This window comes from Carya illinoinensis, chromosome 12 (assembly GCF_018687715.1).
Source record: "Carya illinoinensis cultivar Pawnee chromosome 12, C.illinoinensisPawnee_v1, whole genome shotgun sequence".
Lineage (NCBI taxonomy): Eukaryota > Viridiplantae > Streptophyta > Magnoliopsida > Fagales > Juglandaceae > Carya > Carya illinoinensis.
Window position 1 is genome coordinate 15,681,278 of NC_056763.1, and position 72,089 is coordinate 15,753,366.

The 72,089-nt window shown below is 37.5% G+C and overlaps 2 protein-coding genes and 1 long non-coding RNA gene across 3 annotated transcripts in view; 2 read left to right on the plus strand and 1 right to left on the minus strand.

Moving 5' to 3' along the window:
- Positions 1–6,532: 6,532 nt before the first annotated feature.
- LOC122289059 lies at positions 6,533–9,035 on the plus strand. Its single transcript, XR_006236105.1, has 2 exons — positions 6,533–6,889; positions 8,767–9,035. It is a non-coding gene; the product is annotated as an uncharacterized LOC122289059 (long non-coding RNA).
- A 16,267-nt stretch (positions 9,036–25,302) lies between these two features.
- On the plus strand, positions 25,303–38,318 carry LOC122289700 (DDT domain-containing protein DDR4-like). The gene is made up of 12 exons (XM_043096915.1): positions 25,303–26,097; positions 26,206–26,316; positions 28,817–28,903; positions 29,009–29,046; positions 29,127–29,208; positions 29,672–29,778; positions 30,005–30,161; positions 35,195–35,287; positions 35,399–35,522; positions 36,519–36,561; positions 36,758–36,946; positions 37,074–38,318. Exons 1-12 carry the CDS (start codon positions 25,711–25,713, stop codon positions 37,819–37,821), a joined length of 2,166 nt encoding a protein of 721 aa, XP_042952849.1. The 5' UTR covers positions 25,303–25,710; the 3' UTR covers positions 37,822–38,318.
- A 27,923-nt stretch (positions 38,319–66,241) lies between these two features.
- LOC122289786 (elongation factor Tu, mitochondrial-like) overlaps positions 66,242–72,089 on the minus strand; it is a 6,902-nt gene continuing 1,054 nt past the window's right edge. Inside the window, exons 2-4 of the mRNA XM_043097070.1 lie at positions 71,569–71,628; positions 71,360–71,507; positions 66,242–66,934 (exon numbers count right to left, since the gene is read on the minus strand). Coding sequence (XP_042953004.1) covers positions 66,914–66,934; positions 71,360–71,507; positions 71,569–71,628 — 229 coding nt within the window. The 3' untranslated portion in view covers positions 66,242–66,913. The remainder of the gene's footprint in view (positions 66,935–71,359; positions 71,508–71,568; positions 71,629–72,089) is intronic.

Here is a 72,089-nt window from a genome sequence, read left to right on the forward strand (position 1 = left end):
GACAACATCATTCACTTTTTCAAAGAATTCAAATAAAAGGTTCTTCTTTCTCAATTGTCAAAGACAACATCATTCACTTTTTCAAAAAAATCAAACCTAATATTTTACTTTTGGCATATGACAAAATGAGCACACTTTCATTTTCAAAAAATTCAAACCTAATCTTTTACTTTTTGTATAAGTCTAAAAAAGCATCAATCACTTTTGAAAATATTCAAATAAAACATGCACATGTGAAAGATGACAATCAATCATCTTTAATATTTTCAAAGTTCAACCCTTTAATCAAGGCATGCACATGCAAAAGATGACAATCAATCATCTTTCAAAATTTTCAAATTTAATTTTCAAAAATATTCATGCACATGTGGAAAATGTATTTTAATGCTTTATGATAAAATATTAATTTTGAGCATTAATCCTAATTTCGAATTTTGAAGAGATTTACAACATTACTCTATAATTTTAATGTGAACTTGTTCCCTTCTTGCTCATGCTTGTTTCCTTGATGTGCTTGACTCCATTATGTAGACAACTTGAGTTTGAGACTTCTTTATTCTTTGAATTCATTTGTTATCATCAAAATCCATGTGTAGATTTATAATCACATGAAACTTGAAATCTTGAGTTCAACATCTCCGCTCGAGCGATCTTTGTTTTTCAGCAACCCACTCGAGCTCCCTGTCGAGCGGCAGTCGAGCGTTTGAATCTGCCTGAATTCGCTCGAACGGCCAAAAGCCTCCGCTCGAGCGAACTTGTAAAATCTGCAATATGAAATTTTGCAAGTCATCACCAGATCATTTATAGGTTACCACTGACTTAGGCATCAGAAGCTTCCCAAGTCATTCTAGGCCCTCGCCCTTCGCCAACTCTGTGTGTGTGTGTGATTGTAGGCCCATGACACCGAATACCCAGACCACTGAGAGCCCGGCCCTTAAACGTATGAAACACGTTGTCAACAGTGGCGTCGTCTGTGAGATATGAAAAATTTTAACGTGCCCTTTGTATGCCTGCAAGGATCCATTTTCAATTGATGTGGGACCAATAAGAAGCAACTTCGGCAAACATGGAGACCAGAATAGCGGCAATGGAGCAACTTGTGGAAAAACTCACCAACAAGGTGAATGATCTCGAAGAAGAAAACCAAGCCCTCAAGGGCGACAATCAAGATTCGGCATACCACGGGGATCCTAGCGCCAATAAGCTCTAAGAATCCAGACAGTAAGAAGAAGACGATAACGAACAAGAATAAAGGAAGAACATGCAAGATGAGCTCCACAACCTCAAGGGGAAATATGACGAGATGATGAGGAGAATGAGTAGCTCTTTATCAGTAGATTAGCTGCTTGTTAGCACGGACTCTTACCATATAGTGCGAAGGTGATGGCGGTCCCACTACCACCCAAGTTTAGGGTTCCACCCAGTTCAACATCTCTCTCTCTCTCTCTCTCTCTCTCTCTCTCTCTCTCTCTCTCTCTCTCTCTCTCTCTCTCTCTCTCTCTCTCTCTCTCTCTCCCACACCGGAAGTACCCCCAGCCCCGACCCATCGCCGTCCGGCCACCGTGGGCGACACCACCCCCACCGGTCGAAGCCCCTCCTTCCGGCGCACCACCCCACCGAACTTCAGCCCCATTCGGCTAGCCGTTTGGCTGGAAAACGCCCAAGAAGCCCCATGGTTTTTGCCTTGATCCACCGCCGTTGCTCCATCTCCGGCCACCACTTCTTCACCGGTTCCTTGCCGTCCTAACCCACCCATTTTCGGCCCCTAATAGCCACCGGAACAGCTCCCACGAGCTAGCTTTCCATTTTGGAAAATCCGGCCTCCCTCCACCGTTTTCGCCGCCACCCACGGCTAACCACCACTTCCAATAGCTTCATAATCATCCTTAGACCATTCCCTATCAATCCCAAGCCTTGGTTTGTCCCCGTTCAAAAGTGGGTATTTTACAACCCACGACCACAGTAAATTTTCACTGTTATGTTGCTTTTTCTCCGCCATTTGCAATGCCGCAAGCTTTCTAAAAATACCATATAGCGCTGTAAGTATTTTCCAAACCCTACTTTCAGATTTAAATATATTTTGCTCATTCAATAATTATTTATCTGTTGGTTGGCTGATTCCGGACTGAGTCCGAAGAGTTCGGGGGTCGGATGGATGGAGGACGGATTGCTTGTTTTATTGATTTATGTTGGTTGATTATTTTTGTGCATTGATATAGCATTTACATGGTGCATGCACGTGAATTTTTATTTAATTGAGAAAAACCTGTTTAATTGGCATAAGTGGACTTACGGGTGCGTGTGTATTATGACCCCAAGCCGGGATGGGGTATTATCTCGGTGGAGCTCCTCTGGTCACTCGGGAGCGGAATAAACTGAGTGACGTCCCCTGGGTTGTCGCTGGGCGACGACGGGAGCGGGGGCTAGGGGATGCTTGGCTACGAACGCACCAGGCGCGGAACCGGGCATCGCTCTACGCACCGACTCCGTGGCCCTTCGCTGGCGAGGGCTAGAGGATGCTTGGCTACGAACGCGCGGGGCACGGAACTGAGCATCGCTCGTTAGGTGTCACATGCGTGGTCGTAACCTGCGGTGTGGCACTGGAACCAGGGTGTGCGGATGACCCCTAGGGGAGGTCATGGTGCATATAGATCAAATTGGATAATGATTTGAGATGGATATGAGCCAAATGTGACTTTTGGCGTGATATTTGGAAAGGGTTTGTTTTTGGACCAAATGAGATTTTTGGCGTGCGTGGAAAAATATGTTTTTATGGGTTTGCGCATTGGCATCACTTCATGCATATTGTTTGAGTTCTATATGCTTTTATCTGGTGGTGTTTAGATTTTACTTACCTGCGGTACCATTTTTGGTTCCGTAGATTTTGGTGCAGGATTCGAGGAGAAGGAGGAGGCTGAGCCCGAGGATGCGGCTCCGCCGGAGTTTTGAGTCGAAGTCATGCTTTATAGTTTGGATCAAAACTATATTTGTATCTTGTAATATTTTATTTATGTATGTTTTAAACAGCTTGTATTATACTAAGAAAAATTCTGGTACTTAGTTGTGACTTTCGTTATCCGCTGCGTGTTTCTTCGTGCACATATGTTGCTTTTGCACACACTTGGCAATCGTCGATAGGGTGGTGACCCGTGATGTCACCATCTGGACGTCTCGATTTTCCCGTGTCTGTGCGTGGGGATTTGGGGGCGTCACATATAATATATATATATATATATTAGTAACTTAGTTATATGTATTAGTAATATATAATAATAGATACAAATAATTAATAGCTATATGTAATAATAGTATTACTATATCTCTTCAAACCCGACACATTTATTAATACTCTATGTCATACTATATTAAATAATAGCAAAATACTCTTAAAATGAATACTCTATGTAGTTATATTAAATACTATATTACTAATATTCTATGTAGTTATCGTGATTTAATACTAACATTTTACATATTAAGTTAACTATACTAATACTATCATAAATTTATACACATATAATATATTATAATTTATACCATAACTCTTATAATATGTTAATATATTGATATATACTAGTACTATATATTATAGTTAATAGTTATACATTAAAGAGTATAATAATACATTGATACTAAATATATATAGTTATAGACTTATAATGATTTAGTTATTATAAATTTATGATTAGTATAAGTTGTATAACTATATAATAGTATTAGTACTAGTGTATTATTAGCTATAGAAAATGTGACGCCCCCAAATCCCCACGCCCAAACACGGGGAAATCGAGACGTCCGGATGGTGACAACCCGGACCACCATCCTAACGACGTGTGCCAAGTGTGTGCAAGAGCGACAAAGTGCACAAGACAAACGCAGCGGAAAGCAAGTCAATAATTAAGTACCAGAAATTTTTTTTTTCTTAATGTAATACAAACTGTTTAAAACATACTTAAATAAAATATTACAAAAACACCAATACAGATAAAGTACAGCATCAGCAACCCGGCGGAGCCGCATCCTCGGGCTCAGCCTCCTCCTCCTCTTCCTCGAACTCTGCACCAAAAGCTACGGAACCAAGAAAGGTTCCGCAGGTAAGTATGACCCAAACACTACCAGATGAAAATACATATAACCCAAACAACAAGAAAGCAAGATCAAACAAACACACACCCCGCAACACATATATTTTACCACGCACGCCAAAACCCATAAGGCCCACCAACCTCCATAAAGCCAAACCTCGCCATTATCCCCAATAATGGCCCAAACCACCATTTTCCCAGAAAATGGATCATAACCGAAAAACCATACCACAACCCGCTCCGTATGCACCATGATCTCCCCTAGGGATCATCCGCACACCCTGGCTCAGTGCCACACCGTAGAGAACGGCTACGCGTGCGACACCTAAACGAGCGATGCCCAGACTCATGCCATGCACGTACCGGGCCGGGCCATCCTCTAGCCCTCGCCAGCGAAGGGCCACGGGATCGGTGAATAGAGCGATGCCTAGACTCGTGCTCCGCACGTACCGGGCTAGACCCATCCTCTAATTTCCGCTCCCGGAGTCAGTGAGTAGAGCGATGCCTAGACTCGTGCTCAGCACGTACCGGGCTAGACCCATCCTCTAATACTACTCCGTCATCGCGCAGGGCCTCAGAATCGGTGAATAGAGCGATGCCTAGACTCGTGCTCCGCACGTACCGGGCTAGACCCATCCTCTAGTACCGAACATCGTCAGCGCCCAGACGACTACTCAGGGGATGTCACTCAGTATTAACCGCTCCCGAGTGACCAGAGGAGCTCCACCGTGATAATAACCCATCACGGCTTGGGCTCGTGAGACACACGCACCCAAATGCCAAAACGCCGATAAACATGATGCACATGCACGCGATATGCAACGCACACAAATAAAATGCAACGCACACCACACGGCCCAATCGAAACAACCAATAACAACCAACCAAACAAACACTCCGTCCTCAATCCATCCGACCCCCGAAACTCCTCGGACTCAGTCCGGAATCAACAACCAACAACAAACAATTAAATAAATAATTAAATAAATAAATCAATTGAATGAGCAATATATATTAAAATCTGAAAATAGGGTTTGGAAAATACTTACAGCGCTATACGGTATTTTTAGAAAGCTCACGGCGTTGCAAACGGCGGAAAAACAGCAACGTCACAGTGAAAATTCACTGTGGCCGTGGGTCCGAAAAACCCACTTTTGAACGGGGACAAACTAGGACACGAGATTGATAGGGTATGGTCTAGAGGTGGTTGTGAAGCTATAGGAAGTGACGGACGGCCGTGGGTGGCGGCGAAATGGCCGGAAATGGCCGAAAATGGCAAATCGGAAAACAAGCTCGTGGGAGCTGCTCCGGTGGTCGATGGAGGCCGGAAATGGGTGGGTTAGGACGGCAAGAGGTCGGTGATGAAGTGGTGAAGAAATGGTGGCCGGAGGTGGAGCGACGGCGGCGGATCGGAGTGAAATCCGTGCGCCCTTTGGAAGCTTTTTCCGGCCAAATGGCCGGCCGGTTGGGGGTGGTTTTCGGTGGGGAGGTGCACCGGAGGGAGGGGAAGAAAATGGGACCGGTGGGAGGTCGGGAGGTGGCCGGACGGCGCTGGGCCGGAGGAGAGAGAGAGACGACGCGGGAGAGGGAGGGAAGAGAGAGAGAGCACGGGGGGGGAGGGGGAGCCGGTCGGGGAGAGAGAAAGGGAGGGAAAAAAAAGAAAAGAAAAGAAAAAAAAAGAAAGAAGAAGAAAAAAGAAAGAAGAAAAAAGAAAAAAAAAAGGAAAAAGAAAAAGAAAAAAGAGAGGAAAAAGGAAAAAGATGTAGGGAAAAGATGAGGTCCAAACCTCATTCCGGAAAGCAAAACTAACCCGCCAAAAAGATTAAAAAACTGCAAAACAACTAAATAAAACACAACATCAAATAAAATAAATTAAATTAAAAACCAACTTTAAAAACGCAAATAAATTAAAATAAATAGCTAATATATTAATTAAAATAAAAACAATTATTTCAGCGAAAATACACTCAAAAACGGGTCATCACAGAAAATAAGTTAATAACTATTACTAATTTACTATATACTAATAGACTAATAGTATTAGCGTATTACTAATATATATATATAAGAGTATACCATATGTATATATATTAAATCTATCACAATATAATTATATAAGTATTAAACAAAATGTCATTGGATTTAAAAAAAAAAAAAAAAGTCAAGGGAGACCGAATGGACCGACTGAATGGGACCGGACCGTCCCAGTCCTTATGGAGTTCGGTCTGGTCTAGGGTGGGAAAACCCTAGACCGAATAGGTCCTGTCCGGTCCGCTCCACAAAATCTCCCTGGACCGGACCGAACTCCCCCCTATAGGTAACACGCTGGCAAAGTATACTAATTTGGCTAAATTTGTCCATCCAGTTCTGTTGACCAAATATCTTCCTCAAATATATTATTTAATTTTTTTGGCACCAAAAGCTCCCTCCCTTTTTATTCTCCCCTTCTTTTTATCCTACAAGATAACGCTGCCATTTCTGAACGATTGAGAGAGTAATAAATCATTGGAGTTTTTGGTTGCTTGAAAGGAACAAAGAAATCACTAGAAGATATCTCTCTAGTTGGATCTGTTCTCTCTCTTCACATCCTTACCCTTTTTTTTTCTCTCTACAGATTGACACATTTTTTACACAACTACCAAATTTTTTTTACAGATTGATACTTTTTTTTACACAGCTACAGCTTGAAATCACTGGAACGGTTTTTTTCACATAACGGCCAAATTTTTTTATTTCATTTTTTTTCTCTACTTGAGCCATGAAAGGGCCTAGTGAGAAGAAAAACTTGGTTACGGGAACCAAAGGTTAGCCCGACTACTTACTTTAGTAATTTGCATTTGTTTTATTTTCTATCTACTTGTGCAATCTGTGTTGGGTGCAATCTCTATAATTTTGAGTTTGAATGAAATGATAAAAGTTGTTAATCTTTGCATTTGCTTGTTTGCCTGCCAATTGTTTGTGAATATTACCCAAACATATGTCGCATGTTACGGCTAATTTCCAAAAGGTAGATATCTAGCTACACGTAGAATATATCCTTTGAAAGACTGTTGTGAAGCATGCAGGGTTGCAACACCGAAAGAACTAATTAATACTTGTGGATTGAATATAGATTTTAATTGATTGCAAGGTAATTCATTGTTAAATTGTTCCTCTTTCAATAATGACATGATATTTTCCATGCTTCTTCAATTTAGTCTTAGATTCAATAATTTGATTTCAAAGCCAATAAAGCATGATATCGAGCTAAGCAGTAGCTAGCTAGTCACTTGAATTCAAGGAAAAAAGATAGAGGGAAATTCTTTTTTGACATAATTGGCCTGGGACCGTTGGAAAATCAAAGGAAAAAAAAAAGGCATTCTATAATAATATTCATATCACGATCTAAACATTTTTTGCACTTGAGATTTGTTTTAAAATTTTTATTATTACAAGGGTTCATATTGTTAGTGCAAAGAAATAAATTTGTAATCTCTAAATAGGAATGAATTCAATAATTCACCAAGATACCTACGTAACAAATCTTCTCAATGATAATGACTTTTTCATTCAAAGTACAAATGAGATAAATGAACACCAAGTGGCTCCACCCCAATTTGAGGTTATTGAGGTTGAACCTATTGGAAGAAAATCACAACAGGGTTCAAACTTTAGTGTGGAGGAAGATCTGATGCTTGTGGAGAGATGGCTTGAAGTTTCCTTAGATATGGTGCAAGAAAAAGATGAGGATTTGCATGCAACATCTACAAATTTAGATGGACCAATAGGTCATAAAGTTGATAAAAAGAAGAGAAAGAGAAAAGAAAGAATGGATTTAGATTATCTCATGATACTAAATGAGATGAAGGAAAATATAAAGAATAAGATAAAACTTTTGGAAGAAGCACGTGATTATGACAAATAGATGCTTTGTCTTAGATGAGGAATTGCGTATTCAGAAAGAGGAATTATGTATTCATAAAGAGAATTTGTTAGCTGAGCAGGAGAAAGTACGAAATGAAGAAAAGAAAGAAGAAGAAAGAATTATGATGATCAATATAAGTGTCATGTCTCCAATGCTACAAGAATACTATATTCAACGACAAATGGAAATCCTTACAAGTTGTGCTAGGAGAAACTAGTATTTTGGAATGTATTTTGGATTAATTATAATTTATTTTAGGTGCTAATAGTTTGTTGGCTTGTTTTTCTTGTGGAGTAACTTTTATTTGATGTTTTGAACCATACATATATTATGGTTTTGAACAATCATTAAAAAGATCATTGCATGATTGGGTAAATAAAAAAGAAGATATACTACATTCTTTTGCATAAAAGAAATGGTTAAACATTTTTCTAAAAAACGATAAGGAAATGATAGTGCAAAGAAAAAAAATACATTAATACAATCATATATGATAAAATGTTATGTTGTGCTATATAGTTGCCATAGGTGGTCGACGAGGTCTACGTGGAGTTGACAATGGACATTTCTATCTTTAATATGACTATGGTGTTGAATGAACTCATGAAATTCAGTTGTAGGGCCGGGTGATACTTGCTCCTATATGCTTTCTACCAATTGATCATATTTGAACTCTTTAGATTCATTGTCAGCCCATTTATCGTCAATGATCATATTATGTAAAATTATGCATGCCATCATAATTGTTGAGTATTTCAATGTGAAAAAATTGCGTAGGTTCACGAACTATAGCAAGTCGTGCTTGAAACACACCAAAGCATACTCCACATCCTTGCTGACTGTTAGGCTACAACAAAGTATTTTTTTTCTTGTTTCCTTGGAGAGCTGAGATAGTTTTAATAAATGTTGTCCATTGCGGATATATGCTATCAATAAGATAGTACCCCATTGCATAGTTATAACTATTAATTGTGTAATTGACAGCCAGAGTATGTCCTCGAGCAAGGTTAGAAAATATAAATGATCTATCAATCATATTTATATTATTATGAGACCGAGGTAATAAAAAAAGGTGTCAACTCCATAAATCGAAAGAAGCCACTGCTTCTAAAACAATTATTGGTTTGCGTATATGACCAAAATATATACCATGTTGAACAGTTGGGCAGTTTTTCCACTTCTAGTGCATGCAATTAATGCTTCTTAACATATCTAGAAACTCATGTTTCTCACCAACTACGAGCAATCCAACAATGTTATTACTGTTGGGTTTCCTTAAGTACTCTTAAAAAAAAATGAAACTACTACTTTAACAAATAAATAAATAAATAAATAAATAAGCTTTTTAATGCAGTAGTCTTTCCAATCTTCAAGTATCCATCCATAAAATTAGTCGTGACACCATATGCAAGTATTTTAAGAGCAGTTGTAATATTTTTAAGGAAAGGAAAATCAAGCCTTTCAGAACCATATCTTTTCTGGACAAAATATGGTTCATGGGCTTGTAGACTAGATATGAAGAAAAAGAGAACGATTTATTCAAAAGTATTTGTGAGAATAAATTGGCGGATCAAAAAACTTTTCACAAAAAGGATTTTAGTGGGCTTGCAATCGATCACGCTTGATAAATCGGTGTATTTTTTAGAACTACCACGTGAATTTGTGTGACCAACCAGGCTTTTCTATCAATTGGTCACGAGCCTCATCTATGTGTTTTAAATATCGAAGTCATGTTTGTAAATCTCGAAATTATGTTTTCTTAAATTTATCTGGTGATGTTTAAACGAAGTCTAGTATTTTAAAAGTCTTCGAAATATTTAAATGTCTAAAATTATTTTAAAGAGGGGTAATTTTTATATTATTGAACCAAACCTAATTTTAAAATAAGTCTTTTATAAATTGAAGCTCCAAAAATAATTTAGTTTTAGAAAATTATTTTATTTAAATAATTTTAGTTTTGTAAGAATATTATTTAATATTCATTGTTTCTTTTTATGTTGAAAGCTCTAATTATTTAGATGGTTTTATTTCTCTTAAATTATTTAGTGAGCTTTATAATTTTATTTTATGATGAAGATTATTATTTTGGAAATAAGAAAAAAATAAAGCTTGATTTTAAATAAAGTTTGATTTTATTTTTCTACTATTTTACTTAGTTTATTTTATCTCTTTGGATGTTTAAATGTCCACCGTTAGATTAAAACTAGGAACCCTAGATGAAAGGCTAGGTTTAAAATCCTAGAAACCCTAATTTTTTCCCTTATTTTTCCCTTCCCCTCTCTCTCACTTCTTCCCCTCTAGTTGACACCCTCTCTCTACCCCATGGGTTCTCTTCTTCCCATTGTAGCTCAGCCTTACTTAGCCAGCGATGCTGCCGCTACCCCTCGGCAGCCCTCCCCTCTTGACATCGCTGACCAATTGAACTCTCTCATACCGGTGACCCCCACCGCAAATCCACTTCCCAAAGCTTACACCGTGCCTCTCTCTCCTCTATTATCCCTCTCTCGCATGCCACGTCAGCTCAACCGTAGCTCAGCCGCTACATCACCTCCATCTGACGATCCCCAGCACTCCATTGAAGCTCTCCCTCACCCCTCACCAAAGCCATTTCTCTCTCACTCACAGATCTCACCAGATCCAAGTACCTATTGTGTGTCACTACCCACAGCTACCATGAGTGTCACCACGAGTGGTTTCCTCGCTATCGAGCCACCATGGGTCCTTTCCCTCTCAGCCCCTTGCTCTTCTGTCAACATTCTCTTTCTCTCCCTCTTGGATCTAGGAAAATTTGTGTACCTCCACACCATGTGCCACCCTAAGCCACCACCACGAGCCCCATCTCAAGCCACCAGCCCACCCCCATGCTTCACTGCAACCCACGAACACCAACCCTCACTCTTCAATGTTGTACAACCCTTGCCATAGCTAGTCCTCGAACTGAAATTTCCCATATTTTCCCTCCATCGTGCATGGCTTTGCCATTGAAGGCCACCACTGCCCAGCTCAGCTGCTCCACTTAGGGTATACATTCTGCCATTTTATTAAGAAAATATGATGTTTATATGTTATTGGGATGTTTGTACTAGGTTTGAATATTTGGCATATTTGTGTGTGTATTGACTATGTAGATTGTGGTGGACTTAGAAGAAGTGAGGTGGTTGGGATTGTGAAGTTATGTGTTTGTGATGTTGTTGGTTGTGGTAAGCTAAGAAGAAACGGGATGTAGTTGTGATGTGATTTGGTGTTGTGAAGTTGTGCTAGGCTTGTGAACTTGTGATGCAACTGTGTGTAATGTGAAGTTGTGAATTGTGTGAAGTGCTGGGATTAGATTTGTGGTCATGTCGTAGTGTTGGACTTAATGGATTGAGGTAGATTATGGTTGAGATTGTGAAGCTATGTGTTGGTGGTTTTGTTGAGCTAATGTGTAGTCAATATGAACAAAATTAGGTATATTTATGGTATTGGTTGTTATGTGGGGAGTTTGATTGAACCTTGGATTGGGTGTTTAGGTGTAATTGCTTGATATGGTGATTAATGTCGTGGACTAAGGAAGTGGTAGTTGTGCTTGTGATGACCCGCTTTTGCGTGTATTTTCACTGAATGGTTGTTTTTATTTTAATTAATATATTAGTTTATTTATTTTAATTTATTGCGTTTAAAATTGATTTTTTATTTATTGGATGTTGTGTTTTATTTATTTATTTGTTTTACAGTTTTTTAATCTCTTTCTCGGCGGTTTTGTTTTGTTGTCCGGAGTGAGGATTGGACCTCATCTCTTCCTACATCTCTTTTTTTTCCTTTTTCCTTTTTTCCCTTTTTCTCTTTTCTTTTTCTTCTTTCTTTTTCTTTTTCTTTTTTCTTTCTTTTTCTTTTTCTTTTCTTCTTCCTTTTATTTTTTCTTCTTCCCGCGTTCCGTCCGTCTCTCTCTCTCTCCTCTCCCACGCCGTAACCCAGCTCAGCCCCTCGACCCACCGCCGTCCGGCCGCCGTGCGGCACACCGCCCCCACCAGTCGAAGCCCCTCCCTCCAGTGCACCTCCCCACCGAACCTCAGCCCCATCCGGCCAGCCGTTTGGCCGGAAAATGCCTTGAAGCCCCCACGGTTTTTGCCCCGATCCGCCGCCGTCGCTCCACCTCCGGCCACCACTTTTTCACCACTTTATCACCGGTTCCTTGCCGTCCTAACCCACCCATTTTCGGCCCCTAATAGCCACTAGAACAGCTCCCACGAGCTAGCTTTCCATTTTGGAAAATCCGACCTCCCTCCACCGTTCTCGCCGCCACCCACGGCCAACCACCACTTCCAATAGCTTCATAATTATTCTTAGACCATTCCCTATCAATCCCAAGCCCTGGTTTGTCTCCGTTCAAAAGTGGGTATTTTACAACCCACGGCCACAGTGAATTTTCACTGTTATGTTGCTTTTTCTCCGCCGTTTGCAACGCCGCAAGCTTTCTAAAAATACCGTATAGCGCAGTAAGTATTTTCCAAACCCTATTTTCAGATTTAAATATATATTGCTCTTTCAATAATTTATCTGCTGGTTGGTTGATTCCGGATTGAGTCCGACGAGTTCGGGGGTCGGATGGATGGAGGACGGAGTTGCTTGTTTTATTGATTTATGTTGATTGGTTATTTTTGTGCATTGATATGGCATTTACATGGTGCATGCACGTGCTTTTTTATTTAATTGAGAAAAGCCTGTTTTATTGGCGTAAGTGGACTTACGGGTACGTGTGTATCACGACCCCAAGCCGAGATGGGGTATTATCTTGGTAGAGCTCCTCTGGTCACTCGGGAGCAGAATAAACTAAGTGATGTCCCCTGGGTTGTCGCTGGGCGACGACGGGAGCGGGGGCTAGGGGATGCTTGGCTACGAACGCGCCAGACGCGGAACCGGGCATCGCTCTACGCACCGACTCTGTGGCCCTTCGCTGGCGAGGGCTAGAGCATGCTTGGCTATGAACGCGTGGGGTCCGGAACTGAGCATCGCTCGTTAGGTGTCACATGCGTGGTGGTACTCCGCAGTGTGACACTGGAGCCAGGGTGTGCGGATGACCCCTAGGGGAGGTCATGGTGCATACGGATAAACTAGATAATGGTTTGAGATGGATATGGGCCAAATGTGACTTTTGGCGTGATATTTGGAAAGGATGTGTTTTTGGGCCAAATGGAATTTTTTGGCGTGTGTGGAAAAATATGTTTTTATGGGTTTGCGCATTGACATCACTTCATGCATATTGTTTGAGTTCTATATGCTTTTATCTGGTGGTGTTTGGATTTTACTTACCTGCGGTACCATTTTTGGTTCCGTAGATTTTGGTGCAGGATTCGAGGAGGAGGAGGAGGCTGAGTCCGAGGATGCGGCTCCGCCAGAGTTTTGAGTCAAAGTTATGCTTTATAGTTTGGTTTAAAACTATATTTATGTTTTTGTAATATTTTAATTATGTATGTTTTAAACAGCTTGTATTATATTAAGAAAATTCTTGTACTTAGTTATATGACTTTCGTTATCCGCTGCGTGTTTCTTCGTGCATATATGTTGCTTTTGCACACACTTAGCACTCGTCGATAGGGTGGTGACCCGGGTTGTCACCATTCGGACGTCTCGATTTTCCCATATCCGTGTGTGGGGATTTGGGGGCGTCACAGTGCTTATGGTAATTGGAGTGGGATGATGTGAGCTAGTAATAATTATTGAAATGATAAATGGTTGTAGTTTGGTAGAGTCATAAATTAAACTTATAGAGATTTGTAAATGTGTGGCATGAATGTATAAATGGTATAGGCGGATTTCATGTATTGGGTGTATTGGGTTGGATGACAAGGGAGAGGATGGTGTTTATTTGAGAGAGTACATAACTTAAGTGTATAATGCATGGATGTCGTTCATTGATCTTAATTGAATTGCATTGAGATGCTTGGAATGAACATAGGTTAGAGTAGATTGTTTGGAATAAAGATGGAGTTGTAGTGAGTTAAGAGGCTTGATGATGATGTTGGGTTCTAAATGGACAGATTTGTGCATCTTTAATGTATTTCTTATGGGTGGCATTTGTAAGAACAAGTAGGTACTTAGGTTAATTATATGTTGATCTTAGGTGATAAAGGGGGTATGACATATGTATGTTTAGATTGGATTATGTACAAGGAAATGATGTTATTTAAAAAATTGGTATTATGACTGCAGTTGGATTGTAAGGTGAGTTGGAACTAAGTTGTAGGCTTGTGAATAATGTTCAAAGATTTAAAGCATGGAAGCTCACTTTATTAGTTAGAAGATGAAGTTGGGTTCTAGATTCGCAATTTAAGCTTAAGATTTGTGTCAAGGGTTATGCTTTAAGGATTGGAAAATGACATGTGTAAGTGAGGTCAAGGAATGTTTGGGATGCCTAGATGTGTAAGTTTTTACAAATAAGGATGTCATAAAGAAGTATGCAAGTAAATGATTAAAGGAGGTTAATTGGATGATGACTAGTCTAAGTCGAGAACATATGAGGAGTTAAGGTCATGTTGAGAACAATGAACTAAGAGTTAAGATTAGCTTATTATATAAGTTTTATGTTTAGTGTTCTTTAAATAGAAAGGAAATGACATGAGGTTGTGTATGTATGAAGGTTGCCGTCTGACACGTATATGAATGGATTGGATGAAATGTGCTTAGCATAGAGTCCAGGTAAGTATTATGTTCATGCTCTTTTAGAGTTTTCTAAAAGTGCGAAAATGAAAATGAATTATTTATGAAATGTTTTATGCAAAATGTTCTTTTATGAAATGAAAAAAAAAATTATTTTCTTAGAATGTAAATGATTTACAAATATATGCTTAGGTATAAAGATTTAAAGTATATGTATGTACTGACCCTCTTTGGCAGCCCATTTTTACGCACCCCAAGAATAGTTGTATGCATGTACTTGGATGCTATACGTAGTATTTATTGTTTGTATGTTCCATGAAAAGAATGATAAGATTTTATGTTTGAAGTCGTGGAAAAGATGTTTTATGAAATGATTTGATGCATCTAGGGAATGAAGGAAAAGCATGAAAGGGAAGGGAATGACTGAAATTGTGATGACCCGCTTTTGAGTGTATTTTTGCTGAAATAATTGTTTTTATTTTAATTAATATATTAGTTTAATTATTTTAATTTATTTGCGTTTTAAAATTAGTTTTTAATTTATTTGATGTTGTGTTTTATTTCTTTTAGTTGTTTTGTGGTTTTTAATCTCTTTTTGGCGGTTTAGTTTTACTTCTCGGAATGAGGATTAGATCTCCTCTTTTCCCTACATCTCTTTTCCTTTTTCCTTTCTTTTCTTTTTCATTTTTCTCTTTTTCCTTCTTTTCTTTTTCTTTTCTTTTTCTTTTTCTTTTCTTCTTTTTCTTTTTTCCTCCTACTTCCCGCGTCGTCCCCCCCCGAGCTCTCTCTCTCTCTTCTCTCTCCCTCACGGCCGAAACCTTCTCTCTGCCGGCCCACCGCTGTCCGGCCACCATTTGGCTCGCCACCGGTCCCATTCTCTTCGTCTCCCTCCGGCGCACCACCCCTCCGAAGCTCAGCCCCAACCAGCCGGCCGTTTGGCCGGAATAGCCCTCCAAAGCCTCCACGGATTTTGCTCTGATCCGCCGCCGTCGCTCCACCGCCGGCCACCATTTCTTCACCACTTCATCACTGGTCCCTTGCCTTCCTAACCCACCCATTTCCGGCCTCCAACGACCACCGGAACAGCTCCTCCGAGCTTAGTCTCCGATTTTCATTTTCCGGCCATTTCCGGCGATTCCGCCGCCACCCACGGCCGTTCATCACTTCCAATAGCTTCACAACCATCCCTAGACCATTCCCTATCAATTTCGTGTCCTAGTTTGTCCCCGTTCAAAAGTGGGTTTTTCAAACCCACGGCCACAGTGAATTTTCACTGTTACGTTGCTTTTTCGCCGCCGTTTGCAACGCCGCTTGTTTTCTAAAATTACCATATAGCGCTGTAAGTATTTTCTAAACCCTATTTTCAGATTTAAATATATATCGCTCATTCAATCTATTTATTGTTGTTGGTTGTTGATTCCGGACTGAGTCCGAGGAGTTTCGGGGGTCGGATGGATGGAGGACGGAGTTGTCTGTTTAATTGTTTTATGTTGTTTGATTATTTTATTATGCATTGTTATGGCATTGCATGGTGCATGTACGTGTGTTTGTGGAATTGTGTGAAAAGCCTGTGTATTGGCGTAAGAGTATTACGGGTGCGTGTGTATCACGAGCCCAAGCCGGGATGGGTTATTATCTCGGTGGAGCTCCTCTGGTCACTCGGGAGTGGAATAAACTGAGTGATGTCCCCTGAGTTGTCACTAGACGACGGGAGCGGGACTGGGGGATGCTTGGCTACGAACGCGCCGGGGCGTGGAACCGGGCATCGCCCTACTCACCGACTCCGTGGCCCTTCGCTGGCAAGGGCTAGAGGATGCTTGGCTACGAACGCGCGGGGCGCGGAACTGGGCATCGCTTGTTAGGTGTCACATGCGTAGTGGTACTCTACGGTGTGGCACTGGAGCCAGGGTGTGCGGATGACCCCTAGGGGAGGTCATGGTGCATGCGGTTAAAATTGGATAATGGTTTGAGATGCCAAATGGGATTTTTGGCGTGTGTGGAAAACTATGTTTTATGGGCTTTGTGCATTGGGCATGTTTCATGCATATTGTTTGAGTTCTATGTGTTTTTATCTGGTAGCGTTTAGGTTTTACTTACCTGCGGAACCATTTTTAGTTCCGTAGCTTTTGGTGCAGGAGACGAGGATGAGGAGGAGGAGGCTGAGCCTGTGGATGCGGCTCCGCCGGGTTGCTGATGTTATGCTTTCCTTTATGTTTTTAAAACTGTAATTGAGTTTGCAATATTTTATTTAAGTATGTTTTAAACAGCTTGTATTACGTTAAAAAAATTCTGGTACTTAGTTACGACTTTCGTTATCCACTGCGTGTTTCTTGTGTACATTTGTTGCCTTTGCACACACTTGGCACCCGTTGATGGGATGGTGACCCGGGTTGTCACCATCCGGACGTCTCGATTTCCCCGTGTTCGAGCATGGGGATTTGGGGGCGTCACAGAAATGAATGAATGTTTTAATGCATGAATGTACGTAATGGCCATGATTGATGAATAATGGTACCAAATGATTGGATAGATTGTAATGCTGGGTAAATAGTACTGTTAGTACACCTAGTGCTACCCCTTAACTAAGGGATTCTCAACTCGCGGTCACGAGCAGAATCAGGTCTAAAAGACCGCTAACCCCAACACAAGGGGTTTAATTGTGTGTACCGGCTAAAAAAAAGTGATAAGAATAAATGTATGTATGAAAGGTTGTAGTTTTATGAAGGAAAATACACGGTGAGAAATGTTTTAAGAAATGAAAACCCTTTTTAAAAGAAAAATCCTACATTGTAATGCTTTAAAGAAAAGAAAACATTTTATGTAAAGTATTTATGTAAGTGAGAATGCATGAATGAAAACTTATGTTTTTATATTTTCACAGCATGAAGTATTACTTACTGAGTATTTGACTCATTTTGTTTTTATGTGTTCCCCGCCCAAGAATGAAATGAGAACAAAATTTCAAGTAAACATGGCTTAAGGAAGAAGTGACAGAAGCCTAAGCCTCTTTTGTATTTTATGAAAAAAAAAATTGTAAAAGAAATTTTATTTTTTAATTTAATGATTTCTGCTGCAAAATACTCTCTTAGCTTTAGAAATGAAAATTTTAAATCTTAGCTATAGAGTCTTTTATATCTTGTGAAGGGAATGAAAAGTTTTAAAAGGTCAATAATTCCTGCTTTATTTTCTAAAATCATTTTTCTAAAAGTCTCACCACAAGAACACAAGTGTTACAGTTTGATCATTCTTCTTTAATAACAAGTTGTTTCACTATCTCAAATTTTTCGTCAAAATTTGAATCTAGAAGTCTCATTTTTTCTAAAAAAGTGAACGATCCATTGAGAGAATGAAAAAATAATTTTACAAAGAAACTTGAGTTGAAGTGAATAAAATTGTTAATGAAATGTTTTATTTTGTAGTGAAAGAATATCACCATCGGAGAAATATAACCATTGGAAGAGTACGATCGTTAGAAAAATATGATCGCTAAAAAATTATATCCGTTAGAATAATATGAATATTAGGAAATTATATTCACAAGAAAATGTCGTGTTTTAATGTGGGTTTTGTTAATAAGAAATAAATATTCCAATTATTATTCAAATTAAAAAATATGAATGAAAATTAAAAATAAATATTTTAATTGAATGAAGATAGATTTCGAGAGTTATTTGATATCAATAAAAAGTGGCTAGTTAAAGTGAAAAATGTGGATTTTCTAACCAAATTTTGGATAAAGTTTAACTACTTCACTACTAATGCTCTAAGTAGTATTACTGATAAGATATACATATATTAAAATATAAATATATGATAGCTTGAAACTACTAGTAATAAGTTATAGATTACTATAAATTACAATATACATTATCAATTTATCATTTGTATGAAACAATAAAAGTCATATATAGAACAAAGAAAAGCCAAACCATGATATGAACTCGCGGGATTGAAATCTCTTAAACCTACAATCAATTTGAAAACTCACTCAAGAAAGTCAAAATCAAGTAAATGGATGGAGAATCTAGACCCATTAAGAACTCATTTAAAAAACTTAAATTATATGAAAATCTAGATCCGTTAAAAAACCTATCTCAAAAACTCAAATTATATGAACATAATAATATATCATAATTTATTTTGCACTCTTTCATTGCTTGTATTACATATGGATGAGAATTAGATCTCTTTCTTTCAAGCCCATCTTAAATATTGGGCTCTTGCTAGACTCTTCTAAAGTAGATTGCACAAATCTTTGCATTGTTTTCTTGACCTTCTTAACTATTGATTTTATGATTGCTCCATCTGAAATTTGAAAATGATATTTAAGACTTGGTTTACTTTGATGTCCGTCAAACCAGCCATAATTCTATTAACAAATCATACTACTCATTATATGTTTAGAAAATCTTATATCCTATATCGTCATATCTTACTCTTATTCGATTACAATAAAGTGATATTCCTTCTCAACTTTTGAATTTTTATATATCTATACACACACATACAAGTTATACACACATAAGTAATTCACAGCTAACTAGATTTATAAAATAAATAGATATATTATATAGCTTGTAATAAATATAAATTAATAATGTGATACTAAACATATATATTAATTAATTAATTAATAATAGACAACCAAATGGATAAATAACAAATTATATATTATACATTTGTACGCGAGCTTAAAATTAAATCGAGTTAAATTCTTACAAGTTAGACTCGTTTAATAGTTAAACTAATATTAATATTCACAAATAACATTTGTTTAAAAGGAAATACTAGTTGTCCCGAGGGTGAGTCTTGATACATTTTTTTAACTTAGTGATTAAGCAATTATTTTTTAATGATGTTATGATTTTTTTTTAATCTTTAAGGATATAAAAAATTATATGAAAGAAAGCATTTGGCATTTCAGGAGAATTCATCGTTCTACACCCACCGTGGGTGTAGCACGACTCTTATTTAAATGAATCAAGTTCAAACAAGTGTAAACTAGAGGAGTTTGAATTGATCATTCAAAACCCTAACTAGAACCATACATAATGTTTTTTCTTTGATGCATATTCTGTTTGCTAAAAGAAAACTAATGCAACCTATGGGAGGAAGGGGCTGATGAGAACCATAAATTGGGGGCTTATATTGATGAAAGAGTTTTGCTACTCATCATTCAATGTATCACACATCATATTTAATTTAATTTAATTTTTTTTTTATTTTATTGTTAAGTTAATTGAGTTCTTTTACTCATCATCTTTACACCACATACTTGTCAAAGAACACATCTATTGGTGGATTGACACTTGTTCAATTTCTCCCTCCTAGGAAGTCAATGCGAGAGAATAAATGTATCACTAATGCTAAAGAGAAATGATAGTTATAGTCGTAAGTGCTCAAGTGCCGTGTAATTACTTTGAAAAAAGTAAATGATCCATATAAAAATGAATTAATTTTTTAATAATAGATCTCATTCTTTTTCAAAATATTTACACAACGTTTGCACACCCCACGACTATATATAGCATTACTCAATATTAAAAGTACGGCCGGTTGCAAGTAATTTTTAATAGCACATTACACAAATGATGTCCATAATGATTGTTCATGGGGACCATTCTTGTGAGTGTGTCCGTGAAAAATTAGTTGGCATTACCCGTAATTGGATATGATTTTCAAGTTCAAATTGAGGCATCTAATCCTTTTTAATATAGAATCAACTCAAGATGGATACAATAAATAAGTTTAAAATATAGAAAACTAGTCTTATGAGTTACTTCAACATTAAATACTTAATTATTTTTTTATGAATAAAAGAGGTTTTGAAAGTATGGAAGGGGAAAAGAGGGATGAAGGTGTTGAGAAGAAGGCTAGATTGAAGGAGGTTTTGATTGTTGAGATAGAGACTGAAGGGGTACAGAATGAAAGGGTGGTGGCTGCTGAGCAGCCCCACCTGGTATTATGAATTTTATAAGTTGGAACTGCCGAGCGCTTGGCAACCCTCGGATAATTCGGGACCTTTGTCTGATGGCAAAGGAAAAGAAGGCCAATGTTGTTTTGTTGATTGAAACTATGATTAAAGGAGGGAGATTAGATAGTATGAAAAGAAGATTGGGAATGGAATGGAATGTTGTCTTGCAGTTGATCTTGTGGGTAAGAAGGGAGGTTTAGCTTTGTTTTGGAAATGTGGTGATGAAGTGGAAATCAAAAACTACTCCAGCTGGCATATTACTACTAAGATTAAGGAAGAAGGAAAGGGGAAGAGTTGGCTCTTTACAGGATTCTATGGTCATCCTGAAACTGGAAAAAGGAAGTTGTCATCAGATTTATTGCGTAGTTTGAAGCCAAGAGAGAAGACACCTTAGTGTGTGATGGGGGATTTCAATGAAATTCTCTTCCAAAATGAAAATGTGGGGGGCAGATAGAGGTCTGAATCTCAACTGAACCAGTTTAGAGAAATGTTGGAGGACAACTTACTTTACGATTTGGGATGCTATAATGGATTCTATACATGGAGTAACATGCATTCTGACCTATCTTTCACAAAAGAGAGGTTAGGTAGATATGTGGCCAATATGGAATGGAAGGAGATGTTCAGAGGGGTAAGAGTGGAGGGGTTGCCAGTGAGGAGTTCAGATCATCTGCCTTTAATGGTGTCAATAGGAGGGGTTATTGAGAGACAAATAAATTGGCAAGTTCCATTTAGATTCGAGGCAAGTTGGGTTAAAGAGGATGATTGTGAGTTAAAGATAAGGCAAGTGTGGAATGATGGGATACTGATAGGTGATTCTATGACACTAGTGCAGTCTCGATTGAGATCATGTAGTGGGATACTCAGTAGATGTTTTAAGAGAAAAGATAGAGGGAGAGTTAAATAGATTGATGTGATTACAAAAAAAATAAATGAAGTACAAGAAGACTTGAGACCCCATAATGTAGAAGAGTTAAAAAGGCTGCAGAATCAAGTGGGAGAATTGTTGGAGCAAGAGGATATAATGTGGAAACAAAGGGCAAAGAGGAACTGGTATAGTCTTGGTGACAGAAACACAAATTTTTTTCATGAATGTGCAAATCAGAGAAAGAAGAGGAGTAAAATCCTTTCAATTGTTGATGGTATGGGATGTTGAGATCTGATTAGGATGGAGTTGTAGAGGTTTTCAAGAAACATTTTGATGAGGTATATAGGACTGCCAATCCAAGTGTTGAAAAGATTAATAAATGCCTGGTTGAAATGGAGAATAAAGTGTCAGATGAAATGAATGAAGCCTTAGAAAAAGATTTTAAAAGGGAGGAGGTAGAGGAGGCTTTAAAGATGATGGGGCCTTTAAAATCACCAGAACCTGATGGATTTGGAGCTTGCTTCTTCCAATCCTTTTGGCATATTGTGGGAAGTGATGTGTGGAGTAGTGCTTTAATTTCTAAATGGTGGAAAGATAAATGCAGGCTTGAATCACACTTATATAGCCTTGATTCCCAAAGTTAGTGATCCCAAATCAGTAAATGAGTTTAGGCTAACAAGTTTATGCAATGTTGTGTATAAACTTATAGCAAAAACTCTTGCTAATAAACTGAAGAAAGTAATGGATGCTATCATTTCAAGAAGCCAGAGTGCATTCATTTCAGGGAGGTTAATCTCAGACAATACTATACAGCTTATGAAGTACTTCACTCTATGCAAACGAAGCAAAGGAGTAAAAGGGTAGCATGACTTTAAAACTGGATATTTCTAAGGCATATGACATGGTAGAATGGTCCTATCTTGAGGCAGTCATGAGAAAGCTGGGTTTTGGGAGCAGGTGGATTGGATTAATTATGCAGTGTATATCCTCAGTATCATATGCTGCATTAATAAATGGAAAACCAGGTGAGACTTTTATGCCTACAAGAGGATTAAGACAATGAGATCCATTATCTCCTTATCTTTTCCTTTTGTGTTCAGAAGGTTTAAGTGTAATGTTGAACAATGCAAAAAGAAGATTAGAATTAACAGGTGTGTCTATGGCACGATGAGATACAAGGGTCACTCACTTACTTTTTGCAGATGACTGCATCATTTTTGGAAAGGCCAACTGGAAGGAATGGAAGAAGATAAGAAGCATTCTAGAATTGTATGAAGAGGCATCTGGGCAGAACTTGAATAAGCATAAAACCACAATTTTCTTCAGTCAAAGAGCTCAAGAAACTGTTAAGGAAGGAATCATGAAGGATATTGGAGCTAGGTAGCTGAGTAATTGCAAAAGATACTTAGGTTTACCAATTATGGTTGGTAGATCTAAGTACAACTCTTTTAGAGTGATAAAGGATAGAGTATGGAAGAAGATTAGCAACTGGAAAAATCAGTTCTTATCACTTCAGATAAGGAGGTGTTGTTGAAGGCTGTTATACAAGCTATACCAACCTATTATATGTCAGTTTTTAAGCTCCCAAAGTAGTTATGTAAGGAGATTGCAGCTCAGATGGCAAAATTCTGGTGGGGTTTTGAAGAAAGATGAGAATAAAATCCATTGGAAGAGTTGGGTAAAAATGGGGACAACAAAGATGGGTGGTGGATTGGGCTTTAGAGAGATTGAAAGTTTTAATACAGTTTTACTAACTAAGCAATGCTGGAGAATCTTGACAAAACCTCAATCTATGGCTGCTTTGGTTCTAAAAGATAAGTATTTCAGGCACTCTAAGCTACTGGATTCAAAATTAGGACATAGACCATCTGTTATGTGGAGGAGTATATGAGGATCGTTGGAGTTATTAAAAGAAGATTTGGTGTGGAGAGTTGGAAATGGAAGGCATATTAACATATGGGGGGATAAATGGTTACCAAAACTGTCCACTCTGCAGGTACAAACTCCTAGAACACTACTTGAAGCAGATGCAAAGGTTGCAGAATTAATTGATGAGGGTACAAAGACATGGAAGGAAGAGATGGTAAAGGGTATTCTGAATGAAGAAGAGGTTGCATTAGTCTGTAGTTTACCCATTAGCACATCGAGGTTACTAGATAAACAAATTTGGGCTCATACGAAGAATGGACAATTCAATGTTAAAAGTGCATATCATCTAGAAGTATGTAGAAAAAACAAGGAAAATGGGGAGGTATCAAAAAAGAATATAGAAAATTGGAGATCATTGTGGAAGCTGAATGTGCCTGGTGTAGTTAAAATGTTTCTATGGAAAGCTTTGAACAATTGTTTGCCTACAAAGATGAACTTGTTTTGTAGAAAGATTGTTAAGGACTATTACTGCCCAGTTTGTAAACTTCATAAGGAAACAATTTCACATGCTTTATGGAGTTATGGTGGAGCTATGGATGTTTGGGCAGATAACTTAAGTCCTATACATAAATGGATTTCGAATGAAAGGGAGATGCAAGAGTTGTGGGTAGATTGGTGTGAAAAGCTAAGTAGAGAAGATCTGGAGTTGATGACAGTGGTTCTAAGAAGAATTTGGTTAAGGTGAAACAGTTTTGTTTTTTAAAACAAATTTGAAAAGCCTGAATTGATTTTCAAACAAGCTGCTAACAGTTTGCTTCAGTTCCAACAAGCTCAATAGCAAGGTAGTAAGAATCAAGAAGGAAGTATAAGGGGGAGAAGATCTTGCAGATGGAAGGCTCCTACAGAAGACCAAGTTAAAGTGAACTGGAATGCTATATTAAATCTAAAAGAAGGTAGGATGGAGATTGGTGTAGTGATAAGGGATAAGAAAGGGGATGTGTTGGTGTCATTATGCTCACGGAAGAGGAATGTGCGTGATCCTGTAGTGGCTGAGATACAAGCTTTGTGGCGGGCTATGAAACTATGTGCAGAATTGAATATGACAAAAGTGATCTTTGAAGGGGGATACTTTAAATGTGGTAAGGGCAGTAAATAATCCTAATTTAAACTGGGAATGGCATGGTCAGATAGTTGAAGATATTAAAGAGGTGCCGAGAAATAGGATTAGTTGGAAGGTTATACATTCATATAGCGAAAGTAACTGTGTAGCTCATTTTCTTGCAAAAGTTTCTTTTACTGTAAATGAGGAAAGAATATGGATTGAAGAAGGTCTTGAAGGTATCTAGTTTTATGTACTGAAAGACAAAAATGTAATTACTGATGATGAATGAATACAAGATATTGATGTTTGTTTAAAAAAAATATATTTTTTATAAGACACAATACTTAATAAATGCATAGGATTACCGATTATTGATTAAGCATGTTTGGCAAAAAATGAAATTCATCTATAGTTATCTACAATAGAGTAATTTTTTTTTTTCCAACTTCTTTCTCAAACACACAATATTTTCTATCCTCTTGATGAGCATAATATCAACTAACATAGATATTAAAATTTGAGTTTTACTATTCATCATTTTCATGTATCACATACTATATTTTTTTTAATTTTTTTTTTTAGTTTTACTCTTTCTAAACTAATTAATTTATTCTATTCATGATGATACGTACACCACTTATTTAGTAAAATAAAAAAATAAAAAAATTAAAACTTTATATATAGTGTATGATATGAAAATGATGATTATAACTTATTTTTTTTTAAATTTCACAATTTCATCAATAATTAATATCACTCACAATTTGTCAACCATCAATAAATAATCATCATTTTTTAAGAAAATCATTTGATCTCAAGATTCTCCCCATAAATAAGCATAAAACCATATGAAAGGAAATACAACACAAATTTCTTTGCATCTCTGGAAAATAGAAAGAAAAGGTAGTCCCAATTTTTACAGTGTTTGAACCAAATATTGCACACCTTTCTTGGTTCTTCCTGTACTCTCTGTCTCTGTCTCTCTGTCTCTCTCTCCATTTTCGCCTCTTCCTCGGTTTCCTATTTACAGGGATATGAGCAAACGCAGACGGACACATAGGTAAGACATACTTAAACCTATTTGAATGATGGTTTGGACCTTCGGCACTCCCATCTCCTCCTTGTCTATCTCTCTCTTCTTTGCTTCTGCCATTCCTTGTCGAAAACAACAAGAAACCCTTCTCTTTTTGCCCCTAATGAATGCAAACCCGTGATCCTCTACTTGTAATCTCACTGTAACTCCTCCGAACCTGCCTGATCTCCCCCACAACCATGTCCCGAGAGCCCTCCCCTTCTCTGATTCCCAACGACCGATCCTCCTCACCGGAAAATCACACCCCCAACCACAATTCCCGTAATGACGCGCCAATAGCCCAGAACGACAACGCCGCCACCACTCCTACGCCTCCTGTTAATAGGAGTAACCGGCCGTCACGGGCGTGCACTATTCGAGCCGCTGCTAGGCTCCACGCTGCGGCGGCCTCCGCGCCGGCGGCTAAGCCAAAGAAGAAGGAGCAGCGGCACGATGAGCCGCCGCAGCAGAAGGAGCAATGCAGCAAGATCGTCACGCAGCTAGTGGGGCCGCCCCCGCCGTCTCAATTGCCACGTTGGACTATCCGGTCGATGTGGGAGTTGGCTTCCGTACTTAATTTCTTGCATGTGAGCTTATGAAGCTTCGATCTTTGTTGAAAAGCCATTTTATTTTTTGTGTTTTGGTGCTTTAGGGTTTATATGATTTTTTTGCCTTTTTCTTCTTTTGTGTTTTAGGTATTTAGGCCTCTACTGAATATCTCGTTGGAGTTCTCTGCCGAGGAGTTCGAGACTGCATTGATTACACCGAATGATACGTTGAGTGACATTCATATGCCGTTATTGAAGGTTGGTACTTGGTTTTGGAGCATGAAGTTCGTTGGATTGTGTGTGTGTGTGCTTTTTTTCTGTTTTTTCTTTTTTTTTTTTTCATGTTTGCACTTCTTCAAAACTGTTTCTCATTTCTTCTTTTTTTTTTTTTTTGGGGGGGGCGGGGGGGGGGGGGGGGGGGGGGGGGGGGGGGGGGGGGGGGGGGGCTTTTTCTTTGTATAAATGTGCATATCACTTGGCTTCTGTTTCCAAGGTTCTTGCACATTGTGGTTATGCTTAGTTCCTCAAACTTAGTTATGTATTTGAGTTTGAACATGCTGTATTTAAACTTAACGGCATTGGGTGGGAATGGGGTTAACTGTTTTTAATGCGACTCAAGTTTACTCCTAATTGCATCGTAGAAAGATTCTGTAATATGCACCGTGGAGGTTCTTTTCGTCTGCAACTTTTGTCACAAAATTGGATAGTTCCTGCTTGTAAAACCGTAGGCCTAAAATTTTTTTTGATAAGTAAATGGTAGGGCCTAAAATTAGGCGAGTCTTTTCTCTTTTATTTTATTTTTAATCTCAAATCGCGCTTGCTCCAGTTTCTTGGAGTTTGAACATGCTGTGTTTAAACTTAACGGCATTGGGTGGGAATGGGGTTAACTGTTTTTAATGCGACTCAAGTTTACTCCTAATTGCATCATAGAAAGATTCTGTAATATGCACCGTGGAGGTTCTTTTCATCTGCAACTTTTGTCACAAAATTGGATAGTTCCTGCTTGTAAAACGGTAGGCCTAAAATTTTTTTTGATAAGTAAACGGTAAGGCCTAAAATTAGACGAGTCTTTTCTCTTTTATTTTATTTTTAATCTCAAATCGCGCTTGCTCCAGTTTCTTGGTTGTCTGCTGCTTCTTATTGATTATGATCAGACCAAACCAATGTCATTCTTTTCTTGGAGATAAACTGTGCGCTATTAATCCAAAGGATCTCCTGAATCAGTGATTCTGGCCAAACATTTCTTAAGTGCAAATTAGTTTTGGATTTCATGCTTGAGTTTTCTGAGAAGAAGTTAAGCATGTTGGAAGAAAGATTCTTAATAGGATGTGTAGAGGATATCGATATATTTCAACTTTATGATCTATTCTTCTTATTGTATGGTCACAAAAAAACGACTGGTTTTAATTGTATGGTTCATTAAGAGTAGAGAGTTTGAGGTTTTGGCTCAATACGTCATACGTTTGGGATAAGAACAGTAGTGATTGATGGCGATCCAGGTATTCATGGGTTTGTTTTTCATATGGGTAAGGTATTCATGGGTAATTAAGAAGGTAGTTGTAGTGGAAGTAGGTTGTAAAACTTGACATTACCTAATACAATTGGGTTCTTGTTTGGGTTATGACTCAAAACCAACTTTAGATGAACCTGATTACTCTATATACTATCAAGATTGTGTTGACTTATAAATTTCTTGTGTGCTTGGGAAGAGATATTTGAGAGCTAAGGGACTTGCTACTTTCTGAAGGGAAGTTTCTCATTTGATTCCTCTACCTTTGATGGGATGGTCTCAGAACTTTAACTAACTATAAGTTTGGCTGCAAAGAGACATGCTAAAAAATAAGGCAGCTATAAGAAAATTAAAGCTGCTATTTCTATTTTGGACTGTCTTTGCGAATTCTTTATTGGGTGCTGCTGGATTTGTGAATTGGTGACTGAAAAGGAGGAACTGAACAAAAGAGAAGAGTTTAATATGCAATTTGCCTTTTGTTTGGAAGCTCATTAAATTTTGTAGTGGTTTTCTTTATGCGATCATCTAAAACCCACTATACCTTTTAAGGCTTCTGGATAACAATTACAAATTGATATTGATAGTTCATCTTAAGTTGACTATCTTGGTTTATACAATTTTATGTGCTAGTTTGAGAAAGGAAGTGTACAACAACAGTAACAGACCTGGTTTTTCTTCTGTTGCAATGCTGCCTGCGCCATCTTGAGTAATGTGTTTGAGCTTTGAATCACTTGGAAGATCATCACTTTTGTTCTTGGATTTATTTTGGATGAGATCTTCTTTTTCCATCATTTTGGTAATTTGGGAGAAAAGAAACCATTACATGCTTATGACCAATCAAGAAAAAGAAAAAGAAACCATCTTGCAATCATAATTATGCTTGTAATGCAGAGATGAAGCTATTGAGCACAATACCTTACAGGTAGTTGGTGGTGACAGTCAAAGTAATTGGGAGAAAAATTCAAAATAATGGCCAAGTTTTTATCTTCTTGTATTTTATTGATTTTGCATTGCCTTGTCTCATGATTGTTATACTTCTCAAATGTTAAAGTTTCTTCCGTTTGCTCCCCAAATTGGGATTGCTTGTTTTTCAAAATTGTCACCAATGCAGATAAATTCCCCTGGTAGCTATGATTTAACACGGCCCTGTTAAAGACCATCCTGCTGGAAAATTTCGATTTTGTTAGTTATAATCACTTGCTACTGCAATTGTCTTTGCTCATCTCTTTTCAATTATATCTCTTTTAGGCGATTCCTCCTGTTACGCGAATGGCACTTACACGAGACACCTGGGTCACCGTTTTATGTAGAAAATTGAGAGACTGGTGGCATTGGGTAACTAGATCATTGTACTTATTTTATTGTTGACTGGCATTATTATGGCCTGATTGTATTTTTTTTGGTTGTGAAAACTAACTTGGGCTTGGTATCTAATTGTAGGTTGCAGATGGGGAATTACCCATTGTTGCTTCTCATGGGTGAGTAACCATGCATCTCTGGGTTTCTTTAGATTGAGTTTTCTATGTTTCTAATGTTTCAAATCATGCTCATTTGTCAGAGTGGAGGTCGAAGTATATAAAACGCTTGATCCTGGGCTTCGTGTGGTCATCTTGAAAGCACTCTGTGACATTCGTGTTGAGGTAGCATAGTAATGGATGTATTTGAATGCTCTTGATAGTATGTGCCTCTTCTATTGATGTTTATTTCACTCAACCCCAAATCTGTATTTGTAAGTGTGAAGGGTTATGTCAAATCTATGTCCTTTCACGCATTATTAGGAGTTCCTGATTCATCTGTTGTTGGACTGATTTATATGGAAAACTGTTTAGCTAGTACATTAATCTTTTCATAAGTTTTTTTGTAATAATGCAAAATGGTCCAAGTCATCAAAACTGATTTATATGGAAAACTCTGTTTAGCTAGTACATTAATCTTTTCATAAATTTTTTTCTAATAATGCAAAATGGTCCAAGTCATCAAAACCATTTTTCTGTATGTAAAAATTATCATAATTGCTGTTTCCTTAAAAATTGAAATGTCAGTACTTTGAATGTTTCTTTTGTACCACTAGTGTTAGCATTGAGTCTGAGTGACTTTTTGCAGCAAGAAGATATCCGGAACTATATTGACAACTCGCTTAAACATGGTGTTCAACTTTCAGCATTTCGTAAAGAACGTACGGGGGGTGATTCACACGGAATTTTTTACTGGTAATATGGTTAATCTTCTCATAATTCCTAACCATTAAGTTTTATATGCAAGAAAAAAATATCATGCATATCTTTGATTATTCTTTTTGTATTCTTACATTGCATATGAAGATAAACCCAGTATTTCATTTGAGTAGAAATTTTGTTACTCTTGGCAGAAGGTTTTTGTGTATTCTGCATTGTTTTTGTAGTAGGGTATAATCAGTTTGTTAATTGGTTGGTGCAGGTATGAAGATGATCCTATAATTGGCCATCGTTTATATCGGGAGATAAGGAAAGCTGAGGTGAAGAAAGCAAAGACAAAGGGTTCCCAGGTTCTTTCTAATGCATCGTACCTGTGGGAAACAGTGGCAACCAATTTAGATGAATTTCAAGATGTTTCTGTAAGTTAGTAAATGGTCTATCCATATGCATGCATTTCAAAATTTGTTCTGAAATATTAAATAGATAAAATTTCATTTTCAACTTTTTCTTAATGATCCAATATTTGACATGTTGGTTTTCTGGTAATTGGAATTCTTTTTTTTTTCTTCTTGTGGGGTGTGGGAGCATTGTCGTAATTGTCTACTTCATTGCAAAAAATGAAACCCAATCAACCATATTCAACTGAAATCTACTTTTGCTGATCTCTCTCTCTCTCTTTTAATAATTTTTTATATAGAATTAACAAGAATTTTATTATCATGAATAGGCATAGTCCAAGTACACAAGAAGTATACTACTTTTACTGATCAAAAACTGAAATATACTATTAAAATTTGAATGATTCTGTTTCAATACCTTTTTTCCCTTTGTGAATTGAGTAAATTGCATGAAGAAGATCTATATGTTCATCTATTGCAAACACAGGACTTTCTATTGTCTTGTTCTTTAATGGTAGTTTCGTATTTTTTTTTTAAGAAAAGTGTTAGGTCTACACGCAACTCTTTAGGTGTGTAAGAATTTTGGTCTGGACCAATTAAGGAATCGGTTGGTCTCGGTCCATGAAAGTAGAAAATTTTGGTTTTCGGTCTAGTCTCGGGGTGGGGTGTTTTCACCTTGGACCAGACCAGATCGACTGAATTTACTATATAAATTTTTCAAGCATTTTTATATTGCATTTTATAATTTTTTAAAGAAATATAAGTTGAAAACAAATAATTATGTGATTTTCTTCTAAGTAATTATAAGTAATTATGTTATTTTCTCCTAACTAATTATAAGTAATTATGTTATTTTCTTCTAACCTAATTATTTATGCTAAAATTATATAAAATATTAAAGGTTAAGAATTTTAAGATACGATATTAACTATTAATTATTGACAGTACACATATTATTAACATTATTAATTTATTTTAACCATTAGGGGTTGGCTCAAATGTCAAAGGCCTTGGTCTTGGTATGCTCCATCCAGGTCTAAGGTTTGAATCCTATTGGGTGCTAATAATTTCTAGGGGCCATTAGACTGGGGGAACTTCCCCTTGAGTTACTCGAGGTGCACTTGCTGGAAATTCCTTGCCAAGAGCTTGTGCACCCCTAGGATTAGTCAGGACTTTATTCTCGGACACCTGGTCCAAAATCCTCCTCCAAGACCCACTGGACCAGACCGATTAAACCCCTAAAAGTCTTACATAAGGAAGTTTAACACCCCTACAAATCTTACACAAGTTTATCCACTGACGTGGTTTAATGTAATATATTAGATCTACTTTATAATGTAAAGAACTTTACAATCTTATGATCACATTAAACCACGTTAGTGTATAAACTTCCTTGTGTAAGATTTGTGTAGACCAAACATTTTTCATTCTTTGATGGTAGTCTCATATTTTTTTTTTTGGCGGTTGTAATTATGTTGTCTCAAATATTTATCAAATTTACTTATAAAAAAAATATTTATCAAATTTACCAACCTAATTTGATTCCTGGTTGTTTATAACAGCCAAAGGCAGCATTTTATTTAAACTCTCTCTCTCTCTCTCTCTCTCTCTCTCTCTCTCTCTCTCTCTCTCTCATTTACCTCGTGATTCATGCCAGTGCAATCACTCTTCATTTTTCGTGCTGGTTATTATTTTACCGTAGATTTTGTGAACTGAGTTTGCTTTTCATGGAAATATGAGCTTTGCGATGGGTTTACTGAGCCAGGTTATTATTGAAATGAACTATTTGAGTTTGCCGTTGGGGATGAAATTTCTGAGGTTTGTACCACGGAGAGGAGGATGGACTTAGTTGTTTGATGTTGGGCATGATCAGTGTTGTGTGGTTGATTGATTCATTAGAAGCTTTCTGCAGGCGGCAGTGCCGCAGTGGACAGGGGCTCAGGGAAGTGCCCATATATGGGCAATAGATCATTGCTTGTCCATCCCAAGGGCAAACTGGAAATCTAGTCACTGTTACCAGCAGGTAATGGTACAAAAATGACAAGCATGAGGAATTTCAGATTAATAGCTGTTGCAAATGTTATAGAAACTCCCACAGCTTGATACATTGAAGGTCTATGCAGTGACAAGCAAGCTGGGCATAATAATTTCTGTATGAAAACAACTAGAATATTTGAAAGGAGAGGAGGTTCAAGTTCTAGAAAAGCTAGATTGTTACTGTTGAATGTTGAATAGAGGTCTTCTATCTGGATTTTTGGTAAGTTATAGAAGTTTAGTTGAGTTGTCACTCCTTGTCTTTTCCAATGATATGTTTATCTTCTGCGAGTCTATCCTGGCTCATTTCCATCATTTACGCTGAATTTACCTGTTTTTTTGGAGTCGTTTTCCTCATTCTTTAACCTTTTGTATTCTACTAGGTTGAGAGGAGGTGGAAATGATAGGTGTGGTATATCTCTCCCAAAAAAAGAAAGTGCCTTGTAGGTAGCCCTTTAACTTCCTCTCTCTCATTTTTGGCAGAACAAAATTTCATTGAGGATGGCATTCTGTGTAGACTGTTGCACTGGGGAACATCCTTACTATGGATAACTTAAGGAGAATCTTAGTTTTGTATTGGTATTGATGGGCATGTGCTATAAAAGTGGAGAATCAATTTATCATTTGTTGCTGCCTTATGAAGTTGTTAGTAAAGTATAGGCCTTGATATTCCATTTTTTTTTTTTTTTTTGTTGTTGTTGTGTTGATTGGGTGATGCCCCATAAGGGCGGTAGAGCTGTTGACATGCTGGAGAAGTAAGAATGGTGCTCATTGCAGTGTGAAAGCTTGACGGCTGGCCTCGTTATGCCTCATGTAGTGTGTGTGGAATGAATGTGAGGCTTGGAATTTTGAAGCTTGCAAGAAGATGGTTGATAAACTGAGATCCAAATTGGTCAAAACTCTCTCTGAATGTCAGCTTAGAATGATCATGGCTATTCTATTGATTTTATGTCTCTTTCCCTCTTCTTCTTGGTTGGGTGTTTTTTCTTGTATGAACCGTGTACTTGGGTTGTGTCTCTCTCTGTTTCTTAATAAGATTGTGTTACATATGAAAAAAAGTCTACATTGGAACTTCCAATGGAAAGAAGCTGAAAAATATATTTGATGACATAAATTCTTATTTACCAATGGGAAGGTTTTTATTTCAAAAACTCATTTACTGGTTGATTCACCTTTTAACTATATACATTTTGGATTTCTGCTTTAGTGGCAAGAATATCAGTAATGACTGTGAAGTGTTGGTTTTTCGGCGATTCAACCTATCAGATAATGTCAGTTAAGGGATACAGAGCTTTTTGAGAGAGAAAATCAGCTGCTGGAGGAGGGTGATATAGGAAATATTATTAGCAATATAAGGTGGGGTACTCGAAGGTTTATACAATTCAGGGTCCTGGCAAGATGTGTCATTATGCTCTTTTGACTAGAAGAGTTGGATATGAAGTGGGAAATAAGTTGTGGTCGCTTTTCCTGAAAGACTTTGGTGTGGATAAGTTCATTATGCAGTGTCAGAGTTATCAGTTAATTACGATTTACTGTCATCTGTTTTGAAATTGCAGCATATTGGAGGAATGAATTCCTCATAAATCTCCTGGCAGTGTATTTTGTCGCATGTTGCTAAGATGATTTTTTTTTTCCCCCTCTTTTTGTCTTTCGGTTTCTTTTCTTTCTTGGCAATGCGATACAATTGCAAAGTTTGGTTTGCTAAGATTTCTTAAGTTAGATGATCATGATTTAGGTTGCTCTTTTGATATAGGTCACTTGTATGTCAAGGATTTTTTTCCCAGCCTATATAACATTGGGATTTCACTTCTACATCCGAAGATCTTACTAATTGTGTTACAATAATCATGTTTAACACTTGAGTCATTTCATCAGTCTCCTCGTTCCTGTAGCTCATATTTTACTTATAATCAGTTTTATGAATAAGCATTTCCAATTCTCTATACTCCATTTAGTCATTTCAAGTGGAATTTCGAACTTCAAAAAAACCCCATGAAAATTTAACACAATAATAAAAACTGAAAGTTTTTAGTTGACAGAGGCTTGTAGTGGGCATTCGGGGTTTTACTGCAATTTTCTTTTTGGGGAGGTTAATGAAGGATATCGTTTCATATATAGAACAATTGTAACTGTCCTTCAAAGGGATAGAGGTATATGAGCTACATGTCAAAATACATCCCAAAAATTCAAGTAATCATGACTGAGAGGCTGAAAATTCAAACTCGGTAAATGTGTGAAATCATGAACCCGAAAGACCTGGTTGATGATTTGACTATCCAGGACATCCTCTTTCCTTGTGAACAATCCATGTACATTGTGTGCCAAAAACTTTTGTTCATGGGTGTCATAGTAATCAATTTTGGTGGTACAATTTCTTCCTGATCATTTAGTTGTAATTTTCATTTACCTCCTCCTCTTTATGTATGCGCTCATTTCTATTGCAGATTGTATGCAAGGCTTAACCATTTTTTTCCTAGTGTGTATAAATATTGTGCCCATTCCATATCTCGAATTTGGGATCTTTGTTTTGGCACAAATGATTAATCAGTTGGAGAATCAGAGTTGTAGCAGAGCTAGAACCAACTGCTATTAGGTTTCTAGAGGAGATTTATGTGGTCAGTGCTGATACATTGGCATTGAGGCTTGATTATGTTGACTAATGTGTTGAGTTGGTTATTTTCAGTTAGAAACTATATTACCATTTGGAGAACTATAAATTCATTTTAAGTGTGTTTAGGATCTATTTGTTGGAATTGCTGATGAATGTTATGCTTTTTATTAGATTAAGTGCCTATTTAAAAATGTACTTAAAAAGTTGAGTAAGATTTAAGCCTGTCAAATAAAGCCTTTGAAATGGAGAATATTTTGTTACGCACTACTGATGATTGTGATTATTCTTGTGTGGTAGCTCTGTTATAAGACTCGGGCAAATTTTGAATTTGTTTTTGCCAAATTTATGGAAATTGAATTCCAAGATTTTCTCGGCTGCAGCTCATAGGAAACTTGTCCATACATTGTAGGAAAAGCTTTTCTCAAGTAAGAATAGAACAGAGGCATCACTAGGAAAAAGGCTGAAGATAGATATGCTTCCTGAGATTGAGAAGGATCATAAGGTACTCGAAGCTATATGTTGGTACTTTACTGTAATGAACGAGTTGATTTAATCTTTGCTGTTTCCATGGAAAGAATCTATCTGAAAAGTGGCAATTAATTTTCATTTGCAGAGGAAAGAGAGGTTGCTGAAAAAGCAACACAGACAAGCACTTCTTCTAGATAATTTCTTGAGTGTGGATGGGCTTGCTCCAGGGCGCTCCCTTCGTGACAGAAAACCAGTCACCTACACATTTGGTGAGAACAACTTGTTCTCACCTTTTTTTTGTTTAATTTTAATGTGTTTGTTCTCTAACCACCAGTATTTCTTTTGCGGGCAAATCATGATACCTTCCATAATTTTTAGCAGACGCAATGCTTTTTTCAATCCAGGCATTCTTTGCTTAATTGGTCTCTTAATGAACATACCATATGCTGGATGTATTATTATCCAGGCATTCTTTGCTTAATTGGTCTCTTAATGAACATACCATATGCTGGATGTATCTAATAATATAGAATTATTGAACTTCCTCTAGCCAAAATACAGTATCTAATCTTGGTGTCGTAAGTACTTCCTATATGGAACTCAATTTTTTTTATTGACATTGGGTGTCCATGAACAAAGTTCCGACTAATCCCTGGTTTGCACAGGCCCTCGGCAAAGAGTTTTCTGTAAGTGCAACTTGAGTAATTCAAAGGGAAATTCTTCCAGTCTGAAGGCCCCCCCTTAAAATTGTTTTCACACGAGGATTCAAAGCTTAGACCTAGAGGGAGCTTACCACCAAGCCCAAGGCCCCTACCACTCGAGCTGCCTAGGAGTTAATCTGCAACTCAATTTAACAAAACCTTTGACTTAGGGGTCTTTTTTTTTCCCCAACCAACTTTATCTTGAGCCAAATTCTCTGCTTAATCATTGATATCTCTATCTTCCACAACATTGTGCACCCATCTTAATGAAGTTTACTTTTGTAAAATATTCTTTCTTCTTTTTTTCTCTTTTATTTGGTTGGGACTACCTTCCTTGCACATGCCTTGGGAGTGTCATATGGCTTATTCAGGATGCTATATTCTGTTCATATGCTATCGATATATCTTAATGAAATATTTCTTCACATAAGTTAATCTGAAGTTAAAATCTGGGAGCGCTGCTGCTTTGTTACCATGTCATGGTGGACAAATGTTTTTATACTACCTGATGCTATGTTAATATTATGGACATATCAAATCTGATTGTTTTTCATGGTTTTGCAGATGATTATGACCGATCCATAAATGAGGCTATCAAGATAACTAAGTATGGAATTAATTATTGAGACCAATGGTGTTCTTGCTTTAATCTCTCCTTCCCTGTCTCCATCCTTCCCCCTCAACCCCCCCCCCCCCCCCCCCTTTTCTCTCTCTCCCCCACCACTCTCTCACTCTCACATTAGTTTATATCTGCATGCCAATACAAGGAGCTCTCAACTGATATACTCATTCTTTTGTTTCAGACGGAAACAGCCATCCCCAGACCCTCTACACAGAAGTGAAATGGTTGTGAAACCTGAGGCTTCTACAAACGGTAAATGGAGCAGCCCTTCACATGCTTCTCCACATGTCAATTTCAGTGCGCCATCCCCCACATCACCTGATTTTGATGATGCCCAGGACGAGCATAAAACAGACCCATTGGATCGAAGGTTTGTCATTGTTATTATTTAATTTTTCTGAATATATTCTCTTGCGTTTTATTATTAAATTCTACTCCCCCTCAGGATGTTTTATATGTTAACTTCCCTGCATTGAGGAATCTGTATTTAAATGTAGCAATCGGCGGAGACAAAGACCTCAAAGGTATTCAGTGAAAGAGTTTGTTGAAGCAGTTTCAGATAATGAGGCAGATTATGATAGTGATGAAGATATAGTTGGGGAAGCTGTTTATGATGATGAATATCTGAGGAAGCGTAAAGAGAGGAGGAAGGATTCAAGTAGTTCTGAAGGAGATGAGGAGTATCATTGGGACGAAGATAATGCTGAAGAAGAGGAAGAAGAAGAAGACGAAGACGAAGATGATTCCCCAAGTAGTGAGGACAGTGATGAGCCCCGAAAATTTAGAAAACTTCCAGGTCGTACTAGGAGGGAAACGAAACTAAGGTCTGTTGATGAGCTCCAGTCGGGTCTAAGACGCAGTAAGAGGGCCACTAGAAATCGTATTAACTACCGACAGTATGGCCTGTCAGAATCAGAAACAGAGTCTATGAAACCTGAGAAGTCAAATGTATCAGATGCACACTCAGATGCGAGTGAAAATGGGGATTATTCAATGGAAAGTCAGGGATCTGATGGCAATGATAATGACCAGGAAATGAAAGTTGCTCAGCCTGTTGAAGCTTATTCTGAGGCAGTAGAGAAAGAGGAAAAGCAGCCACCTGAGAAATCAAATAGCCCCGGCCATGATGAAAATGAGGGTGTGCTGAAAAGACGTTTTCTTGACCTAAATGAGCTTGCTCCTGGTTCCGGTTTTGATGATGGTCCAAACACGGTAATAAATGATGAAGATACAGATGACTTCTAAAACTTTCCCCTGCTGGAAAGCTTGGGGTTTTTTTTTTTTGCCCGGGGGAGCTGTGTACGATAGTCAAGTTCATAAATTTTGTGATGAGCCCATGGAGGAAGTTACTGTCAGAATTCTTCTATGGTGTAATTTAAGCAGCTACCTTGGTGGGTGATATGCTGCGGGAAGCAATGTGATGCCGAGAGTTACATAGATTAGGTAATTATTTTTTTAGTACTTCTAGATTCAAAGAAACCTACGACAGATGAATCAGGAAATTGTTCGGGTAGTTCATCCAATCAAATGTACAATAATCTCTTTAACTAAAATCTTGTAACTTAAAAATTTGGCCTATTAGATATATGTTGGAGCCTTGTAGTTGATGCTGGTGACAACGCTCTGCCTGTGGAGCACTTGGGTTGGTTGGGTCCTGTTGATAAAGCAATCAGGTTAGAAACTGTTGTGTTTTATTGTAGTGGAACCATCCTCCCTCAAAAGATAACTAACTTGTATCTCTATTTCTGTGTCGTTTCTTTCTTTTTCGTTTTTTGTTCCTCAAAATTGTTTTGTTCTCATGTTTGATGAATTATCTGTAGACCACGTAAAACTGCTGGTGCTACTTTTTGGCTGGAATGTATCAGGGGTGTGCATGGAGTTTTTGCATGAAAATAGATTCATGACTTTTACAAGAGAGTGAGAGTAACCCCACTGCCTTGGCACTTTCCCTGAAATTCTTCGCCTTGTCTTCTTTGTTGCTTCTTCCTTGAAAGCCTACATAAAGTTTGGTAGACATTTCTCTGCATCATCCACTGGGAATTTTCCCACTTTAACCTACGAGTCACATTAGACAACTACCTTTGAACTGTTCCATTATCTTTGGTTGCTGCTTGCCACTTCATCGTTTCAAGCATGTCAAATTCCAAACTAAATTTCTCTATACCATAAACAGTGCTCTTTTCAGCGGTAGAATCTCCTGAATAGGTGAGCCTTGGCCAAACAAATCCTTAAATGCAAGTTTGTTTTGGAGGATAAGGTTTTGGAAGAGATACTTCGGAGATCAATTGATTTCAAGTGTCACAAAGTCCCCAGTTCAGTTTCATTGAGATTATAGGGGAGGAGGTAAGGTTGTTTCTTCATTCAGTTTCAACCTCTGTATCCTCCGAATCAAAAAACGGATGCAGTTTCAAGATCCTGGTAATTCTTTGCAAACACCTTGACCGCCTCAAAATTGCAGTAAGAGCTCAATATGCTTCTCCACATAATTAGGATTTAGGCGTAAATATAATCAGCCTCTCTCCGCCACAAGCAGACTGCAGTCCATCAATGAAATTCAACAATCCTGAAAGAGTGACTTTGCTGCTGCTGTCCTCTTCCTTGCCAATTTCACTTGCATATATCTATAGATTTCTCTCCCGCTTCTTCCTCTAATTGGTAAGATCAAGTGAGCGATTAATGTCCTCCATCGTGATGATAGACTAACTGGTTGCCCTTGCCAAAAACTTCTTTAGTTCTTCTTCTTCTTTTTTTTTTTGATTGATGGCGGTACCTCAATTTGATTGATCGTCTTCACTCATGGCAGATGAATACCGTGGTAACAAATATGACACGTGAGATTTACAAATATTCAAGAAAAACCATCCCAAGCATCTAAATCCAGTAAAATAAAAACAACCTATACATTAAATTAAATAAATAAATAATAAAACCAATCTCAACATGCATATTCTTAAACCAAAACCAAGCAAAATACAACTTTTAAGTTTAAACAATATGCACGCACTAAACATCCCTCAACTGCAGATAAGGTAAGGAGCATTTGTCAAGGCGCAACAAACCTTTAAGCCTTCTAGGAAGAAGACTATGAGCACGGAGATCCATACACAAATTACGGGCTCCTTTGGCAAAATAATCAGCTACCATATTACTTCTTCAGTTCCATGTTGTCCTTTACTTCTACGAGCTCATGATCATAGCCATTGTAGCTCAACAAATTTGCCATTATTGCATTCATTTTTTAATTTTATTTTATAAGAAAGACACTTTTATTTATTGAATGAAATGGATGAATCCCATCTACATAGGAAGTATACAAAAAAAAAAAAAAAACACCTAATTACATTCTAGAAGCAGAAAATGAAAACAAAAATTCAAAAGCAGGCTCTCCAGTAAGCACAATACTAGAAAACCATTGAAGTAAAGAGAATACAAAAAATCTCCGGATTTCCTCTATAGTATGCTCCTTATTGTTAACGCACCATTCATTCCCTTTCCACTAAATACACCACATAAGACAAAGGAATCATCTTCCACGCAGCAGCTACTTGAGGACAACTATGAAGCCCATTCCTATACATAAGTAAATCCACTACTTTCATAGGCATTACCCAAGCCAGCCCAGCTATACAAAAAACACCATCCCATAAAGCCTTAGCCAACTCACAATGTAGAAGTAAATGATCCACTAATTCATCAGTCCATAACAACGAAGCCATGCTTCCTCAAGTTATTGATCGTCAAAATGTTCCCAAGGGATGTTGTCCAAATAAAAAAAGCAACTTTGGACAGCATGTATGACCTCCAAATAAGCTTCCACAGAAAATAAATGCAATGCTAAATAGTCATTACCTTATAATATGACCAAATTGAAAAGATTTTACTCTGTGTGCTTCCATAACATTCTGTCCCTCTCATTAACTCAAAGACCTAGAGAATACAAGAAAGTATAAAAATCCACAGCCTCATCAAGTTCCCAATCATGGACAACTCGAATAAAACAAACAACCCACTGTAAAGCTCCATTAGAACGGATCAACAAGTCTGAAATGGATGCATGTTGATTAGCTACCATTCAAAAAATAGCCATAAACATACTAAAAAGAGCACGCTTTTCACACTAAACATCAAACAAAAAGCGTGTCCTTGAGCCCTCTCCAACAACAAAATTAACATGTTTGAAAAAATCCCCCCCAACCCCCTCCCAAAAAAAAAAAAAAAAAAATACTCCCATATTTCCAATCAATAATCACCATCCATATCGATTCCCCTTCCATTTGATACCTCCACAGCCACTTTGCCTTATTAAAATTACTCAAATTTTGAACCCCCAAACCTCCATTTACAATAGGACAACAAACTCTATTCTAGCTCACAAGATGAAATTTATTCTCCTCTCGCACTCCACCCCACAAGAATGAATGAAATAACTTCTCAAGCTGGTTTGCCACTAGTATAGGCAATAGGAATAAAGAAAGAAAATAAGTCAAAAGGTTGAAAATGACACTTTTGATTAGAGTAATTCTACCCCTTTTTGATAAGTATAGCCACTTCCATCTAGCCAATTCTTTCTTAATCTTCTCAACCATCCCATCCCAAATATTCTTAGTCTTGAAAGATGCTCCCAACAGAAAACTAAGATATTTCAAAGGAAGAGAAGTGACATTACAGCCCAAAAGATCTGCCAAATAGTTGATATTCTGCACATCCGCCACCGGAACCATCTCCGACTTTCCCAAATTCACCTTAAGGCCTGAAACATATTCAAAACATAATAATACAGCCCTTAAGGCTTGAATCTGTCCACGATCAGCATAACAAAAGATTAAAGTGTCATATGCAAAAAGGAAATGAGAAATTGCGACAATTTCATTATTAGCATTTCCCACCATAAAACTGAAGAGAAAACCCCCCTTACAACAGCCTCCACCATACAGCTTAAAGCCTCCATGATGATAACAAAGAGAAAAGGAGATAACAGATCCCCCTGTCTCAAGCCTCTCGAGCTCTGACAAAAACCACAAGGATTTTCATTGACTAACACTGAATACTGTGTAGTAGAAACACAATATCTAATCCACTCACACCACCTATCCTTGAAACCACATCTCCTAAGCATCTAGAAAGGAAATCTCAATTCACATGATCGTCGCCTTTTCTATATCGAGCTTGCAAAGAACTCTCAAAAAGCTCCTCTCAACTGTCTATTTAAGCATTCATTAACAATCAGCACAGAATCAAGTATTTGCTGACCCTGAACAAAAGCATTTTTAGGCTTAGAAATAATCCATCATCGTACTCATACGATTTGCTTGCACCCTAAAAATTATCTTATAAATTCCATTTATAAGACTTATGGGGCGAAAATGCTTCAACTCTAAGGCCCTGGATATCTTGGGAATGAGGGCAATAAAAGTGTCATTAAGAGACTTCTCGAACTTGTGAAAAGAAGAAAATTCCTTAAACCCGCATAACATCTTCTTTCACAATGTCCCAACACACTTGAGAAAAAAGCCATAAAAAAATCATTTGGGCCAGGAGCTTTGTCTTTATTCATTCCACATACCACCTGATAAACCTAATTATCCTCAAATGGTCTCTCCAACCACTTTGTTGTACAAGAATCCAAAGAATAAAAAATCAATCCATCAAGATTAGGTCTCCAACCTTCTGTCTCGGTAAGGAGAGCTTTATAAAACTACATAATGCGATCCTAAATCTCATTAGGGGCTGAAAAGACAGAATATTTAGAATGAAGTAACTTAGTAGCATTACTACGTTTATGTGAGTTAGCCATTCTGTGAAAAAATTTAGTGCCCTTGTCCCCTTCTTTTTAACCAAAGGACCCTCGATTTTTGCTTCATAATACCCTGTAATAACCCGCTCCTTATTTCTTCTACAATTACGAGCCTCATTTTATATGTCGAGTCTCGATGACGTGTTTTAAAAGATACCAAGCAGATTTTAAAGCAAGTTCGATATTTTAAAGTTTGTGAATATTTTAAATATTCTGAAAATATTTATATGTGATATTTCCAGCGTTATTAGACTAACCTTTTTTTTAAATAACCCAATTATAATATTTTTGAAGAGCTCAAAAATATTATAATTGTCTAAAATTATTTAAATTAAATATTTTAGTCATTTAAAAATATTACGAGATTTAAATTTATGTTGAAAACTCTAAATTAATTTAAATGATTTTATCCTCTCCAAATAATTAATGAGACTTTATTATTTTAATTAATGATGAAGGAATATTATTTTATAAACTTTAGTGTATAAAATAATATTCTATCTTAATTCCCCTCAGTGTTTTAAATAAAATGCTTACACATTTTCAAATCAATATTTAAACTCACCGTTAGATCGTTTTGTAGATCCTAAAATGAAGGGCTTGGATTAAATACCCAAACCCCTCTATTTTTCTCCTCACTTCTCTCTCTCTCTCTCTCTCTCTCTCTCTCTCTCTCTCTCTCTCTCTCTCTCTCTCTCTCTCTCTCTCTCTCTCTCTCTCTCTCTCTCTCTCTCTCTCTCTCTCTCTCGTGCATTCTCCCTCTCTTTTCACAGTGCGGCTTCCTTCCTCTAGCCACCTCCACCGTTAGCCACCACTAGTCACAGCCACCTCCGGTAGCTTCCCTCCCTACTGGTGGTGACTCCCACCGGAAACCCACCCTCTCTCCTCTTCCCTTCAACCGAATGAGTTTTTCTCCTTCTAGCACTGCCGTACACAGCCAGTTTGGCCACCGAGCTCCTCCACCAGCATCCCCACTCTATGGGCTCTATCTCCATCGTCTTCTTTCCCCCTACCTCCCTCTCTCTTCATCGGGTCACTACACACACACACACAGAGGGCTTCTCCACCATGTACTGCTACCCATGCCACCATACCACCACCAATGGCCTCCCTTGACCACTAGGACCTTCCCTAGTAATTCTTATGCCCAACCGAAGTCTCCACTTCTTTCACTCTCCCCCACTCTCTCATGCACGGCTTACACCACTCACAGCCAGATCCGCCCCCGCGAGACACAGACCAGCCACCACAGCTTTGCCAAACCTCCCTCAAGCTCCTCTATACCTGGCCATAACTTCCAGCCCCTCCATTCAACCCCACGCACCCTCACTCTCTCTCAGGTGCACTGTTCACTGCAAGATCTACAGTGCTCCGCCACCCAGACCACCATGAGGCCACCTTGAGCCTTTTCAAGACCATGCTTAGCTATTCCCAAGCTCAAACGGCCACTTTACGTGGCTAACCGCCACCGTACACAATTTAACCGTCACGTATGACTTTTTTGACGTCTTTGACCGTGATGGGTAACAGCAACGCATGGGTTATCCTATTGATAGTATAACCCTCTATCTTTCGTTGTTTATGATATATGTTAGTTAATAAGTTGTGGACTGTGCTATTGATATTGTGGAGTTCATTGCATAGTTGTGAAGTCAAGTATGGTTGTGTAACGAAGTGTTGGGCATAACTGTGTGGTGTTGTGGACTGTGCTGTGAGGTATGGGTGTGAGGTGTATGCCGTAGTTGTGATTCGGGGTGGTGTGTGAAGGGAGTGCACGTGGAGTGTACTCCATGTAGTGCGGCGATGCACCGTGTGGCATACATCGTAGTGATGCGTGGCGTAGTGAGTGGAAGAGAGTTCACGTGAAGTGTACTGTATACAGTGTCGTGATACACTAAAAGGTGTGTCATGAAAGCTTGGACCTATAGTTGAGGAGCGTAGAGTGTGTTGTATAGCGTCGGGAACTATGTAACAGTGTCTAGACATAGTTGTGATGTGGCCTGTGGTCCGAGGTGATGGGTGTCACCTTGTGGTTGACTTATGGCTGAGAGTATGTTTGAAGTGACAAAAAGGTATCAAAGTAGTACAACGAAAGCATGACGGGTGTCGTGACGTAACTCGGGATTAGTCTTGAGCTACGTAATGTGACAAAGGTGTAATTGTGGATGCAGTTCTGTCTTGTCAAGTGTCGAAATGAACTTGTACAGGGCCGAGAAGTAGGAAAAGTCCCACCGACTAGGTTTGAATAGAAATTGGTGTCGGAGTATGGAGCTTGTTTATACAAGCGGACGTTCATTGAACTATAAGTTGATCTTAGGTGAAAAAGGGGTAAGGTACATGTGCCTCTGGTGAGACACGTGTGCCAGACAGGTTTACCATATGTATTGGGTAATCTATCCTCAGCATGGTTGCACGATGTTTAAGCCTCAAAGTTGGCTTAAAATCATGTGGCCTGTATGGATGGGAATAAGGATTGAGTATGGGTTAGGATACATGAAGGTAGTAATGAGTAAGTTGTCTAAGATTGAGATGCGTGACTTAGTCAGTTTGAGTCATGTGTCGACATGTGGTTGATAGAAGAATAAGACGAAAGTCTTAGTGTCTTAACCCTAAGGTGAATTATAGAAGTTCACTTTAAGGGATAAGACTCCGAAGGTTTTAGCATAGTAAATGGCACGTAAGAGCCCAGGGATGGACGAAGATTGTTCTAAGTGAAGCGTAGTTCTATTTATAGTACAATTACTTATGCATTAGATAGAGAATGACGTGAGGTTATGTGTATGCAGGTTACCATCTGACACGCACACGAAAGGACTACATGGAATGAGTATGGCATGAAGCCCAGGTAAGTATTGCGTTCATACTCTTCTAGAGTTTTCTAAAAGATAAGAAAATGAAAACGAAATGCTTTTATTTAAGATACTTTACGAACTGACACCAAGCACTATTTTAAGAAAGACTGCTAAGTATAAGTTTTAAGTATATGTACGTAATGGCCTTCCTTGGCAGCCCCTTTTCACACACCCAAAGTACGTAAGTGTATGCATATGGATAGATATTATACGCGGTACGTATTGTATGTATCTTCATGAAATGAAAGGAGTGGTCTTGGCCCGAAGAAAGTGTTTTAAAATGTCCCATGCTTTTAAAATGACTTTTATGAATGAAATGACTAAAGGACTATAAGAATTGTAAGGACTGAAAGGGCTGAAATGAATGAATGAACTAATAGTAAATGAATGAATGAATGACTCCGAAGGTTTTAGCATAGTAAATGGCACGTAAGAGCCCAGGGATGGACGAAGATTGTTCTAAGTGAAGCGTAGTTCTATTTATAGTACAATTACTTATGCATTAGATAGAGAATGACGTGAGGTTATGTGTATGCAGGTTACCATCTGACACGCACACGAAAGGACTACATGGAATGAGTATGGCATGAAGCCCAGGTAAGTATTGCGTTCATACTCTTCTAGAGTTTTCTAAAAGATAAGAAAATGAAAACGAAATGCTTTTATTTAAGATACTTTACGAACTGACACCAAGCACTATTTTAAGAAAGACTGCTAAGTATAAGTTTTAAGTATATGTACGTAATGGCCTTCCTTGGCAGCCCCTTTTCACACACCCAAAGTACGTAAGTGTATGCATATGGATAGATATTATACGTGGTATGTATTGTATGTATCTTCATGAAATGAAAGGAGTGGTCTTGGCCCGAAGAAAGTGTTTTAAAATGTCCCATGCTTTTAAAATGACTTTTATGAATGAAATGACTAAAGGACTATAAGAATTGTAAGGACTGAAAGGGCTGAAATGAATGAATGAACTAATAGAAAGGAATGAAAGAACTGTGAAGGATTGCACTATAAAGAACTGTAATGGAATGAATGAATGGACTGAATGTTTAATGTATGAAAATACGTAACGACCACATGAATGGAAAGAAAAGGTCCCAAAGGACTGGACTAGGCAGATTGCAATGCCGGGTAAGTAGTACAGATAGTGCACCCAGTGCTGCACTCTAACGGAATGGATTCCCAAACCGCGACCACGGGCAAAATCAGGTCCAAAAGACCGCTAACCCTAGCACACAGGGCGCAACAGTGTGCAACGACCAAAAGCGATAAGAAAGAAAGTGTGCATGTTAAGAAAGAATACATGTATGCATGAAAAGATCATTTAGTGTTTTACGAAAGAAAACCCTCTTTAAAGAAAAACCCCACCTTGCAACATTTTACAACGAATTGAATGTCTCTGTATAATATGTATGGAGTAATGAATGCATGACTGAAAACCTATGTTATTATATTTTAACTGTATGAAATAATGCTTACGAGTCATTGATTCATTTTAGTTTTAATGTGTGTCCTCTCAGGAGCAAAATGAGCATGATGTGTCAGAATGAGCACAGCCTAAGGGGAAAAGCACGTAAGCCTAGGCATACTATTTTGTACGAGAGACTTTAATTATAAAATGTAATGTTTTCTGCTATAACTTTTTAATTAAGAAAGCAAGTTTTATTTACATAGAGTCTTTTGTATCCTGGCACGAAAGGAAAGAAAATTTTCAAAGGAACCGTAATTCTCGTCTATTTTCTTAAAATCATTTTCTAAAAGACCCACAACAAGGACGGACGTTACATACCCTATCAAGCTCGAACACCACTTCTTTCTTTCTTGACAAAGACTTCTCATTCATAACTTCATTCTCCTCCCCAACCTTCAAAATATGCAATTCCTCCAAAAGAGATTTTTTTTTTCTTTTTTTTTTTGCAAATCAATATTTCCAAAAACTTCACTTTTAAATCAACCTTCAAGGCTTTAAGTTTACTTACCAGTGTGAAACTAGGAGTTCCCGTGAACTGATAAGAAGTCCACCAGCTCCTCACCCTATCAACAAACCCATTAGCTTCAAGTCACATGTTTTCAAACTTAAAATAGAGTAGACCCCCATGTATATCACCACAATCGAGCAAGATAGGGAAGCGATCTAAACAAACATGAGGCATCTTTTCTAACATAACTTTGGGTAATGAGTCTCCCAAGATGGAGAGACAAGAAATCTATCCAGTCTTGACCAACCTTACTATTGGACCAAGTAAATACTCCCCCAACCAGGGGAAGATCCAAAAGATACAAGTCAAAAATTAACTGAAAAGTCTTCCATAGCCGAAGACAAACTAGATACTCCCACTTGCTCACTAGGAAACCAAATTATGTTGGAGTCTCTACACATACACAGAGGCAAATCCCACAAATAATACAAACCCAACAATTCCTCCCACAAGAAACTTATATCCCTAGCCAAATTTGTCCCATAAACTCTTGCAAGAGCCCACTTCCACCCATCCTCAATATTATTAAAAGAACATGCCCCAGAAAAATTCTCAATGCATTCCTTCAACTGACTCCACCACTCTCTTATCCCACATCAACAAAACTCCTTCTAAAGCTCCCAAAGAAGCTAAATAAGTCCAACCCAGAAAAGAACATCCCCACAAACTATGGATAATACTTCTATCAATAAAACTCAACTTCGTTTCTTGAAGACAAATGGCATCAATTTTCCAATTACGAAGGAGAGACCTAATTCGAAGATGCTTATTAATGTCATTGATCCCCCTTGTATTCCAAGAGAGGATTTTAGTCATCATGTGAGGAATGATATGCCCTCACTTCCAATTTGTCCCTCCCCACACTTCCCTCCTTATTATCATAATTAATAGAGCATTTTAATCTTTTTAGCTCCCTATCCTTCTTTGTAGCTAACTTCAAAGTCCTAGACCAACCAGCTTCAATTGTAACAAGAAGAGCCCTAAATTTCTTTTCATAACCTTTAGAAGATATCCCAAGGCATGCCTATAATTCCTTCACTTTTTTTAAACCCAATCCGAAGCTAATATGGTTGTAGATTGAGGCAGAAGAGTGCATAAAGGAGTTGTACTACCCACCTCTCCCTCAACAGAATCTTCCTCAAATAACTCCATCTAAATATTAGACTCACCAAGACATCTTCAGGTGAATTAACCAACTGCAAAACTCTAGAAACATCTTCATCCAGCTCTAGTTGCCGAATCTCCTCAACTGAAAAAATCTACTTTAACAACCTAGGAATCAGATCCAACAAATGAACACCATTGACCAATGGATTCAGAGAAACAATCGGAATGAGCTCCCCTCCATTCGACATTTCACAGTCGACGATTCGTTCAACAATCTCACCATGTTCCACTTCCGTCAATAGATTCAAGTCCAACAAACCACTAGAAGAGTCCCCAGTGACCATCAAACTTTTTTCTACACTAGATCTAGAACCATCGGAGCAAGATTCGGCTCTTGCATGGAAGAAGAAGAAACTATGACCAATATTTTCTATAAATATGAAATATCGGTGCGGCCCTTAACCCAGCACAACCATTTCAGGCATTTACCCAAACCTGGCCTAGCCACTTTTGTTTTGCCCTTCAAATCCTCAGCGTCCATACAACCCACACCAAAGCCCAACCCATTTCCCTTCACACTATTTAACTTATCCACATATTTATTATTTTAAACCTCTAGGCCTGAAAGGCCCAAGCCAATACCCAACTCAACTCACTTAAACATGAAATCAACTTTATTCTTCGTATCTAATAACACTTCCTGCAAGGCCTTGAACGATAAAACCTCTCCTATCCCTAACAACTCCTTGGAGAAATGACCATCCCCCTTAGGACTATAAACCAATTGTTGCTTTAACTTCAAACAAGGCTGTAATAACTTCCCACTAGACACCCAACGAACCTCCTACTAACCTCCATCCTTAGCTTCGGCGGCTTCATCAGAACCTCCACGAAAACCCTTCTGTCTAGCTTCCAAATGAGAAAAAGACACTATCTTTTCATGAGCTTTGTTTTTCTGGACCAAATAGGGGAGCCATAAGTGGCTTTCTCAGCACTTCTACAAACTTCCTCCACCCTTCCCCCTTCAGCCTTTCTAGCACTACAATCAGTCCACGCCTCTCTTATCATGACCAAACTTTGACAACGTTAAGAAATGACCATAATCATTATGGCATCTCTAAAACATCAACACTTGGTTCCCTTTTTTGTGAGTTCTAAAGAACTCAAAAGAGCCAATTGATGCACCACAAGCTCTCACTACTAATGCCAACCAATCCATAGCTATAACATCAATAGAAATAAATTTAATAAACCCTAGAATTGCTCTTCGTGATTCTCCACCACTGCTCATTTTCACATTTCAACTCATATAGTTTTTCACCAATGAGAAACTTCTGGAACAACCCCATCGAAATTTTTCACATTCGTAACCAACAATCAACATGTAGCTGATTGTATATAATTATGATGTGTAATATTTACACATGTGATGCGACATTGACTGTATATTTTATCATTTTTAAGAAGCTAAAGTATATATAAATATGACTATCCTCCTCTAATTGGTTATCAAATGATAGTTATCTACCACGATAGTATTTTATTATTGAATTAAAAAAAATTTAGAAAAATAATTCTTTTTAAAATGGACCTTTACAGTTTTTTCCTAAAATAATGCTAAGTTGACATAAATCCAAATTATCCAAACGCGATTGACAAGTTTAGTTATTCGGGTGGCATTGAGATTTTCTCATTGATGACTTGTGTGTCACATTGGGACTTTCTAGAAGATAGCTTTGATTGGAATTGAAAGAGATGCATGGATTAAAGCCAAACCCTAGTCCCTAGGTTTCGGCCAACACACCACTCACCCTCACCCATGCCACTTGTCATTCAGTTGAGAATCCTAGGAGAAGGTTCATAGGGAAGCAGAAAGGTTGCCTAGGAAACATGCACCAGATGCCACCCAAGTGTCTAGAGGAGAGGAAAGGTCTTGTGGGAAAAAGCAAGGGGTGGCAATACACACACTCACCAAGGTTCTAGAAGAATCCTTGTGAGGAAGAGCAAGGGATGAGGGAAAAGGGCACTAGCACACATCCCTACATGCCACTTGCCACTTGGCAATCATGCACACATCTAAAAAGCCTAAAGTCTTAGATTAGGGTTTTGTCAAATGACCAACAAGCCCTACAGGTTCAATGAACCTAGACCACCTTGTGTCACATGCCTAAGGACACTAAGACCCCATTTGAATTAAGAAAGCATCTCATCTCATCTTATCATTACAACTTTTTTAAATTCCCACACAATATATAATAAACAATTCAAAAATTTCAAATCCCAATTCAACATTTTCAAATCTCAAAACAATAATAATATTAAAAAAATAATATTCTAATAATATTTTATTCAACTTTCATCTCAAACAATCTCATCTCATCTCATTTCATCTTTTAAACTGGAAGGTGAGCCACTTGTTACTCAAGCAATATAATTCACATGTCCTAAGAGAAGAAGGGGAAGGGTTTCAGCCAAAGCCATATGACACATGGCATACATGCATCCAACCTTTGAGATTTCCTATGTCTTGGGAGTGTGGGAGCTTGAGGGTCTATATAAGAGGAAGCCCAAGGGCAGCGCCCAAAGGAGACACACACCAAGGGGACATTTTGTCCATTTGATTTTTGGATTCTCTCTCTCTCTCTCTCTCTCTCTCTCTCTCTCTCTCTCTCTCACACACACACACACACACACACACACACCCCGAGGAAGAAACTCAAATCTTCACTTTCTCACATTTCTCACCAACCAAACATCGTGTACGTATCATCTACCTTCATCCAACCAACCACACAAGTGAAGAAAGAAGTTTTAAATCCACAAGGAGGAGAAGCACGCATGATAAGAACCACTCAACCATTTTTTTCCACATGCACAACCATTTTGTAAATCCTCATGCTCGTGTGTTCACTTGTACAAACATGTTCGGGAAAGACTATGGTTTTTCCTCAAGGGGAAGACCAAACCACCACTAGCATAAACACATGAGCATGAGGTTTTGAAAGAAAGAAAGACCACAACTACCCTTTTTAGTTTTAACTAGGGTTCCTTTCTCTATAGAGTTTCGGCCTAAAGAGTGAAGAGCGAATACATGGAGAGCCCTTCTAGCCATGGAATGGATTTCATAAGCCATGAGGGAATAAACCCTAAGTACAACACACTCACACATGCACTTACTCAGATTAGGGCTTTGTGTGTCACTTCGTCTCATAGTTTAAATCATATTTTCTAGTTGCTTGATCATGATACTTGTGCTTTGCTTAAGATATTTGTAAGTAGACTCTCAACCTACTTTGGATAATGTTTGTATATGCCGCATGAATGTTGCATTCTCATTTGCTATCATATGCACTCGTTAATTGATGATGAGCTCTTGCTATGTAATTGGATTTACATGATGATCTCGCTATGATTATTTATTCATGACGTTTTCAAATATGTTTAGAAATATTGATTCAAGTTGTTGGTTATAACATGTTTTTATAAATCTAAAATGACTCAGCCATGTCTACATATATATGCTTGGGTTTAAACATCGTTCTTCCACTTTGGTATGTGTTGAATGATACTGCCTATGTTTGTAAACTGAGTATTCAAAGGTTTTAATATTTTCAAGCCTTAACTTGAGATGTTCAATGTTTGATTACATGATTACATGACTCATGGAATTCACATGTTCATATGATTCACAAAAAGAAAAGTGTTACAAATTTCATGTCACATGCATTTGGGTTGTATACCATTTTCAAAAAGAGTCTGTATATGTTTTACTGCAACCGCACATACCAAGACGAGGAAATGTCATAGTAGAACTTATCTGTCCACTTTGGAGTGTTTAAATTGGAGTGGTAACCCTTGGATTGACAGAGTAATGACGATGAACTTTGAATAGATCTTTGTGAAAGAATGTCAAAGCAGGATAACACCTAAAGCTAATGGGTATCACATGTGTTATATGTAGTGAAGGTGAAATTGCGAACTGCTACTTTTTGAGGAGTTAAGCAAGATAATTAACAAGGACAAGGAAAAATTAGAGAAGGCCTTGTAAGATTTTTGAGAGGGATCTTAGAAATTTTAGTAAAAAAAAAAAACAATTAAAAAAGGAAAATGGTTTTTGGTTTGCTTTTTAGAGATCCCTATTGTTTTTGGGAGATTTGACAATAGTATCTATTTTGAAGTAATTTGAACAAATGAAATGTTTTGGGATAATTAGTTTTATGGTGCCATGTTATTTTATAAATTGCTCTAAATCTTACTTAGACTTACATGAATTTTTGCTACAATTTATTGTATATTGCTAGAATATAATGGGTGCATTGCATCTTAATAGTCATGTACATGGGTATGTAGCCTTGAGTTATATGTCCCGACGTATTAGTTAACGTCCAATCCCAAGCGAGGGCTGGGGGCATCACAATATATATAATTTATATATATAAATATATATTTATATATATGGAGGGACTATTCATCCCTCGTTAGGCTGGTCCCATGTCCATCTCGACTAAGGCCCAAAATCCAGATGTTACAAGCCCACCAAGTTCCCATGTTGATGCTTCTAGAAAAGGGCGGTTAGGGACGATAAAAGTAGAGCTCCAAGGAGATTTGCATAGTGAAACTAAAGGGACACAAGGGGATTACGAATTTCTTGGCTTACACTCAAAATATTTTCAGATTTTTCCAAGTGCCAAACATGCCATGAGATTCTAGAAGATTTGAAGAAGGGACATTTGTACAATGGACTGATTTACCCTTGAATTTTAGGCCACTGCTAGTCCAAGTTCAACCCTTTCTTGCCACTTGTCGTTTTAAATGGACCAATGGCACATGAAAAGTTATCTTGGGAAGATGAAGCAACAAAATGGAGGGAGAAGAAAAGATGGTGGACGGCCATAGGCAAGGCACATGCCTATGCCACTTGTCATTCATGCCAAGAGTTTTCTTGTTGGAAAAAGGAAGAGGCATAAGCTATTTTACCCAAGCACCCTTGAAGGAAGTTCACTTGTTTATGAAGGAGGAAGACAAAAGAGGGAAAAGATGATTTTCAGCTAAGGGAAGGAAACCCTAACACACCACCTATGCTTGCCCATTCCCAATGCACCCCAATGAGGGAATTCTAAGAGACCATTTCGGTAATAGAGGTAAACAAGAAGGAGATGAAGGGACCAAGTATAAAAGAGGGGAGGAGAACATGCCTAAGAGCTTTTCTTCTTGCCATTTTTGAAACTTGCATGTATCCTCATCCTCTCCAATTGAAATCCACACATTCACTTGAAGATCCTTACACTTTTTTTGCATTTTCTCTTCAACCAAATAATTAAAGTTCATCCGAGAAGAGGGTTTTGACATCTTCAGGAAAGACCAAGGGAAGGCTCAGTTTTTTCTTAGCTTTTTACACTCACTCTTCATCATTCTAACTCAAAGATGAGATCCAAATCTCAGGAGAGTTCAAAAGTGATGATGCACATACGTATCCTTCACATTTTCTCAAAAAAATGAATTAGGGTTTCTTGGAAACCCATGAAGCTGATTAATGGAAGGTGTCTATCCTTCCTATTTTCGATCCCCATCAAATGTCCTTGTCTCATTTTAAGTTTGGTTCAAGTCTATAAGTGAAATGAAGGATTTCTTGACTCAAAACACTAGAGGCCAAATGGTCTAGTTTTGTTTGAGCCCTAATAGTAACCCTAGAAACCCCACACAATCAAGAATCATGGATTAGGATTTTTAGAACCCTCATTCTAACTAGTCACACTTTGATTTACAGCTTGCTATTTGTTAATCTCCATGGATTTTTTTTTAGTATACACTCAACTTACTTCTTGTTAATGCATGTATACTTTTGTGTAAATTCTTAATTTGTTTCTATTACTTTGGTTGTTGTTATTGTTTGCTTGATTAAACACTCTTACATGAACTTGGAATATGATTATGAAATGACTAATATGAATCGGTTTATGATGAAAAATGGTGATAAGTTTCCTTACATGTTTCGATTTTGAGGAAAAGGATATTGATGTTTTCAGATTTGTGATGATTCAGTTTTACCATACCTTGAGTGACTTGGATCTTGTTCAAATTCCATGATTTCATGACTTGTTTTACTATGCCATGAATTCTAAGTATCTTGGATGAAGTTTGAAGCATGTTTAAAAAATGATTTTCCATGTTCTTGTGCATGTATGTTTCGGCCAAGGCTAATTTACCTAGTTCCATGTTTGTGTTTCAAGATCTTATAAGTTCTATGTCATCATACTATGAATTAAACATCTTATGCTTAGTTATTTCATGCATGGTATCTCATATGGCATATGTCAAGTACTAGTACACATGTCTTAAGTCTCATGTCACATGCATTTGGAAAAAGTGAATTCAAAGAGAAATGTTTTCAAAGATCAAAAATATTTTTTTGGAAATGAAGTCATGTTTTTTAAAAAAGTTTTATCATGACCCCAAATGCTAGGGAGGGGGAATATCCTAGTAGAATTCCTCTATATATTCTGGAATGCTTAACAATGGAGTGGTAACTCCTGAGTCGACAAATAATTGTTGGCGTATATCAGATGGATTCTTTTAAAAGAATGCCGGAGCAAGATAGTGCCTAACGCTAATGGGTGCATAAGGCATGTAACCTGAGATAGTATTGTCGAGTTAATAAGTTAAGTTATGTTAAGATGTAGTCATCACGATGCATGGACCGGTGATGGTGTGGTAACTAATAGGAACACGCGGTGTATAAGGGAGCTGTGATATGTCCACATGTATTATAAGAACAAGGTCATGTGCCTACATGATATGTTATAGATCACATGATGTGAATTATGCGATATGATATGATATGTTCCAGATCATGTGATCAGCTAAGATATGAATGATGATAAAAGTATGTTTTTTTTCAAAAAAGCTAAGTCTTTGTTACAAGTGTTAAGAATGGTTAAAGCATGAGTTTCAGCTCAGTCTCAATTATGAGTTAAGTACATGTCCATGCATGCATTGCATGATATACCTCTTGTATGCTTGTGTTAACTATGGTATGCTGTGTGATTACTTACTGAGATTTCTTAAAATCTTACGATTGCAATTTTTCCATTATTATTCCTTTCCCAGAATGGTAGAAGTTGTTACAAGAATAGAAAGTAACACAGATGACCAAGAGGAAGATAATGATACCCCCTCCTCTGGAGAGGATCATGCCTAAGATGGATATCAGTAGACCAAAGCCCACTAGTTTAGAGCACTTGGAGGCTATAAATCAGAAGATTTCTAAGATCCTCCAGTTTATTGAGGAGTTTTGATGCCTCAATAATAAAGATTGGGCTTTGGAGAAGTGGGTGAAGGAGATCCACTCTGTGTGTGTGTGTGTGAGAGAGAGAGAGAGGTGCTGTTGGGACCCATTTTCCCTTTAAGGGGGAAAATGCTTTTGGAACTTATTATATGACAAAGGAATATTTTGGTCCCGTGTTTTGAGAAATGCAAACTCTTACTATATTTTGAAACTCTCTTTGTTTATAGATGTCAATGATTGGGACAAGATTTGGGTAACATTTTTTTTTTTGTACCATGTACTTTGCAATTGCCTATGGCATTGTTTAGATTCTCTTTACCTTTTTAATATTTTTCGTTGAACATTTATTGCATACTGCTAGAATATATAGGAGCATTGCAAATTATCTATCATGAACGAGGGGTGTATAGCCTTGTGTTGTACGTCTCAACGCTAAGTCATCCCAATTCCAAGTGGGGGCTAGGGGCGCCGCAAAGAATGGTATCAGAGTAATTACATCTCTGGGTAAACCCACACTTTGTCCTAGGGATACATGGTACTTATAACTAGGATTGAGATATGTAGTTATAGGCTGTGATCCTGTAAATGGTAGGCCTAAGCCTCATAAGGATGAAGTAGAATGTGTAGGTGACCTATGGAACGTTAAGTAATGAAGCTATAAGCTATTAGGAAAAGACTGATATGCATTGGTTTTATGCATTTCAGGAGCAAGAAGGCGTTATGGTGCAAAACCGGTGTGAGAATACTACTCCTCGAATAGATCAAGAAGCCAAAAACCCACCTATGGAAAGAGGACAAGCGATAGCAGAGGCTATTCGCCAAATGACTGAAGTGGTGCAGACTCAGTTGGAACAAGGACAACAGACTAGACAAGGACCGCCTAGAGGAGAACAAGGATGTTCTTATGAGAAATTATTGGTGTATAAATACTCAAATTTCATGAGAAAAAAAGGAGCGATGAGAGCTAATAAATGGCTCTTGGACTTTCGATATTAGTGAATGCATGGTGGAACAGAGAGTCCAGTATGCGAGACATATGCTTCAAGGAGAAGTTGGAATATGGTGGGATGCTAAAAGGCAATTGCTGGCCCACGGATTGGGGGATTTGAGTGCACTTACTTGGGATCGATTCAAGATAGAGTTCAATCATCATTTCTTCATGAAAATAGCAAAGTAGCAGAAAGCTTTGGAATTTGCAAGCTTAACCCAAGGAAATATGATGGTCGATCAGTATGCAACTTGTTTTATGGAACTGGGAAGATTCGTGCCTCACTTGATCAACACAAAGCAGATGCAGGCTAAGAAATTTCAGGATGGGTTGCAACCCCGTATTCAGAATTAAGTGGCCTGCTTATGAACAGAGAATTTCCAAGAACTAGTCAATGTGGCGTCAATAGCAAAAGCAGAACAATGAAGATGAGGGGATACCCTTACTCGCTAGGAGGTAGTGCGGGAAGCGAAAGGCCCTTATAACCCCATGTAAAGGAAAGGGTGTAGTAGTTGGAAGAGCGGCACTTGTTACTCCACCGCCATGTTAATGATGTGGGAAGCGGCATAGTGGAGATTGTCGTTTGGCCTTGAAGTGTGTTTTAGATGTGTCCAGACTGGTTTATGCCATCAACGCCAAGCAATAAACCAAAGGCCCCTGAGAAAGCTAGGTTTATGCCATTACACCAAGACAAGTAGACTTGGAAGCCGACGAGACAACAGAAGTGGGAGTAATTATTGGTAACATTTCCAACCTTGCTTTCACTTGATTAAAGCTGTGTTTGAAGATTGTTGAGTGATTGTAGTTACCTTATTAGGTAAGATTAGATTGAAGCAGTATTCAGTATTTGCTTTGTTTGATTCCAGAGCATCAAGATTCTTTATCTCTAGTAATTGTGTATGACGATGTGAGCTCGAGGTTGAGCCGATGCCACGGAAAGTGTTAGTGACTATTCTAGAAGGGAAAATTATTGGGTGTAAGAATATAGTTAAGAATTGCCCATTGGAAGTTGAGAATGTAGTATTGACGATTTAATTGTCTTCTATATGATGGAATTCGATCTAATCATTGGAATGGACTGGTTATCAAGACATTATGCCAAGATAGACTATCACAAGTGGGAAGTGGTGTCCGATTTTCCTGAGAAGGAAAAGCTCTATTATATTGGGGAGACTGTTCGATTGAATCCATCTGTAATGACCATTAGGCAAGTCAAGAAGAGTTTGATGAGTGCAAACACCACTTATCTAGTAATGTTTACTAGTACGATGGGGAACCTAAGGGAGTCGAAGGAATAAATGTGATTGAGGATTTTTAGAAGATTTTTCCAACGAATTGCCTGGATTACCTCCAAATCTAGAGAAAAAATTTGTAATAGAGCTTGAATCGGCCACGGTCCCAATGGATAATGCACCTTACCGAACGGGCCCAATAGAATTGAAGGAGCTTAAGGTTCAAATAGAAGAACTGTTGGAAAAGGGTTTTATCCGACCTAGCTCATCACCATGGGGAGCACCAATGTTGTTCGTAAAGAAGAAAGATAGAACTCAAAGGATGTGTATCAATTATAAAGATTTGGGCTAAGTGACTATTAAGAATAAATACTTGTTGCCAAGAATAGATGATTTGTTAGATCAATTGCAAGGCACTACAGTTTTCTCTAAGATTGATCTACGATTAGGGTATTATCAGCTCAGAATCAGAGATCAAGACGTGTTTAAGATAGCTTTCCAAACTTGTTGTGGACATTTCAAGTTCCTAGTTATGCCTTTCGGGCTAACTAATGCTCTATCAACATTTATGGATTTGATGAATCAAATTTTTCGGCAATACCTAGACAATTTCATGGTAGTATATATAGATGATATATTGATCTACTCACGAAATGATGAAGATCATAAGAAAGAAACATTTGCAGATAGTGTTGGAGACTTTACAGGAACATCAACTCTAAGCCAAACTTAGTAAGTGTGAGTTTTGGCTTTGAGAATTGAGATTTTTGGGACATGTCATTTCTAGTGCAGAAGTAGCAGTAGACCCTACTGAGATAGAAACAGTAGACCCTACTAAGATAGAAGTATTAACAGAATGGCAAAGGCCGACAAATGCTCACGAGATATGCAATTTTCTCGAATTGGCAGGATATTATAGTAGGTTTGTGGAAGGTTTTTCTAAACTTTCAAGTCCTCTAACAATGCTCACTAGAAAGAACACTAAGTATGTATGGACTAAAAAATATGAAAAGAGTTTTTAGGAATTGAAGAATAGGTTAACTTCAGCACCTGTATTAGTATTACCTTAATCTCATAAACCCTATGTGGTTTATAGTGATGAATCCAAGATGGGTTTAGGATGTGTTTTGATGCAAGAAGGAAGAGTCGTCGTTTATGCTTTGCGGCAACTCAAGGACTGTAACAGTCTGCTGGAAATTAAATGGTGAAATTTCTATAGACTTTAGGAACCTTGTGAAAACCCCGTAAGTTTTCACAAATCGACCAATCGCACAAGTTTTAGTCTGTCAACATAGTCAGTGTTATCACTCGCTATGGTGACAAAATTGCGATTTTAATTATTTGAGGTAGTTAGAAATGTTAGAATATGTTATGGTCTAGCCACTAGACTCAGATGATTATTTATGATTTTATGGTGCAATAACCACATTTTATAATTTCGGATGAAACGCTTGTTCGAAATTGTGAAATTACTTTTAGAGGCACTTCGGGATTGAGTTTTGGTAAATAATTTTCACTGTAGGTTAATATGAATATTTAGAATTTTTTAGTACTAAGTTTATTATGCATTTTTTGGAGTGAATTGTAACCCCGATAAGCGTACTAAGTGCAGTGTTTTCAAAATCACAATGTAAAATGTCCAAATTAGGTTAGAGAAGTTTTATTTAGACACTTGGCAAGATCTTAACCACACATAGTGAATAGTATTAGACACTTGATACAAAGAGGAACCACTAGATGGATTTGTGAAAAAAATCAAGGTGTGAGATTATGCTACCTAAGCAAAACTTTTTTTTCATCTGATTAATCCAATTGAGCCAGATCAAAGAGAGTTTCTACCCTAGTGAAATCTTAAATGGTTGAAATCCAATTGAAACCCCAAAATTTTGGTTGAAACCGAAACCCTAAACGGTTTCCCCAAACCCTAAAGTTGGCATTCAAACCCTTTTTGATCCAATTTATAGCATTGTGTTTAATTTCACATGCTATTAATTTCTCAAATTCTTGTTATGACATGATTATCCAACCTTTTAAACCTTGAAAATTTGATTGGGCAAAAAAAAAATTGAATTTGTGCTTGATACCATATCAAACCCTAGCCAAACCCCCTTTAAACCCCAAATTGAAGCCCACTTGGTTGAAGCCCACCAAGACCCACGAATTTGGCCACTTTGGCAAAACGTTTTGAAGAAGTTTCCTCCCCCACATGGCAGACTGTCTACTGCCCTTGGCTGCACCCAATAGTGCCTTGAGGTGATGGAGAAACCCACCTCATCAACCTCCATATCTCACAGCTTCTGTAGGTAGTCCTTTTTCATCACTATTCTCCACTTTATGTCACATATCCGCCTCCACTCAAGGGTTATTCAATTACATATCTTCCTCCTACAGAATTATAGAGTATTGCAAGACACACTTTTTGCCCTTTAATCACTTTTTCACCCTGTTCTTAGAGAGAAATCCAAAAGAACTCTCTCAGGTAGATTTCTGGATCATTTTGCGTGGAGATTTGTTTACCATCTGTAAGTATTTTCACACAATAACTCCTTCATAAAAGTTATTCCTCTTTAAGTATAATTTCTGTATATATATATATATATATATTATTTGTATCATTCTATTGTCATTTTGTTGGTCAAAAGTATTTTTAACCATGAGAAGGTCATTCTGGACGTGAAACTGGAGAGTATGTTATGTTTGGGAGTTTTTTACCAAGCTAATGGATATATCTTGGTCCGAAAATTTTATGGAGTGTTATTAGCATGTGTTTATGAGTGTTCATTGAGCTTTAGTTACATGACTAAAGCTTTTGGTGATAGATTTTCTTAGATCTAGAAACTTGAAAATTGGAAGTGAAAAAATAGTTTTTATTTTGAGAAAATTTGAATATTTCGTAATTTGATCTTACTCTAAAGGCTTTGATATTTTTATATGATGATCCAAAGTCTCTTATTTTCATGTTAGGATGTTATTTTGAAGATATTTAATATTAGTTTCAAAGATATGATTTTTCTATGCAAGAAGATTTTGGTTAAGCCTAAGATTTGATTTTTTTTAGATTAGATCCATGTTTTATTGATTTTTAGCCATGTGATTTTAAGTTTGATGACTGGATATTCTTTAGGACACATTTTTAAATCATTTAATGCTTTATTTTGAAAATATCACCTTTTTAAGCCATTGATCAAGAGATTTATCAAAGTTAGTTAAGAAAAAAGTTTCTGTTTTTGGACTAAGTGTAAAACCAAAAACTCCAAGTGTTATATTGTGATTTTGGCAACTTTAGTTTGATGATTTAAAGCATGGTTGATTTTAGGATGATATTATGAATATGTGAGAAGTAAGATTTGATTTTTTGGAATTCTTGGAGATGTTTTGATCTAGGGTCAAAACTTGTGATTCAAGGGTTTGGATCTTTTTACAAAAAGTTTAGTGTTGATTATTAGCTTTTTCTAAATGGATGTTTTAACTATGGTTTTAAACTTAGGATAGAAAGATCTTTATTTGCAAAATTTTAGTTTAAACATGAGTTTTGAAGTTGGAAGAGATTGCAACAAAAATCAAGATAAATGGCCTATGGATGTTTCGACCATAGTGTGTTTTTCATAGTTGTGATCTGTTTTAGATTTTTTTGAGTTGATACTCGAGTTTAGGACAAAAATTTCATGAGGAGTGTAAATTTTAAAAATTTTTGGAGTTAGGATGTAAAATCCTTAAGTTACGAGTAAAATGGTCATTTTCCCACATATAAAGGGTAAAATAGTAATTTTACTCTAATTCGTCTCTTTTACATATTTTTAATTGTTAGTAATTAAATTTTTAACTTTTAGAATATCCTTTTATAGTTCCTCATGTTTCACACTTTATTTTCATAGAACGCGACAAACGAGGTAAATTAGCTCTTAACTTACTATCAATTTATTATGTGTGCATGATGGGTAAGGAAACTACAGTTTATATATATATATATATATATATATATATGTTACCATATATGCCATGCCATGCCACGTCATTACATGTTTATCTGTTATGCATAATTTATTTTGTCATGAATATTTATCTATTACACAATCTATTCTGTCATATATTGTTATATGTTATAAGTATGCCAAGTCAAGTATGATATCTATTACATGTATGTAAAGTCATGTAATATTAACTGTTGCAAGTATGTCATGTTAAATATGTTGTCTATTACATGTTATATCATGTTACGAAATGTTTCTATCTCAAATAAGTCAAGTCTTTCGAGTTACGTTCAAGTCAGTTATGTTTAGGATACTTGCGATGTAATCATTATGATTGTTCGAGCATCTCCATTTATAATTCACACGAGGTACTTTTGGCGAAATCATTTTGATTTTCAGAATGAAGTTCAAGTTTAGTTCTGCAGATACTCCTAGCGTAATCATTCTAATTGTTAGGGTATCTTATTTAAAATACTCGTGATGAACTCATTCTGACTGTCAGAGTATTATTAGGTACTCCTGGTGTAATCCTTCTGATTGCTAAGGTGCGTGTTTTAAAATACTCATGATTTAATCATTCTGATTATCAGAGTATTATTAGGTACTCTTGGTGTGATTATTCAAATTGCTAGGGTACCTGATTTAAAATACTCATGATGGAATCATTCTGATTGTCTGAATATCTCTGATGGAATATATTTGGCGGAATCATTTTGATTGTCAGAATTCAAGTCCAAGTTCATATTAAGTAAAGAATGAAGATTCTAAGTTTATGTTAAGTCAAGTTTCAGATCAAGTGCATGTTAAGTCAAGTTTCAGATCAACTTCATGTTATGTTCACGTACACGTTAAGTTTCAAGTTCATGTTTATATCATGTTATGTTCAAGCTCACGTTCATATTATGTTATGTTCATGTTTACGTTAAGTTTCAAGTTTATGTTCATATCATGCTATGTTCACGTTTATGTCATGTTATGTTCACGTTCATGTCATGTTATGTTCACGTACATATTATGTTTAAGTTCAAGTTCATGTTATGTTCACGTTCACATTATATCTCAAGTTCACGTTTATGTCATATTATGTTCAGGTTTATATTAAGTTCATGTTCATGTTTATGTTATGTATATTTATGTTTATGCTATATTTCAAATCCATGTTATGTTTCAAGTTCATATTCATGTTATGTTGCTAGTTCATGTTATGTTTTAAATTCAAGTTCATGTCATGTCAAGTAAAATTCAATTCACGTTTCAGTTTAGGTTATGTCAGTTTTGCCCTACTATATGTCAAGTTATGATATGCTTACTTACGACTTTAATTATGCATTCATATTTTTACTGCCATGCATGCATCATTAACCTGTGTGAGAGTTTCCTATTAACTTACTGAGATTTGTAATTAAATCTCATTGTGGTAGTCCCAACTGCCATTCCCCTCCAAATGGTAGATCTTGTTATAGGACTCAAAGGAGAATCGGAATCCTACCAACTTAACACGGTCGACAAAGCTATGGTGCAACATCGATGATGGCATAGTATTTAACTTAGGTTACTGTTTGTACTTATGGAGTTCTGTCTCCAGTACTCTTTGATCACAACCATTTTAGACTAGTGCTGTGATCATGGCTGTTTAGTATGCTTTTATGTATGAAGTATGTTTTAAGTATTTGGGATATTTTTAGTTTGGTGCATAGTATTGCTAAAGAAAAAAAGAATTTATCTACTGTAAATATTGCATAATTGATGCAGGGGAATCCGAGACAGATGATGCTGAGTTGTCAGATTGCACCTTGATGACGCTGAGATACCATGAGTTGGCAAATCAATGCAAAGACAGGAATTGATTGTGATATGTTCCTCATTGGGGCCGTTTTGAGTGCGTTTCAGTCTTTTGGCCATAACTTTGGTTACGGGTGTCAGAATCGCACATAAGACCCCAATTCGGAAAGCTCTTTTCGACCTCAAATTCTACTTTTTTCCCCTCCGAATTACCAGTTTTAGTTATTTTTTTCTATTTATGGTAATATTTCGCTTGTCAGGTAGGAATTCATTTCAAATCCGATTTGGGCTGGATTTTTTGCAGATTGCTTATTTTATTTCAAATTTCAATTTGGAGTGATTTCTGAAATTTTGCTATTTTTGACAAAATTCGGATAAACACAATTTTTGGCTATAACAGTCCGGCTTGTGCTTGTGGACTAATTTTGATGATTGCTTGATTTGATAATATTCAGTTAAACCCTAGAGACATTTCTCTCTGGTTTTGGGCGATTTTTCTCCTGTGAATCATCTATTGGAACTAGCCTGCAGGATAATCGCTATTCTATTCGATGTCAATAATGCTAAATGTATGTTAGAAATATTACATCTTATATGTTATGAACAGGGACAAGTAACATTGTGTTGCATGTCTCGACGCTTCAGATGTCTGTTAGATCTCAAGCAAAATTTAAAGGCGTCACAAGGACCATGAGCAAAATTATCCTACCCATGACCTAGAATTGGCAGTTGTAGTTTTTGTTTTAAAGATCTGGAGGCACTATTTGTATAGTGAACAATGTGAGGTGTACACGGATCATAAAATCTTTAAGTATTTGTTTAGTCAGAAAAACCTAAACATGATGTAGAGAAGGTGGATTGAGACAATTGGTTATTAGCAATGCGAGATCAAGTATCATCCTAATAAGAATAATGTTGTGACGGATGCACTTAGTCTCAAAGCACAGACTGATATGACATCTCTTTTGGCTGCCATGAGAAATTTGTTGATTGGAGATGCACAACGAGTTTCTAACTGGCCATTGATGCAAGAGATTGTATCAATAACTAAGGAAGAAATTCTAGATGGACAACATATAAATGACAAGTTAGAAAGGCTAAGGCAAAAAATTTTGAAGTCAGAAGGACCTCCACATTTTTTGATTAAAGAAAACAAGATACTAATTTATAAGGAAAGAAAACTGATTCCTAATGCTAGGGAATTGAAGGAGAAGATTTTAAAAGAAGCACATTGTACTCCTTATATAGCACATCCTAGCAGTACCAAAATGTACTAGGATTTGAAAAGTCATTATTGGTGGGAAGGTCTTAAGAAAGATGTGGCAGATTTTGTGGCAAGATGCTTTGTCTATCAACTAGTAAAAGTTGAACACCAAAGACCAACAAGAGAATTACAATCGTTGTCTATTCCGGAATGAAAATGAGAGGACATATTAATGGATTTTGTAATTGGGTTGCGAAGAACTTCATCAGGTAAGAATTCGATATGGGTTATAGTGGACATTTTCTATCCATAGCCAATGCTGATTCTATGGATAAGCTTTCTCAAATCCATGTTAAAGAAATAGTTTGATTGCATGGAGTTAGTTCCAAGAACTATAATGTCAAACCGAGATACTTGTTTTACTTCACATTTTTTGCAAGATTTGCAAAAGATAATGGACACTCAGTTAAAATTCAACACATATCACTCTCAAACAGATGGTCAAAACTAAGCATACGATTTAGACATTGGAAGACATGTTGCGTGCATGTGTTTTGGAGCTCAGTGGTGATTGCAAAAATCACCTGCCATTAGTAGAGTTTGCTGATAATGATAGATTCCAAGCCACCATACAGATGGCCCCATACGAAGCCTTGTATGAAAGAAAGTGTAGATCTTCATTATATTGGAATGAAGTGGGAGAACGTAAAGTACTCAGAACAGAGTATTTGCACGAAATTCAAAAGCAAGTAGCTCTAATCCAAAAGAAAATGAAAGCAGCACAAAATCAACAAAAGAGTTACCCCATTAATTGGCGAAAAAGTTTAAAATTTTCTGTAGGAGATTAGATGTATGTCAAGATATCACCAATGAAGGGTGTTGTACGTTTGAGTAAGAAGGGGAAATTGAGCCCTCGATACATAGGACGCTTTGAGATTGTAGAAAGAGTAGGTCTAGTAGCTTATTGGTTGGATTTGCCGATAGCAATGCACGGGATTCACGCTATGTTTTATGTCTCAAATTTGAAGAAGAGTTTTGGACACAAGCAACCAGAAATAATGGATACAAGCAATTTTCAATTGCAACCTAATTTATCTTACGAGGAACAACCTGTTCAAATTGTGAATCGTAAAGAGCAAGAGCTACGAAATCGAAAGATACCACTAGTGAAAGTTCTTTGGAATAACCTAGACTTTCATGAAGCAATTTGGGAGTGGGAGGATTCTATAAAAAATAGATACCCTCATTTGTTTGTATCCTAGAATCTGTAAGCTCTTAATAAATGTATGAATTGTTTGATTTCCATCATGTGCATGATTGTTTCTGGATTGAATCGTGTTTGTTTGTTAATAGTAGTCCAAGTGTAATAACCTGTATGCATCTACTAAAACCTTGAAAACAGGAAATGATGCGACCTAAAAAGACCCTACGAATGTCAGTGTCTTTGATGGAACAATTAAGAGAGTAAAGGGAACGACATCGTAGAGAATGCATTAGGAAAAGAGAATACATGATGGCCGTTCAGTTAAAACAAATGAAGAAATTTGAGCACCATCATACGCACATTATGGATATAAACTTCCATGGTAACCTTTTTAATCGACGAGTGTTACCACGAGTGGCTTCCTCAACCTAGTAGAAAGGTAGCAGAAATGGGGAACTGGGTCCTAGGTGACAACGGTGGACTGGTCACTGACCAAGCAAGGTTTGGAAGCATCACTGTTGAGGGCATCCTCAAGGCCCTTCTTGTAAAAAGCAACAACGTCCCCATGGTAGTCCAAGCTCAGGTCAGCAGCACAAAGATGCACAAGGAAGCAGAAAATTTGGAAAGAAAGAAGAACATACAATGTGAAAATGATCTCTCTCTCTCTCTCTCTCTCTCTCTCTCTCTCTCTCTCTCTCTCTCTCTCTCTCTCTCTCTCTCTCTCATGAGGAAACCCAAATTTGTAGCCATTATATATCGTACACGCTGGCTTCCTCAGCATTGAACCCCTCTCCCGACTGAAGAACAGCAGCAAGTATGATTTTCTTGATTCTTACGCTTCTTATCAATGAGTGCAGACCCCTGCAGAGCCTTGACTTCGGGAAACACCCAATCGATCTTTTCCTTTTCTTGCTTCTGGTTCATTTCTCCCTCCTAAAGCATACATAACATCTTCTGCGTTGGAAGATAGCAAACAAGAGAAAAAAAAAAAAAAAGTGAAAGAACGCTTAATAGGAAATGTATAGTTATAACAAGACTTTTTCTGGTTCAGCATATATCCACACTTATCCCAGAAAAGCAAAAACTACCAAAAAATAAATCCCCAAACAAAGAAGAAGTCATATAAACATGTACAGGCCAACATTAACAGAGGTTTAATAGATAAAAAACAATAATAAAAATAAGGCAAAGAAAAAAGAACGAAAGAAAAAGCACAGAAAGCTGAGGCGTTTGAAGAAACAACACAGAAACCTTCTCTCCCAAATGTACACAAAGACCTTCTAAAAATGAACCATCAAATTTCTTCAATATGAGTTGCAATGACACCTCAGTATGAAGTTTTCTCCCACCAAACTCACTAAAAGGTAGCGTTTGAAACATTAAGCAATAAGAAAGAATATACAAATGAACTTCTTCCAAACCGAAAAACAATGCTACTCAATTTGCTTGGGATATTTTATAAGGATACTCTATAGATGCTTGGAAGTTCTATTTGACTCGTTAAATTGAGCTAAGTTTGAACACAGCATGTGCGTCAGCTGTTCCTCCTGCATCGCTCCAGAGAGTAAACAAGGCTCCCAAGCAAGGTTTATAAAGCAACCAAGAGATGAGCACGTAACACTACAATATAAAGCACACAAAAAGAATTCTTCACTTTTAGTGCTTGTGTAAATGACCGTGGCTTTGCTTGATATTTTACTGAAACATAGATACAACCAAGATTACCGAACAAAAGAAGGCATATGAAGTATATTGCAAAAAAAATCTTCAACCAAAGAAAATGAGTAAGGGCTGTATGGATGCAAAGAAATAGTGGGAGTGAGAAGCGACAAAAACAAAGCTCTTCAATTATCATGAAAGAGAATACCCAAAAAAATGGGAAATAGTTGGCAGATACTGGTATCATAATAAGAAACTCCAACTCAGGAACAAAATTTTGGCAGCTATTGATTCCAGACAAAATCCTACTTTTAAGGAGTTATCATCCTATTCAATTTCATCAAAGTATCCATAAAGCACAATCATAGACAGCTCCTCTCCCAATCTTAGATAAAGACCCATCAAAACAGAACACTCAAATTTGATCTGCTGCACACAGGATACCCAAACAGATGAAAGAAAAAATAAAATTAGGGAAGGAAAACCAAGAGAAGATGAAGAAAGCACATACTGCACATTGTAACGATAGAACAACGAGACCTTCCTCCTAAATGCAGATGAAGGGCGTGGCAAACCAAACCTTCACTTTTGCTCTAGAATTGTGCTCAAACCATACAAAGAGACAGAAACAAATGATCTCATCTCATGCAAGTTTATTTATCAGTCAATCCCCTACTTTCAACTTCTCAAGACACGACTTATATGCTGTTCAGTCTCTGTGAACAACATAAACTCATATCCCAAGAACAAGCACAATCCCCCCCAGGACAGGATGGAAATTTCGCTTTAAAAAAACTTGTTCTGTTCACAATGCGATCTGTTCTTCTAGCAATGACCAGAGTAAAGATTTTCAAAATAACAAGAGTTCAGAAAACTTTTAAAACTCGGAAAACAAAACAAAAGGAGAAGTCCTGACTGCACCACACCTGCCAGCCCTAAATCAACCCATCGACGAGACCAAACTATGACAACATAAGCTTTTCACGCATCCCAAAATCAACTCGACTTACACAGAGACAAGGATCAAAGAACATGCCTATGCGGCACATACACAACATGGGAAAGGAAATTTCAAGCACACATGCCAATGGGAGTTCTGCAACCACATTCACCCAATTCCAATTTGTTATACTATCCACAGATTTGCATTCAAAGAAAACCTGGTTTGCATCCATTACTCAACTCGGTCAATCCTGTCTTTATAACTTTCCCAAACAAACCAAGCGCATGGCATCCATTACAGAGAACACTAGATCAGTGACAACATAAAATAAGCCCAAAAACTGAAGAGACAAAACCACACACAAAATGAGTCGGAAGAAAAAAACACAAAGATACTCTCAACCCATAGACAAATACTCAAGAGTAAATAAACACTCAAATTTGCTCTGTTCCTGACCTCTAAACAGATTAAAGAAACCAAAAGAAGTTGGACAAAAACTTAAAACTAAACCGCTAATGTCAGTCTTGCAAAAAGAACACTCAAATTTGCTCTGAACATGACTTGAAAACAATTTAAAGAAACGAAACAATTAGGCAAAAAAACTAAGACAACACAATGTAAAACACAAGACTGGGCCTCATAACAACAGAACATACACACCTTCCACCAAAACGCAGATGAACAGACTTACACAAAGAACAGCCATATTTCATCTAGACTGAAGCACGAACCATACAAAGAGAAACAAATAAATCATCATAGCTCCTGCACTCCTGTTTACTGAGCTCGATCAATCCTGTGTTTTCAAATTCTCCAGACAAAACAAGCGCAAGCCAGCCAAAACAGAGAATAATTGGATCAGAGAAGACAAAAACTAAGCCCAAAACTGAAGATAGAAAACCACACGCACGGAATCAGACAAAAGGAAAAAAACACAGAGAGATACTCTCCCAGCTGTAGACAAAGACCCTAGTAAGAGAACAAACAAATCAACTCTGAACTTGACCTCCAAACAGATCAAGAAACAAAACAAAGGGGCCAAAAACACCAATACAAGACAGAAAACACAAAACTGGGTCCAAGGTGACAGCAGTGGACTGGGCACACTGACCAAGCTAGATTTGAAGGCATCACTTTTGAGGGCATGCTCGAGGCCCTTCTTGTAAAAGGCGACAACATCCCCATGGTGGTCCAAGCTCAGGTCAGCAGCACAGAGATGCACATAGAAGCAGAAAAATTGCTCCGAACTTGACCTCCGAAAAGATTAAAGAAACAAAAGAATAATTCAAAAAACAAGAGAAGACAAAGGAAACAAAAAATTGGGCTAATAAGAAAAGAACATGCAGACTTTCCTCCAAACCGCAGCGGCCAGCCATGCAAAAAGAACCATCATGTTTCCTCTGGGCTGAAGCTCAAACCATAAGAAGAGAAAGAAACAACTCATCTCGTCTCTTGCTGTCCTACTTACTCAGCTCAGTCAATCCCGTGTTCTCAACTTTTCCAAACAAAGCAAGTACATGGCATCCATTACAAAGAACACTAGATCAGTAACAACATAAAATAAGCCCAAAAACTTAAGAGACAGAACCACACACATGATATGAGATGGAAGGAAAAAAAAAAAACACCCAGAGATACTCTCCAGCCATAGACAAAGACCCATAGTAAATGAACACTCAAATTTCCTCCGTTCTTGACCCTTAAAAAGATTAAAGAAAACAAAAGAATTATGCAAAAAACACAAAACTAGGCCTAGAAAGAGCAGAATATAGGGAACTTTCTCCAAACTGCAAATGATCAGCCTTGCAAAAAGAACACTCAAATTTGCTCTGAACTTGACGTCAAAACAGATTAAGGAAACAAAACGATTAGGCAAAAAAACCAAGAAAAGACGTAAAACACAAGACTGGGCCACGTAAGAACTAAACATACAGACTTCCACCAAAATGCAGCTGAACAGACTTACACACAGAACTGCCACATTTCATCGAGACTGAAGCATGAACCATACGGAGATAAACAAAAAAATCATCTCAGCTCCTGCACACCTATTTACTCAGCTCAGTCAATCCCGTGTTTTCTATTTCTCCAGACAAAACGAGAACAAGGCAGCTTCAACAGAGAGTATTGAACCAGAGATGACAAAAAATAAGGCCCAAAACTGAAGGCAGAAAACCACACGCACAAAATGAGTCGGAAGAAAAAAAAAAAAAAACACAGAGAGATACTCCCTGGCCGAAGACAACCCCCTGCAAATGATCAACCTTGCAATAAGAACACTCAAATTTGTGCCAAAGTTGACCTCTAAACAGATTAAAGAAACAGAACGATTCGGCGACAACACCAAGAAAACACGTAAAACACAAGACTGGGCCTCGTAAGAACAGAACATACAGACCTTCCACCAAAATGCAGGTGAAAAGACTTACAAAAGAACAGCAACATTTCATCTAGACTGAAGCACGATCCATACGAAGAGAAGCAAATAAATCATCTCAACTCCTACACTCCTATTTACTCAGCTCTGTCAATTCTGTGTTTTCAACTTCTCCAGACAAAACAAGCGCAAGGCAACCACAACAGAGAATATTGGATCAGAGAACAATAACTGAGGCCCAAAACTGAAGACAGAAAACCACACGCACCAAATGAGTCGAAAGGAAAAAAAACACAGAGAGATACTTTTCTGGATGAATCTCTTCAAAGAAGCAAGATGGAATGGCATAGCAAAACCAAAAACAAAATGCATGAATAAGATTCAAAAACAGTATTCCAACCGTTGCATTTGTAATTCCTCCCTTTTTCTCTTCTGGAGCCTTGTCAATTCCATCAAAGGCAACAGCCTTAGCTATCCCTCTTCTGCTAGCACCTTGAAAAGCATCACACGAAAATTCCAGAATCAAGGATAGTGAAACATTTTGTATTCTGTGCAATATGATCACAAGTCCACATAAGCAAAAAATGAGGTCGCTCATGATTGACATGCCTAAGAGTTCCCGCATTCACACAAGTTTTGTTTGAAGAAGAGGATCTGATTGAAATTTCCCTGCAAATAGAGTATCAAATGTTGGGAAAAATAAGATCAGTGAGAGGGGCTGTGGAAGAAAAGATAAAAAGGCCACAATGTCCACATGGGAAAAACTCTCACATTTTGAGATTCACTCTAAGAGACCCACATTGGCAATAAACAAATTATCTAATTTAGCTTCAAAAACTTACGATTCCTGAAACGAAACATGGAGAAGAAGACCAAGATCAGAGGTCGGCCAATTTAATAGCAAAATGCAAATAAGAAAATATTAAACACCAATAATAATCCAGTAACAACAACAAATAAGCAACAACTCCCACCATCAGGCATCGACCAAAATAACCCCACATGAAGCTTGAATCATACGAAGAGAAACAAATAAATCATCTCATCACCTGCAGTCCTACATACTAATCTTGGTCAATCCCGTGTTTTCAACCTCTCCAGACAAAACAAGAGTATGGCAATCACAATAC

Excerpts from the sequence above, each read along its gene's own strand:
- LOC122289700 (XM_043096915.1), top strand. The coding sequence starts at position 25,711 with ATGTCCCGAGAGCCCTCCCCTTCTCTGATTCCCAACGACCGATCCTCC. Across the intron at positions 30,162-35,194 it reads ATGAATTTCAAGATGTTTCT|GAAAAGCTTTTCTCAAGTAA; the intron begins GTAAGTTAGTAA and ends CATACATTGTAG. Across the intron at positions 35,288-35,398 it reads AGATTGAGAAGGATCATAAG|AGGAAAGAGAGGTTGCTGAA; the intron begins GTACTCGAAGCT and ends TTTCATTTGCAG.